Source organism: Pyrus communis, chromosome 6, assembly GCF_963583255.1.
Source record: "Pyrus communis chromosome 6, drPyrComm1.1, whole genome shotgun sequence".
NCBI lineage: Eukaryota > Viridiplantae > Streptophyta > Magnoliopsida > Rosales > Rosaceae > Pyrus > Pyrus communis.
The window spans coordinates 13,891,939-13,963,617 of NC_084808.1; the positions used below are offsets into that span (position 1 = coordinate 13,891,939).

Genomic DNA, 71,679 nt, shown 5'->3' on the forward strand with positions numbered 1-71,679 from the left:
TTTCAAAGCTTGGATATATTTTCTACTGGTTCTAGAATCGGTTATTTACCTAATAATCTATTTATTTTATTTTGCAACTTATCTACTTGTTCACTCAACTCTTTTTGCACTAATTGAATTTTTTGAACTTCCAATTTTAACTGCTCAATTATTTCTAATGATCTGAGTTCTACTTGCTTAGGCTTACTATCTATGAGGTCAATAAGCTCTTTTATCTCTGTTTTGCTAGGAAACCTTTGAATATTTTTATTATTATCTTCTAACTGAGATGTAATATAATATAAATTTTGTCTAATTGTTTTTATGGAATTTTTCTAAAAATGCTATAACAACTGGTTCAACAAATGATTATGCTTACTATTTTCTAATTTTATATTTTCTGCTTGACTAATAATAAGATCTAGAATACTATTGGCTTGTGGATTTTTCTTTACTATGCAAAATATGATTATGCTTTCTCAATGGAAAATAACAAACTAAACTATTTTGGTTTAAGGTTATTTTTCTTTTTTTGAGGTTCACTAATTTCTAAATTAAGGTAATCTATCATAAGCGACAATCTACCTTTCTCTAAAGTTACCGCTAACTAGTTTCTTAGAAACTCTCTTTCTTCTCTCAGGGTCTCTAAAACTTGATATGTTGCTCTTTTTGCTTCTAAAACTCTATGCTGCACTTCTGTGTTATTATATTTACAAATAAATGAAGGATGTTCAAGATAACCAAGATAAAACTTTTGCTTCTTCAAAGTCCTACTAGTTCTTTTGGATATATATGCTAATCTTCTCGTTATGCTAGTTATAGTCAGGTGTCTAGGACAATAGATACCTAGTGGTTATGGTTGACAAGGTCTACAAAGACAATAATATTTGTTATTCATGCAAAATAAAAAAAGTGTGATATCAGTTGAGTTAATGATTTCCATCCTCAATGTACTTTACTATTATAATTATACTATTAAAATGCTAAACTTGGCTCTGATACCAAATTCGATAAGCAAGCCCAGTTAAATAGTCGGATGACCATTATAACAACTAAACATAAAACCTTGCACAAGGAACTCGAAATGTTTCAGCATGATGACCACTCACAATGCAGGTATAAAGTCATAACAGCTGAAATTAGAGGTATGAAGAACTCAGATGTACCATGATTAATGTCCAGTTATTTATATGGCAAGCATTCAACTATAACAGAGTGCTCGAACAAAGTATGATTGTTAGTTTAGCAGGTTAATAATATAACTACAATAGTGTTTCCCTGTTTTGGACTAGAAATCTAATTAAACAAACACACTAAAGAAAGAAAGAAAACTTACTTAAAACTTAGAGATTGCTTGAATCTGTACACTTGAACTTTTATTGATATATAGAATGTTTACAAAGATAAGTGTTTACAAAGAAGTGTTTACAAAAATTCTAGGAAGGTTTTGGATGCTTGAGTGTATAAGAATTGAAGTATGGTGTGCGTATGGTGTGAGTACGGTGTCTTTACAATGAATGGAACTCCTCTTATATAAAGTGGGTGAGGATACTACGGAAACAAATAAAAATAAAAAATAAAAAATAAAAAAATTCTTTAAAAATGAATAATGTGGACATCTCCTTGATAGTTGTCATTTTGCTTCTACTGTTGTTGAAATTGTCAGCATTGTTTTTGAAATGTGATTTGACTTATTTATCTTCTTTTGCATGTGAACTTGCTTGTCTTCTTTTGCTTTATCTTGATAAATGCGTAAACTCTGCTGAATGTTGGAAGTTGGAACACCTTTGCCTTTTTAAGGCTTTCAAAGACAACCTTAGCATTTTGAAAATTATTTGTCCTTGTGATTAAATGAAAGTTTTCTAAAGTGTTTTGGCTAGTTTTTCAAAATAAAAAAAAATAAAAAAAGATAGCAAAGAAGGGGATCAGAAAGTAAAATCAGAAGGAAAAGGAAAACAGAGTAGGTGGGCAGTGAGAATCAAATCAAGTGAACTTGAGAACCACGTAACACCCAAGGATCGTCCTCAATGTCATCGGATCCTCCTCCATCCACCACACTCTCACAGTACCTAGCAATGCAAAACTCCACCCCATCGCCACCACCACAAACACCGTCTCCATTTCTCTCCTCCACACCCACCACCGCCTCCTCCGCTGCTATCCCCATCCTCTCAATCAAAGACCCCAAAGCCCTCCTCTCAATCATCATCGTCTTTTCCATTTTCGCCCTCCTCATCCTCCTCCTCTCCTCCTCCTCTTCCTCCTCCTCCTCCTCCTCCTCGTCATTCTCCTCGTCCGCTGCCTCCCGCCATTATCGACCCGACCCATTTCTCTTCCCCAACCAGCAAGCCCACCGCATCATCTACCACGACAATAACTCCTCAGATCCCACGCCTCCCTCCATCGCCTACCTCTTGTCCGGGTCAAAAGGGGACTTGGGTCGGATCCTGAGACTTCTCCACGCCGCCTACCACCCCAGAAACCAGTATCTCCTCCACCTCGACCGCTCTGCCTCCGATTCCGAGAGGGAAAAGTTGGCTCTCAGAGTCCAATCACTGCCCATTTTCAGAGCTGCCCAGAATGTCCATGTCATTGGTAAGGCCGATTTTGTGTACCCAACTGGCTCTTCTGCTATCTCCTTTACGCTCCATGGCGCCTCGATACTGCTGCGTCTGTCGCCCAATTGGGATTGGTTTATCAGCCTCAGTGTTCGTGATTACCCACTAATCACACAAGATGGTTCGGATGCTTTCAATTCCTGGCATTTAATTGGATTTCAATTCACAGTTCTGGTGTTTTGTTCGTAAATTTTGATTTTTTTGTATGGTTTTCTATATTGGTTTTTCTGGCTTCTGCAGATCTTCTTCACATTATGTCATTCCTGCCGAAAGATCTAAACTTTGTGAACCATTCAAGTTATATCGGCTGGAGAGAGTGCGAACATTTTCCTTGGTTTATTGATTTCGAGTTTTATGTTATTGTTACTCGAGTTTTGTGGTGGATGTTGTGAATGAGTGTGAGGTTTGTATTTATTTGGTGCTACAGGTCTAGGAGATTGAGACCGATAATTGTTGACCCGGGGCTTTATCTTTCGGAGAAAACTGACATGTTCTATGCTACACAGAAAAGGGTGTTGCCTAATGCTTACCGGTTGTTCACAGGTACATTTCTTTTATTCTTTTTGTTGACTAATTTTTGCCTAATTTCAGTCCTTCATTTCACTTATTAGAGCGGAAAGTGTAATGTGGAAAGAGCGATTGCCTGTAAGTTAGTTGGAGCTACAATTGCATACAATGTGTTGTTTAGGAACTGAATGAATATCAATAATCTATCTAGGTTAGCCTTGCAAAAGTTAACTGAGATTTATCCATCTACTGTACTCCCATCAGTTAGTGTTATAATTTTAAAGTGGTGGGAGCTTGTAGAATTGTATAATTAGGCTATATCAGCAGTCCCACTACTGGATTCTCAGGTATCCTTATGGTAGTTAAACATGGCTGGTCATGTCAGTTAACGTTGGTTGACTTAAGTAATTAATAGTTTTAGCACAATGTCGTTTTTTGGAGGATGGGGCTCTTCAAGCATTTATTAGATTAAAGCAAACATTCCCTTGAGCCTAAATGGTTTGTCGGTTCCACTTGCATTGCTTGAGATGGGAACAAATCCTAAAGGAAACATCCTTCCAGTTTGCTTACCCACAGTCATCTGTGTAAAGAATGTTGAGGGGATATGTTGTAGACCTATGTTTTGGTGGTTTAGGATACACTAATGTTGGCAATGAAAGAACCAATTCTTGAACAGCAATCTAGTGGTTTTTCCTTTGGTGGTGGAGAACCTTGAGATGAACAGAGAGGACCTAGTTTAAGCCCTGCAATTTCCACTCCTACAAAGTGAGTTTGAGTTCCCAACATAAGTAAACAACTTGGTGCTTTATCTTTGAGTTCAGAACTAAAATTTGATTACTGGTTACGGACAAACATAGAGTTGGTTTCGAATCCATAGCATCAACTGCCAAAATATATTAGGAAGAACTCGGTTTCCCCCTTGTTATCAACAAACATAGAGCTAGCAATTCTCTTTTTCATCCTCATCAAATGCTATACACTATTCCTCTCCAATTAGACACCAGGTCTCTCTCTTTCACATACACATACGAACACAAACATCTCTACATTTATTTTTGCATTAAAAAAAATCATGAGTAACTGTATCTTTCACACCCCTATTAGCTTAGTTGGTTAGAGCAGCCCTTCCGGGTTTGGACACGTCCTCACTCGTTCTTTTTTCAAGATCTTTAAGCCTCTTCCTCACTAAAGTTTTGCATCTTGTCCCGCAGCTCATAGGCTAACCTTGTACCCTCCTTACCATTATCCTTTTTGTAGTGACGAATCTTGTATGTGTTCCTAAGAAAAGGAAGTTGTCCATTTTTCGGGGTCTCAAAGGGGCGTGGAAACACATAAGAACTCTTGAATGGAAATGGAAAAGAGATGTAACTCCAATTTCTTCGGAAATGGCAAGATCTTTGGCACAAGCAGGAGTTGACCCGTATCATTCTAGTATTCAACATAGAAGGAGCTACTTAAACAATCTTGATGGTGTAAATATGCAAGATCCTTAAAGTTAACTGTTGAGTTGTCACAAAGAGACAGTGTATAGAAGTTAATATCATGTTTATACCTGGGTTGAACTTGTGGATAGATTCAAGAGTAATTGCCTATACGGCAATGACTACTGTTTTCCATTTATTAACTTGTAACTTGTAAAGGCTTTTGGAGGACTGAGACCATGGAAAAAGTGATACGTGCCAGTTATTGCTCCCACGATGCCCGTAAGCTATCCTGAAAACACTATTACTTTGGAGATTTAAACTGTTATGATAATTCACTCGTAACTGTTTTCTTACCGCTGTTATGTAAAAGCTACCTTTCTCTCTTTTCTGTATGCACTAGGGATCGTTTGGAAACCAAGAAGTAGTACTTTATTCTAGTACAAATGAAAAAATTTGTCAAACTAACTGCTATGATCATTTTTTTCTGCAGGTTCTTCTTTTACGATTCTAAGTCGTAATTTCATTGAATTTTGTGTTGTTGGTATTGAAAACCTGCCAAGGACTTTGTTGATGTACTTCTCAAACACACCTTCTGCTCTTTCGAATTACTTCCCCACCATTCTTTGCAACTCCCAGCAGTTCAATAAGACTATCATAAACCACAACTTAGTATATGCTAATTCGGACACACCCCCTAGAGAGAAGCCCCAGCCAATCAGTTCCACGGGTTATGATGCTATGATTCAGCATGGAGCGGCCTTTGCCACTGGACTTCAGTTAGACGATCCAATCCTTGACCGAGTGGATAGAGAAATTTTAAAACGCAGACGAGGAAAAATTGTTCCTGGAGGCTGGTGTTTAGGTGGATTTGCAAATGACACATGTTCAGTGTGGGGGGATGCTGATATTTTGAGGCCTAGTCCACGAGCAAGAATACTTGAGAGTCTTTTAGTCAGATTGCTCTCAAATGGCACATTCCGGTCTCATCAATGCATATACGAGTGACTTGGATCCTCAATCCCCCGGGACACAGAGAAACAGATAATGTAAGCTACCCACCCCTTCAACATTTGGAAATTTTGGAAGAGTACTGCTACGGGCTGATTTTTTTAGCGACACTAGGCTCGTTTATACTGTGTTGTAAAATGCATTACAAGTCATTGTGCTAAGAGTTGACCAAGTTGTCCTGTTGTACAAGTGATGTTTTGCCTCCACCCTCTACAAGGAAAGTAGTTTGTGTTTCTTTTTATCTCTCTTGATTGCATTCTTTGTTGGAAGTCAATTGCTTCTGAAAAAGAACTTGGAAGTGCTTCTTGAAGAAGCATATGTTGCGCACTTTCTCCAGAAACCACTAAAAAGTGTTCTTAGTACCCTTAACTCGCTGTCACTACTCACCGTAAAACACTACTACGAAACATTAACAGCATCTGTAACATAGCTAGCACTGGGACAACAGCTGCGATTAAAAAGTGATTAAGACCGTTAATTTTGTTGTTCAATTTCTAACAATGGCGTTCACTGGAATTGGAGGACCGTTATATTATATAGTACAAAGCATCCAGAGAAGCCACTGCGCAGATGAAAGAACATCTGCCACTGCCCCGTCCCCTGCCAAACTTCTAAACATTTCACTACAAACCTTTCAGATTCGAGTAAAGTTCCCCTACAAGGCTACCAGCAATGCATGTACTCCACTAGCACATCCTCAGCTCTTTTCTTCCGATTACTACTCCTCGGCCGCCACATGTGCAGCGATGTTTTCTCAATGCACTGATATCTCTCTCTCTCTCTCTCTCTCTCTCTCTCTCTCTCTCTCTCTCTCTCTAAGCTAGCAAGAATTTTCAGAAAACTCCGAAAAATGTGGCTACTGCAAAAACTAGAAACAACCCACCTCCCACGTAGCCAACCTGATTGAAAATACGGTTAGTTTGCACTATTGTGACACGGCATCAAACCGCAAGTTTCAAATTTATTAATATCATGGGAAAGTTGTGGTTCTTACCAGTTTTTCGGAAATGTAATTGGCGAGAAATGCACCTCCTAGAACAGCGATAGATGTCGCAAGTACGTGTCCAGCACTGGCTCCACTTGCCACACCCCATGGAGACTGTATTCAAGAAGTGTTAGAGGAAACTATCATCAAGATCCAGTAGAACATGGAAGAAAGATTTATGCTTTTATGAAACTAAACAAGGTTGAACCTGTGCAGCACCGAGAGCAATTGTGGCGAGCATTGAGCGATCTCCCCATTCCTAGAAGCAAAAGCAATATAGTCAGGTTTGAAATCTGTTGTTATGAAACAGCTGGAAATAATTACAGTTTCCTTTTAGTATAAAAACTGGGACTGCCACAATTGTTCGTTCAGCAGACATAAGTTTCCTTTTAGTACAAGGGAACTTCTGCCATTTTATTGCATATGAAGGCACTGTCATTCACATTGATATGCGGTTAAAGGTTAAAGATCACAAAAATGTTGGAGAACAAAGATTTCCATGATGTCTGACATGTCTGGGAAACTTGATAGCTAAGTAGACATTTGATATGCACGTTAACATGTTGCTGCAGATAAGGGAAATATGCTTACGGCAACAAATACAAGGGTGAATGATTTCCAGACAATTTCAAGTGGATTAGTGAGCCGCTTTGACACCTGAGAAAGTACACAACAATAAGAATGAATAAGAACAGAATAATCTAAAATGGACTTGGAAAAATATACGACCGCACAAAGCCTGAGGCATGTAAACTTGTGAATAACTAGACTACCTTCTCTTTCACAAGCTCCTCAGCTTCGGTGTATTCATTAAGCTCAGGGCTGCTTTTATCACCACTTTTAACATCATTGGATGGCAGGTCCCATGCATCTTTTATTGATTTGAGACCAAAGAATAGCAGAAGAGTTACAGCAGCATATTCTCCAATTGGCAAGGCTGTTGGCATGACCACGAAATAATAAAACGATGAGGAGACTGAATGTAAAATAGAGTTTAGATTTGTATAATATTAAAACATCAAGCACAAGCATAGTTTAACTTGTTGACACACTGGAAATACCCAACAACGGAAGGAGTTCAGAATGGAAATGTATGACTAATCATCCATCTCTTACCATCCAAGCGCATACAAATTCATAATAATTCATTCATCAAAAGAGGAGAAAGCTTTATCTAAAAATTCAAGTTCTGTACAGAAAATCTATAGGCACCTTTGATGATTTAACACTGGCTGTAATGCAGCAGTGGCATGTATGGGTAATTTGGAACTTTGTTTCTCTGACGTGGTGGGTTTCAGGTAGAATTATGGGTGAGAACTAAGATTTATTGACATCAAAGTCGATGCAGATGATGTCCATTTGGTCTTTTTACAAAATTACACCCTTTTTTTTTCATGAAATTTAGCACTCTGACGTCATTTTCTGTTCAAACTTCATTTATATTGAGTTTGTGATTTTACCCAAGAGAGAGCCATAAGTATATGTGTAGGGTATTACATTTCCTATGAGCACCTGAACACATGTAATCCTCCTGTTTACGTATACCAAGTACCAACAAATACTAGAAGGAACCCCAATACCACTAGGAGAGTCCCCAAAAGGTTGGTGTGGTTGAACTCAAGATCATTTCTGAGTAGATCAAAATTGATTCACGAGAATAATGTTTCCTTGTTTAAGAACTTTTTAGGCTATCTGGTAGACATTATCAACTAAGACAAGCGAGTAGAGAACAAGACATGTTGCACGCAATGCAACATAGACAACAAACCAGCTAGCATTGTATTTGAAAACAATGATAAAGTTGGTAAACGCCATTAACGATGTTGATTAGGGACCTTAGGATGGGGGAGGGAAGTCATTTAGACTAAACCTTTATCTTTATACAAATGTTGACTGGGAAGCTGATTAGCAGTGAATATCTAACTGATCTGCTGATAGCAGTACATTAACATCCTTTCACTGGATAGGTATCAAAGATAAATGTCCTACATAACTAACATTCGGAAACTTACTTGTCAAGAAAATATGTTCTGGATGAAAAATGCCAAGAATTACAACTTACTTGTCTGGAATTGAGCAGGGACCGAGTTAAATATTCGCCCAATAATGACAGACAGGACTGTCATAAGTGTAAGAGCACCGGTTGAACCCAACAGAACCTGTTCAATTTAAGCAAGAAACCGAGTATTCTTCAATTAAAACTGAAGAGCAAACTAGCATTTGCAATCTAACCAACACCATTTAACTAAGTTGTTCCCATAATGATACCTCGATTGTTTTGTATTAAGGGCAGTGAAGATCATAAACAGAGATCCAATTCAACAATGAAACTCGAAACTCATGTTCAAGATATCAACAGGTGATTACAGATCACAAAATGAACAAAAGGATCTTGTGATAAGTTTTCAAGAATTTTTCATCTCCTAACAGAGTAACATTCTAGAGTGAATAGGGAGGGTAACATAATGCTTGAACCAATTTAGATATCAACTTAATAGGTTGTTGGAATTAATTTGATCTTGCTAGTTTTATCAAATTACAAGTTGTCTCTTTCTCTAATATACGTATCGGAGTTAATATACTTGAATTACTTCAGAATATTCCAAGATTTATTTTATCCTAACTGTGTTTAAGCTCGATGGATGGTGAAAATACCATTAGCTCGACTACAGAAAATTAATGAGCGAAACATTGTTTCTGGTTTCATTCCAAAATAAAGGCAGCACCAGGTTGAAAACAACTTAGATGTACATAGATGATTTTGAAGCATAATGTCCTTCTCCGTAACATATTAGGGGAAGAAAAGCAGAAAATAAAAGATCTTCTGTTGCGAGGAGAAACACCGCATTTTGTTTCCATAGTAGAAATCAAGGGTTTGTCCGTATTTTAGAATATATTCATATGTCACTAGGCATACAAACTCATTCAACAAATACTACATGTACGTATGCGCATCTGTAAAGATTGGCAGAATAACCGAAGAAAGAGCGCAATCAATCTTAATGGATACGGGGTGAAACTTCAGATGAGTTAGAAAGAATCATACCAGTGCTTTGTCATATTGCATGGCCAGGAGTGCAGCAATAAAGAATGTCTGGTCAATGGACAGAAAGTATAACTTTAGGTCCACTTTCAATTCTTGTAGCACACACAATGGGAAAAAATTACAGAGAGTTCGTGTATTGGAAACTAGAATTATGACATAGGTTTTAGGTTCAATAGTTTGACTTGTTGGACCTGTCATGATGGTATATCCAATCTCAGCCAACACAATAATCAAAATAGACTTCCTTAAAATAACAAAATAGAAACTATTGAACCTAAAGAAGATAAGGGATTTAATATAACAAAATGGAAACTATTGAACCTAAAGAGGATAAGGGTTTTGATATATCAAAATAGGTTCTGGTTAAATTTAAAGAGACTTCCTCAAAATAACAAAATAGAGAAGCCGAGGCGAAAAATTAGTTACCTTGTCACCAATTTCAGAAACAAATATTATAGAAAATGCAGCTGTAAAGCCTGATTTTGCGATTGCCGCTAAAAGTGTTGAAGGTCCTCCTTTCACAAATGCAATCAGAGCAAAAACTAAAGCACACCCAAGCAGCACAAGACCCACGGAGAGAGGATAAGGGATTTGAACTGGAGGCTTCTCACTGCCAAATCATGAAATATAAAGTATGGCTCAGGTGATGTTAGCAGTTTAACATCCAATGATTCGAAGGAATCTAATCCATGGACTATATCTCACATTTCAGATGAACCATTACTGGGTGCATCACTGGGAAAGATTTTCCTGTTCTTGTTTTCCTCACTGTCTTCATAGCCTCCAGATCCGATACTAACATTAGATGCTTGGACTTGTACTTTTCTGCTGGCGGACCTCGATATCTGTCTACACCTCACTATAAATAAGTCAGCCAGTGTATTCCTCAGAACAAGCTATAAGCACACAAAAGAATGGACTTCATGGATCACATAAGAAAGGTAAACAGTGTAGCCTCCAGAGTTGGTGCAAAAATCACCACTTCAGAAACCAGACAGAGTGAAGCAAAAGAACAATGTAGTACTTCAACCATTTCGAACCAGTCACATAATTTGTTACTAAGTATGCTGTATGCACCCCGATCCACTTTAGTAATGAAAAAGCAGCAACTTGCAAATAACCTTTGGAGAGTTGCATATTTCATTTCATCTTAACAGAAGCAATTCATGTTCTACCACCACTAACTGAAGAAACTGGCACCCTGAACCGACTTCAACGCACACTCTAATTCTACGCAAAACTGTGAGAATTACCATGATTCTCTCAACCCGGATTGCAAACCTTTCACAAGGGTCAATCTACAAGTACAAGGTCAACCCAGATAGGCAATGACTCTTGTAATTGACTTTAAATTATCAGAAGCATGATAACCCAACTTCCAACCAACAAAACTAGCAATTAACCAAATTGTATACAAAAACAAATATAATCCCAAAGCCAATTAAGCAATATGCAACAAGTTCATCTTTGAATTACAGTTAGAGAGTAAAGGTTAAAACTTGAAAATTGAAGTAGTGATTTCAAGGGAGCAAAAAATAAAAAAATAAAAAAACGATAAGAACTTACATGAGGGTTTTGTGGAAGGGGCGGGACAGCTTGGAAGAGTTGTCAGCTTCTTGCTTGGATTGAATGCCAATGGCGTATGAAGAATCCCCAATCCCTGCATTCTTTCTTTCTTTCTTTCCTTCTGGGAGTGTTTTTTTCTACAGTTTTTCCATCTTCTTTTTTCTGTGCAAGGCTGCAAGTGCTCAGATCAAACCAAAAGAACGAGCAATATTTTCTGAGTTGGGTTTTGGGATTTGGCAAAGTACAAGGTAGGATTGATTGAGCTGAGAAAGCAAGTTCTCGACCAATTTCAGTTCTGAGGGTGGGGCTTTTATAGCCTGCCACGTGTGTGCTATGGAGAGATAAAATGGAAGCTTTCTAACGTGAACTCCACAAGACCATAGATTGGCTATAGTTGGTATTCGTAAGACAGATTTTTCAGTGTAACTGTCATACATATATTACTATATAAATTGTGGAATATATACGTTAAAAAGTTAATAACATAAAAAATAAAATTTTTCACCACTTACATACAAACATGTGGTGTATCACCTATATTTCCATTACAACTAAAAATTTCTCCAGTCCCAGGCCATAGTAGACCGAGCAAAATTTACTTGGAGTTAAAATTATGGGTAGTGTTATACTCAAGGTTCTAAAAAACGTTAGGCGCTAGTCGGGTGGTGGGTTGGTGCCTAGCGCCTAGGCAGCTAGGTAGGGTCTAAGCGGCTAGGCGGGTTTAAGTAAATTTCTTGTATATCTTGTAAATAAGTGCATATTGACACTTACAAAAAATTATACTTGTATGACAAAATGCAAAAAGAGTATCCAACAAGTCCAAAATTTAAAAACACATTAAGCATATATGTCATATAACCATAGTGAGGAGGATTGTAAGATGACACATGTACAACAAGTTCACAATTTAAAACAACATAAAATGGAAAATAGGACAAAGTGACGACGGCTTGGTTTTGTATTTGTTTGTGAAATCAGAGTAAGAGAATATTGCAGGGCACGGGTTAGAACTTAGACTTTAAACAAATTTCAAAAAAAAAAAAAAAAAAAACCACCCAGCCGCCTAGAGCCATCCCGATTTTTCCAACCGTTATGCACAAAATCACCTCGGTTCCAACCAGCCCAGCGCCTAAGCCATTCTTTAGAACATTGGTTATACTTATCATTTATTTGTACAATTATTTATATTATCTTTTTAATAGAAATAAGGTTCATCAAATTATTTGGATCTCATCTTTTTAGAGAATAATATTACAAATAAGTGGTAAGAGTAACATTTTTGTAAAATTATTTACTCTTAGGTTCTAGGGTTTCTGAGTCCAAAACCTACTTCTAACTCTCGATAGGTGGGTATAGGCCTGACAAATAGGTCATGTTTGTTATGTTCATGTCGTTTTCGTATTATACATGTTATTTTAATAGGTCGTGTTGTGTCAAACCCATTAAGATAACAGATTCTAAACAGATGACTCAATAACGACTCGATTCATTAATGGGTCGTGTCGCTTCGTGCCGGGTTAAGGGTCATGCAAGAAATTGTCACGCCTAAAGTCTAGATCTGACAACGATGTCTTATTGGGTTTTTAACGGATAACCCGATAACGACCAACACGTTAACAAGTCTTTAACAGATTACTCGATAACAACTCAACTCGTTAACAGGTTGACACAAACTCGTTATTTTTGTGTCATTTTGTGTCAAGTTAACGAGTCGTATAAGAAATTGTCAGGCCTCGGTGGTTAGCAAATTACAATTTTTTTTTATTATCAAGTTTAATTAGCGAAACAAACCTTACATTTATTTCCATTTTTTCATTGATGGTCATGCTTGACGAGGCTTCCTAAATGTTTGGAAATCAAGTCAAATTTTTCTGCTCGTAACTTGATTTTGGCTCCTCATGTGCAGTTTTCTGTGTTTTTGTTTGCCCTGTTGTTGGGTTTGTTTTCCTTGTTTTCATCATGGTTTATTGTTCGGTATGATTTCTTTGTACCACACATTCGTTCTCTCAACTCTTTTTTCCTGCAATTTCTCATTGATTGAAGGTTGGTGAACAATATCAATTAACGAAACATTCATATTGACAATCTTACCCCACCCCCCCCCCCCTTCCCAAAAAAAAATCTTTTTTTGCTTTTTTCACAGCTATTTATTCTCATTGTATAATAAAAGTAATTTTGAAAAGAAAAAAAAACATTGCAATCCCAAACTAGCCCTTACGTAATTTTAAAAATAAAAATGTATGTATATGACTTGTACTAGTAAATAGGGAATCAAATATAAAAGCATTTTGGTTTATGTAAATAAAATTCGTATATCTTTTAAGGTAAAGGCAATATCAAATTAAAAAAAAACCAAGAGATTACGATGACGATGAAGTACTAAAAAAAAATTAAATAAAAAAGGACTCTCTCACTTGGCTTAATAAGAAGACTTGTTTTCATTATTTTGTTTTAAATGGCTTGATTCAAAGCGACGTTTTTCCCAAGTCTTTTAGAAAAACAAAATAGTCTTTTTCTCCTTCGTTAATCATTTGCAGAATTTGCACTAGCCAGCCCACCGATGCACTCTTCTCCTCCACCATACACCCAAACTTGAGTGGTCCTCGAAGGTTTTCACAGCCCACTTATTCGGGTTTCCAGGTGGATTCATCCACCACTGGTTAGGAGACCTAGTAGGATCCATGTAATGGGACTCACTTAGGAAGATGGTTAGGGTTAGCTGTGTTTCTTTTGATAAATTGACCAAAGCTAGGAGAATTTTGGGATTACTGTGTTTGGTTATGCTATAGACTAGGAAAAAACACGATAGTGTTGGGTTTTTGTCAAATTTTGATTCATGAAATGAGTGTTTTGGTGAATTTTTTTCTTCTTTACTATTGTTTTTCGTAGTTTTGATCCTTTGAGAGAAGCTTGTAATAATGCATTTTGTTTTTTCTTAGATAAAATTTAGCCCTATAGATAGTGGTGGATAGTTAGAAGGTGATTTTCAGGTCTCATATTGTTATGGAAAATCTCTTTTGGTTTGCGATTCATGAAATTGGTTTTTGCTGTCAATTTTTGGAAGGTTTGTCGAATACCGGTGAAGTGTGGTTTTCCCTTTACAGTTTTATGTAATTTCATGTGTCTACTTATATGCTTTGTGTTGTTAAGAGGGAAGTGATTCTTACTACTCTTTTCTTGTCATGCACTCCTCCGTATCGTTAGCCTTGGAATTAAGTAAATCAAAGCAAAATCAATGCATAGAAACAAGCCGTGGTGCAAGGGCATTTGTTAGTTGGCGTGATTCATCTATTTTAAAAGAGGTTGAACCTCAATAGTGAGAAAATTTTGAAAATATTCAGTCTCAAGTAGGTACATAAAAAAATGTCACATCTCGGCCCAAGCCCCCATCACATTCCGGGCTCGACTTCATCGTAGCACGATATTGTCTGCTTTGGGCTCCGATCACGTCCTCACGGTTTTGTTTCTAGGAACTCACACGAGAACTTCCCAGTGGGTCACTGGTCATGAGATTGCTCTCGTGCGCTACTCGCTTAACTTCAGAGTTCCTACGGAACCCGAAGCCAGTGAGCTTCCAAAAAGCCTCGTGCTAGGTATAGATGGGAATATACATAGAAGACTTACAAGATCCACTCCTCTGGGTGATATGGGATGTTACAATCCACCCCCCTTAGGGGCCCGACGTCCTCATCGGCACACTTTCGACCAGGGATTGACTCTGATACAAAATTGTCACATCCCGACCCGAGTCCCCATCACATCCTGGGCTCGACTCCACTGTATCACGATATTGTCCGTTTTGGGCCCTGACCACACCCTCACAGTTTTTGTTTCTGGGAACTCACACGAGAACTTTCCAGTGGGTCAATCATCATGGGAATACTCTTGCGCACTACTCGCTTAACTTCAGAGTTCCTACGGAACCCGAAGTCAGTGAGCTCCCAAAAAGTCTCGTGCTAGGTAGAGATGAGAATATACATATAAGGCTTACAAGATTTACTTTCCTGAACGATGTGTAATGTTACAAAAAAATATATTGTTTTATCTACTTGTATTAGAACATGTGAAGTACTGCTTGATGTTGGCATCTCTGATCGACCGAACCTGTTTGCACTTGTGTTTGTTGGGTTTCTTTTTTGTTGTAATTCATTTGTGGTTGTTGGGTTTCTTTTTTTGTTGTAATTTTGGGCCATGTCTTGGGTCATTTGGTTTGTTGTTGTTGGGCTGGTTTAGAAGTGTTAGTTTGGGCTTTACCAAAAAAACACTTGTTAGTTTGGGATATAGACTTCAGATGTAACGCCAATTCTCTTGTACGTTCCAACCTTCACGGACCAACGGTGCGGATCATGACACAAATTTGGTATAAAGTATTGTTTATTAAACTTTGAACTCAAATGCTAACCATACATTAGTGGGTATGTATAGTTTTAAAAATCCAAACGACGATGCATCTATCGTCAAAACACATAGAGTACGATGAGTGGCTTTTGCATTGTTTTTCACACTTTTAAATTAATCATAATTTTTAATATGCTTTTGGTATTTTGTAGGAAAATTAAATTATATGTGGACTTATCCTGGATTTCCAGGTGCCCAAATCTGATGTAAAAAGGGAGGGCGGGAAGGAAAATTTTGCAAAGGAAATTTTCCTCCAAAATTTTGGCTGTGGCTGAGCAGGAAGACACAGCTTTTCATAAACCCACATAAATCCTATAGACATCTAATGCGACCAAATTTTAGTAATGGAAACCTTAAAACCACTGTTAGTGTTAAACTACATCCTAATCCATGAAGCAGTCAACTCTTAGGTGGAAGGATTAAAAGATGAAAATAGAAGCCCTTAATAATTTACGAAATTAGCAAGGATTACAAGCGTAAATCCTTGGAGAATAAAATTTTGGAGTTCACTAGTTTGATACAAATTCCAAAGGATAATTTGATTAATTGATTGAAAGATGAAAGATGCTCACAAATGAGAAGCCAAATGGCTTAAATAAACAGATTATAACCCCCTGAGACATCTCAAAAGACATAATTAAGACAAAAACTAAGACAAATAATAAAGCACTTGAAACCCCTAAAGACAAACAATAAAGAGCTGAATTTATTAGTAGGCTGTTGTTTTGACGGATTTCTACAAAAGATTGCTCAAGCCACTTTTGTGTGAGATTGAACACCTCTTCTACAAACGCATCAAAAATGAAAGTAGCATTTATCCAAACAACCTGAAAAGTCCAAAACATCTATTTTCAAGATAGATCATAGTAAATAATCTATTAACATGTGAATTATCAAATTTTCAATCACTTTTCTTTATTGCTTATTGTTTCCTTCTTTTAATTTTATTGCATGTGAAATAATCGAATTTTTGTACTATATCAGCCCTACAAGTAGCCCAACTTTCTCTTAAAGTTCGTTTGAACAGGTACTGGAAGCTGTCAGATATATGAATGAAAAAACAAGAGAGAAAGATCGGCGCTGAAGCCCGTGCATAAATGGTAGGCTAATGGTGAGTAAAGCCAGGCAAATTTCGGAACTAGGGTGTTTGGTCATGCTTAATTAATAATTGGGTTATTATACAAAATGGTCCTTGAGATTTGCATGATCAATAGAGATGGTCCATAAAATTGAAAATCAATAAAAATGGTCCCTGAGATTGTCCACCATCCATGATTTTGGTCATTCCGTTAAAAACAATTTTGGGTAATTTTCAAAGCTTTATAACTCAATCGTTTCTTAACCAAATTCCACCCATAATATATCAAAATAAAGATACGAAAGTATAGAATAAGATTATACATATTTGGAGCCCAATGGTTGCCGGAAATGGCCAGAAAATAGCCTAAAAGCTGACTGGTCCAAGAGAAAATTGGAAAACTCTCCGGAAACTGGGTAAACTTTAAACGTTTATAACTACTTCAATACTCAACCAAATCGAGTGATTCAAAAACAAAAATAATACTTCTTGAAGAGACGAAGAGAATGGTACCTTTTTTGAAGGCTAACTCGCCGTTGTTTGGTCGGACAACGGCTCGAAAATGGCTAACCATTTTCGAGTTAGCCATTTTTGAGCAGTTCTCTGGCCAAACCACGGAGATTTAGCAGTAAAAAAAGATACTATTCTCTTCGTCTCATCGAGAAGTATGATTTTCGTTTTTGAATCACTCGATTTCGTTGAGTATTGAAGAAGTTATGAACGTTTAAAGTTTACCCAGTTTCCGGCGAGTTTTCTAGTTTCCCGCGGACCAGTCACCTTTCAGGCTATTTTCCGGCTATCTCCGGCAATCATTGGGCTTCCAAATATTTATAATCTTGTTCTACACTTTCTTATCTTCATTTTGATATATTATGGGTCGAATTTGATTAAGAATCGATTGAATTACGAAGTTTTGAAAATTGCCCTAAGAGTTTTTAATGGAATGACCAAAATCATGGATGATGGACAATCTCAGAAACCATTTCTATTGATTTTCAATCTCAGGGACCATTTTATTCATCATGCAAATCTCAGGGACCATTTTGTATAATAACCCTTAATAATTATAGACTAGAAAACATGTTAGTTTTCGGTCTGCTTGATTATGTATATATGTGACTGAATTTAGGAGCAGAGGAGTTGGAAACATGATCCAAATCAGACGGCAAAATGGTCACCCGAAACTTAATCACATTTCACAAACTACCGCTCGTGCTGAAGATTTATGTATGTGATCACTTTGCTAAATGGTATTGTTCTTGTGTCGACGAGGCTGACTTTTGTAAAATGTTCGGAAAAACCAGCAGATTTTCTGAATTAACAATTTAATGCCTAGACTTTGCTTAATGTGTACCTGAATCTAAAATTTTAAATGCATCTACGAAGTTGATGCAATTGAATAAACTGCCTAGCTAGGTGCATATGTATGCAATTTGTGCTGCTGCTGCTGAGTGCTGATTACTATACAAAAGCTAGTTCCCACCATGAAAAGCTATTTTAGTGTCTCAAATTTGAGACTTGTAGCCATGTTATCTGGTTAACATTGTATTAGAGGGAATCTTATTGGACTTTTAGAAGGAAATTGTAAATTGTGATTGTTGCAAGGCATATTCAATTGTAGGCTTTGCAATAGGTGGCTATATTTATTTTCAACTTTGTGAGGTGACTAGTGTTTCTCTCCATATTAACCTAGATGAATGAAAAGTTGGGCCCTCCTCCTTCCGAGCTACAAGAACTTACCTACGGCTACACTTGGAATGTCAAGATGCAAGTATTCCCAACCAACCACGCATTGTTATGTGAAAAAATTAAAAGGTAAATTACATTTTCATACCTCAGGTTTGTGGCCTATTTCAATTCCTTATAATATCTTTAAAACATTTCATTTTCATACATTAAGTACTATTTTATTTCAAAATAATACCTCCGTTACATTTTCCATTCATTGATCCGTTAAGTGCTGACGTGGCTGCCACATATATGTCATGTGGCTCCCCAGATCTTGTCAAACACCCCCCCCCCCCCCCGAGCGATGTCGGAGCCTCATCATCTTTCATCCGTTGTTCGCACCCATCCTCCACCTCCTCCGCGCACCCATCTTCCCATCTTCCCCCTTCCAACCTGAGCCCAACCTGCAACCCAGAAAGAAGAAAAAGAAAAAAAACCCAACGCACCCACCCTCCGCACCCACCCTCGCACGCACCCTCTTCCCTCCTCTACACACCCCACTCCTTAAATCCACACTCATTGGGGAAGACGCGATTTGGGTTGTATGGAAATGGAGAGTTTTTTTTTCCTTTTCTTTTCTGAGTTTTTTTTTTTTTTTTTTTTTTTTTTCTGGGTTGCAGGTAGTGGGTGCGGAGGAGGAGGTGAAGGGTGGGTGCACGGTGGGTTTGGGGAAGACGGGAAGGGGAGGAAGATGAAAGATGGGTTTTTTTTTTTTTTTTTTTTTTCAGAAGATTCAGGTTTTTTTTTATTTAAATTTAAAAAAAAAAATTTGCCACGTGGCAGATATTTAGCAGCCACGTCAGCACTTAACTAATCAATGAATGAAAAGTGTAACAGATGTATTATTTTGAAATAAAATAGTACTTAACGTATGAAAGTGAAATGTTTTAAAGATGTTGTAAGGAATTGAAATAGACCCCAAACCTGAGGTATGAAAATATAATTTACCTAAAATTAAAATACATAACAGTGTATGATTGATTTAAAATAATATTACCGTAGCATTCCTTCATCAGTGTTAAATAGTCAGAAACATAAGAAGCAACCTGTGGGAATATTGTCATGTCAAATTTGAGTTGTATTGTGTTTCCCTAGCTTCCTTGAGGTTCTAGCAATCCTATGGACACCACAAAAAATGTTTTGACGACTACTTTGGCATGCTAACTTGCACAAATTTAATTTTTTTAATCAATACGAAGCAAAGACATTGGCTAAAGCATAGTAGTGCGCCCTCTCTCTCTCTCTCTCTCTCTCTCTCTCTCTCTCTCTCTCTCAATAATCCCCTCCACATAATTTTATATAAAAACAAAATAAAAAAATAAAAATAAGAGAACAATATTTGACTACTTTTGAATGAATAGAGATTTCTACTCAAAATACTTGATGTCATCGAAATCGATCATATTTTAGATCACTTTGTAAGATTATTTCTATAAAAAAAATATCAATTCAAACAAAGATAGTTTAATCAATCAGTTATAATAAATATATAAATGGTTTGTAATAATACTTTGCTGACTTCACCATGATTGGATATTATCGATTTAGTTTTCTATGCATAAAATCGTGCATTCTATCCGATCGGAGATTCGGAGGGTCCAACCCCACCGCCCAATTAATCTCAAATTACAGTCCCTGACAATGACTGTTTAATTATTTCATTTGCAAATTTGTCTAAGCATACATTACACGCAACACGCAGGGACAAGTTGCTTGAACATTTCTAAAGTATTACTCCCTCTAATATTTATCAAAGCCCAATATTTGCTGCTTTTTTAACTAAAAAAAGACCAGTAGTATTCACTAGTTAATGATAACGGAAGTGCATAACTTTGCTGGCTTTAGAACAGCTTCTTATTAGGCAGAAAGCGAAAACCACCTCTGTACGTATCAGTATGATCTTTAAGGTAAAAAGGCAATGCAAAGACAATAACACAAGTACACATACTTTCAAATAACACTTAAAAAAATGTGTTCGTTAGAAAGTTCTCTCAAATATGTTGCATCTAGTCATTTTTAATTTCTTTTGTCTAGTTTTTGCAGTACATTTCTAACTAATTTGACCTAAGTTCCATGAAAAACTTTTTGTAGTCCCTCATCCAACTATAAATGAATCAGACCGCTGAATCCAAACCAACAACCCCAGCGAAAAAGAAATGATACCCCATCAGTAGCTGCTTTGCTCAAAATCTCATTTAGGAACTGAAGACAATCTGTATTAGGAATATCTGTATGAGTAGGTAGCCCTTTTTGTTATGGAGATTAGGACTTAACCTAGGTCAATCTTGATACACGTCTCGAAACTAATGCTCGCATGTAAAGCTTTAACCTAGGTCAAGAATTTACATCAACCCTTACGGTATGTTTTCGAAGGTTAATTTCAAACTGCAATAATGCATATGACTACTCTTTTTTTCTAAAGTGACGACGAAACAAACTACTTCTCCACAACTTGCATCGGACTCCTCACGTTTTTCTAATCACAAACCCCAGCTGATAGAGATGCTTCCACATTTTTTCCAGATTTATCACAGTTTTCACGGAGAAAAAAAGATTTGAAAATGATGGCATCCTCCCTAAAGATATCTAGAGCTGCCAGATCTTGACGATGACATGCGAAGAGATTCTCTCTGTGACATAAATTATACGTAGGATTTGTACAAAAACACCACTCTCCATAAATTTTAGGTGGGATTACAATCTCACATTTTAATTAACTAAGGTAGAGTTTTTAATTTTTTTCTTAAATCTATTATTATTAAAGAATGAAAGGAGAATCCAAAACTATTACATCAAATTAAAAGAAAAGAGAAATTATCACAAAGAATTTGTAATTAATAAATACTCCGCTAATGAGATTTGAACTGAAGATTGAATACCATTAAATCAAATCTTAATCATAAACAAGTATATTAGAACTTAGAACCGTGAGCCCTTAAACTAGCTCCTAGCTACCATTCCAAAAGCGCCCTTAAGCTAGCAAGTTAAAATAAGCAAGCACTACATGATTTAACTAGTGACTGGTGCCAGAAACATCATACATGACATAATCTTAGCTGCTGTAAATTATTTTCTTAATCATGCCCTATATAATACAACTTTTCGCCCATCAATTCTTTTCCCCAACCTTCATAAAAGATAAAAATATAAAATAAAAATCTCCACGAGGGTGACGAAAGGCAACGCAGTACGGTATATGCACGCATCAGGCAATGCATTTGGCCGACACAAATTCAAAGGAAAATAACAAAGAAATTACAAAAATGATTAAAGGGTTTTAGACGGTGGAGTCAAGCCTCCTAACTTAAGGGTCAATGCTAATTAAACAACTAATTAAAATATATAAAAAAGAAGAAGGTTTTCTTTTCTTGCTAATCAAATTTAGAGATGGCACTGACACCAACAAAAGCACTGCTTCCAATCAAATCAAAAACCCGATCACGTTATAGCTTATGTTCAAATTAAATGGTTCTTTTTCCTAATCATGTTGATCGCAGCATGTTCAGTGGTGGGCAAGTTTTTCAATTGGGGAATTGAAGAATATTTTCAAAAGGAAGATATCATTGATATATATAGGAGTCATCACTGACATATTAAATTGCAATATAGCTAAGGCATGTGGCCATTTGAAAAGAAAAACTGATAAAAAGGGACCGAGACTAAATAAAAAAAGTTTCTGGGACCTGAACGTTTGGGAAAATTATTGATTTCTTACATCTATATTTCATTTAAAATTTATTAATTTCTTGCATGGATCATAAAATACGTGCAGTACCATGAAAAATCGAGGTTCATGTGTTCATTTCAACATGCTAGGGTTCTCCTCAATAAATCGTATTCATATTTAAAGTGACTTGGTTTATACGAATTTATTTGTATTTTATTTCTAGAAACTGAATGTTTACAAAAGAAAAAAATCGTTTGACTTTAAGCTATAATGTTAGTTAGCCCCCCGTTGAAAATTTCTGTACGTAGGTATTTGAAGTGAGGACTAACATGTGGATATATTTTGAACATATGTATTACGTTGATTATCATTGAACGAAAAAGAACATTAATACGAGCATCCTAGAGTATACAAATCCTTATTAACTTATGTTGGTGTCATAAATTTTCTGCGTTTGCGATTAATTCTGTGTTAGTTTTAGGGGGCCTTTGAGGGGCCTTGAATAGGCTTTCATGCTATCTTAAACGAGTTTGTGATGTTTAGGCGTGCCATTGTTGGCTGTACCAACAAACTGATTAATTGATTGGTTTGCTTCAAGTTGCTTGCTTGTGCCACAACTGATTCAACTTCATTATCAAATGGATTGTGCCATACAAGAGTTAAATCTATGTTATGTTCATTTTTACGTCTTGGTGACAAGAACTTTATATTTCTTTGTTTTGCTACCCAGGGAGAACCAAAAACTGATCGAACTGTGCTCGAATTGGTTCACAATTCTCGTAAAGACAGTAAACAAGACAAATTGACTTGAAAGATAAAGTATTTAAAGCGATGAAACATAAGGGCAGGTTAAATGTATTAAACAACAGAGCAATAACTTGCAGGAAAAGTAAATAACTTGAGGACAAGCAATCAATACAAGCAATTGGGCAATTTAAACATATTCAGACAAGACTGCTCGCCTCTCGGACAAGTTCTTGTAAGTACAAAGTGTGTATTGAGAAGAGATTCTAATATAGGAAATCGATACTACAAAGGAAGTAGTAGAGCTATAAATGTAAAGAATGTTTGAACTACATTGAATTTATAAAATGTAGGCTTTGCAAAGCTTTAAAGTCTTTTTGTACGTTGAGTTGAGTGTTTTTTCTTCTTCCTTTTATAGAACCACCTCTTTCTTTCAAAGTAAGCCTTTCTCTTTTAGTTTGTTCCCTCTGATCCAAGTGGCTGAAGTGATTGCTATTAGAGTATGAGTTTTCACCTGGATACTTGAGATTTTATCCCCTTAAAACTATGAACTTGCCACTAGAAAGTGTTTTTCCTCTATAAATTTGGACGGAATACTCCTTCTATGTGAAAGAGGGTTTTTGCCTCCTACAATTGCTACGTCATAAAGTACTTTTAAAGTTTGAGCCATGCTCTATTCATTTGCACATAAATCAAATACCGATTAAGCTTTCAGACAAATTTTAGAATGATAGGCCTTGGACAGACCAACAATCTATTTTTAATCCAAACAATTACCAAACATATCAAAATTTAACCTAGAAACTTTTATTTCAAGAAAATTATTGAACTAAATACAAGATTAACTACAAGAATTTACTGCAAATGTTATCAAATATGTAATACAAAATCCAGAATGTTACTTGGTGAAGTGACATTTTGAACATAGACCTTTGAAAATATTTGGAAAAAAACCTAAAATAACAAGGGAGCTTTTATAGACTCGGTCATTGGTATGAAATATGGAGAGAGAAAAAAACCACATATTTACCCTAGAGGATATTATTCAAATAAGCAAATTATAGCCCAATGCTTTTCTCTGGAAATTACGAGAATTGCCATTATTTGCGTGATAGTTATAAATTATGTTTATTTTTTATTTTTTATTTATAACCAAACGATATTATCTACATTAGAGAGAGGGGTGAACTTAGCCTTACAATGAGCTAGCAATAATATCGTTCAAATTTGTCTTTGGTGAGAATTGAACCTAAGACCTCTTACTTACAAGTAAAGAGGAATACCACTAGATCCTAGTACTAAATGACTACACTTGTTTATTTTTGAATTGAAATAAGCAAGGCACAACCTAATCACTTGAATTCCTTTAACTCTATGTTTGGTAGACTTTTTCTTTAAAAACGCTTTTATTAATTTTGAAAGCATTTCCAAACAAACTTGAAATCAAGTAATGAATTCTAAAAATGGTAACTAAAGGGGAAATTTGTCTAACTCTTCAAAATAAATGGTAAGTGAAATAATCAACTTAAATAGCATTAATTACATGAAATGATTAATGAGTTGCAAAGTGGGAGGGAAGAATGGGCATGACAAAAAATTGAAAATGGTGCCCTAGCTCAAATTTGGAAATTTGATGACATGAAGATATTAACTATACTAAGGAGTGAGAGAGTGAGTTAAGCTTCACAATAGGCTAGTAGTGATGTGATTTAAATTCGTCTTTGATGAGAATCAAACCTAAGACCTTATACTTGTATTCCTCTTCACTTGTAAGCGAGAGGTGTTAGGTTCAATTCTTGCCAAAGACGAATTTGAACCACATTATTGCTAACCAATTGTGAGGCTTAGCCCACTTTCTCACCCTCTTAATGTAGATAATATGGTTTGTTAAAAATAATAATTGAGTTTTACTTAACAAACCCTTGGATTGATATCCACTTTTCTAAAATAACAACAAAAATAATTAAACTTTTTAGGATTACAAATTTACGAAGATAATATTTTTAATACAAATACACACACACACGTGTATATATATATATATATATATATATGTATGTATGTATGTATGATATACATATACACACACACACTGAGAATATTAGAGATATGAGTAAGGACAACAATGAACCAATTATAGACGATGATTTAATCTAAGATCGTACACGTATAATTGAAAAATAACATCACTAAACTGTAATGCTATTGTAATAAAATGTTTTTGAATAAGTCAATTTTGTTCTAACGAAATAGATGGGGTTTCGTAGTTGAGTGGAGATGAGCCAACCCACAACAATTGTCCAAGTCAGAGAGATAATATGGGCAGCGCATAGCATGAACCTTACCCCTTTGCCTTGTGCGGGACCTCGAATTCACCTTTCAACATGTCTATGATTAGTCGTCTGACTCATATATAACCCACAACTATGGACTCTGGCAGCTCATGATATGGACGTAAAGCTATTGCCTACCTCCTACCCTACTGGTTGGGCAGCCTATTTCTAGTTTCATTTTCTATGGTCCATATCTCCTCTACCGTTTCGTCAAGATAAAAGTCCGTATCCCTGAGATATGTGGACTATTACTATGATATACTCGTAATTTGCCTATGCATATTTTGGATTATGGTGCTGATTAAGCAAAAAAAAAAAGAGAAAATGATTTTCGAATATTCATGTTCTGCTTATATATACATCACTTGATTAGTTTTGTTCTTGGATTATGTTTGTTTTATTCAAATTGCATGTCTGAAATAAACGGCAACATGCATATGGTGAAAATGAGTATGCGAACACCAATTTCTTAAGTGAAAGTAACACGACTCAACTCGTCTATCCCTTTGTCGTATCTTCTATGTACATAAGGAACAAGATTCATAGTTTCCTATCATGAATTACGATGCTAAGTTTTTGTTTCATACGTAGAATGTTACATTGTATTCAATGTAAAATGAACAACTCAAATTTAAAGAAACATAATATCCTCCTCATCTTTATATTAGATGCCTCATTTTAGACTTTTGTAGACTAGACATTTATGTTTTTTGAGTTTTTGATTAAGCTTTTAAAACATTTGATTAAGATTCTCATACTCGAACTATTTCAGATTAATTGAAATTAATTTACATTTAAATATCTGCTATATATTTTAAATAATTTTAACTATATTTAAATCTAAAAAATTTAAACTTTCGTAATCTAAATGTACACCCACGCCAAATGGAAACGTACCAACATTAAATGAAAACATACCAACGTCAAATGAAAATGTACCAACCCCAAATTAAAACGTACCCAATTATAAACTATATTAAAATGAATATTCACCTTTTTGGAATGTTTAAAAATATGTTTGATTCATACACAATGCTCTAGATGGTCTTGTTTTTTGTTAGATAAGTCTATGGAACAACTTTTAGTTGATCATAGATAAATCCTTATTATTGTAGATAATGCTAAATAATAACAATAAATTATATAATTTTGAATTAACAAAAAAACTATTGTCCGTTAATTAATGATTTTTTCTATAAATAATAATAATTAATTAAAGTAATTTAAACTTTTATATTGTTAATGACTCTTTTTATAAAAAAATAATTAATTAAAGTAATTTCTCATTATCAGGACAAAAAGTAATAACACTTATGTTTTGAAAACAAACGTACCAAAGATTTAAATGTACCAAAAATTCAAATGTATCAAGAAGCCAAATGGACCAAAAATTCAAATGTACTATTATAATCAAACGTACCGATATAACCAAATGTACCTAACAACGAATTTTGTTACATTATATTTAATTTACTAAAATAAATATTTTAATAAAAATTAAAAAAAAATCTTAAATCATCATAATAAGAGATGCATAAAAATAAGAGAAAAAAAAATGGAATACTAACGTGAATAGACTTCTAATGAAATAAAATTAAAATACCAAAATTGTAGGGAAAATGTTTAATCAAATTTGCAAAAAGAATAGATGTTCAGTCTATAATATTTAAAAACGACGCGTCTATATCAAAATGTCTCTTCCGATTAATCTCGTGATACACTTACAACCACATAATATTGTAACTAAACTCTTCTTTTGAAGTAACCGTGGCCAATATTTTATCTTTATCTAGTCTTTAGTGTCTTCGAATGCATCTTCTAGGTTCCATAAGTGAGAATCATAAACGTAAAAGAGTTAATTAACTTCGACAGAAAAAAAAAAGTTAATTAACAAAAGATTCTTCGATAAATCGTATCTTAATACAGAATTACAGATAATTACGAATCATACGATACAAAAGGAATATTATTTGTTATAGAGTTTTATTACTTACCAACCAACTCAGTCGATAAAATCCCAAGGCTTTTTCTCAAAAGATTAAACTTAAAAAAAAAAAAAAATTCAAACTTTTTGGGTTGCCAAAAAGTTCACAGTTCCCCTCCACCCTTTCCAAGCACTAAAAAAGAGGAAAACCGAGTCCCCACAATCATCCATCTTCTTCTTCGTCTCTATCTAGAGAGAGAGAGAGAGAGAGAGAGAGAGAGAGAGAGAGTTAAGAGAGACTCAGCAGCTCAGCACAGATAGCACACGCAGCGAAAGAGATAGAACAGATGTGAAAAATGATGGAAGCATGCTTTGTCGGCCATTAAAGCTTCAACCCAAGAGCTCTGGTCCCTTCTCCTCTCACACCCATCATTCCATTCACGACAGTCAGTACCCCCATAAGCTCCAACTTAACTCCAGCACTTGCCTTTCCCCTTCTCTCTCTCTCTCTCTCTCTCTCTCTTCTGGAATAAAATATTCCAAGAAAGATGTTTCTTTGAATCTACTGAGTTTCTTGCTGCAAAAAGGCGCAATAAAGGTGTGGGCTTTGAGATATTTCTGCGCAAATCTTGGCCTCTAGACCGGAGATCCCCACCATTTGTCGGAAAAGGCGAACTGGGTTTGTCTCACTTTTTTCTTCTGGTTCATAATTCCCATGGTTTTCAGTTTGTCACTTGAGGAAGTTACTGCCCCCCACTGCCGCTGGACTTGCTGCTTACATTGCCATTTCTTTTTTCTATGAGCGTTCTTAGACATTGAGAGGTATGTTCTCAGCTCTAATATGGTTAATTTACTTTTCAGTTTTGGTGCCTTTTTTAATGACTGATTTGTTAATCTTTACTCTTGTCTGGTTATTTTGATCATTCAGTTTGAGTTAGTAATTTGCTAAATTAATTTTTTTATGTTATTGGGTTGCTTCAAATGACTGTGTTATTCCTGCCCTTTTAGCATTTAGGTGTCTACTTCACTTTTAGTCTCTTTCTGTCATGTATTTATATTGTTGAGTTATCGAAATATCGAAGTTTGTTCTTTCAAATGGATGGTTTGATTCCCTAATGACTTGGTATACTTGGATTTTGTGCTGTGAAACACTCAAACTGGTCTGTTTAAACCAGGTTCCGAATTATCAAATTCTTTTATTATTAGAAATCTGGTTGTATTTTACTTGGTGTTGAGGATTAGTTTATGTGTATTACTTTGCATCTGATGAGCTTGGATGAGCAGGTGTTTAATTATCTGATTATGTTGTGATTGTGCTCATTTCAGTGTTACTAAAATGACGAAAGCATTTGAGGTGAGGAGGGCTTTGGAACTGCAGTTTGGGAGCATTTTACTTGCCTTAGCTCTACTTGCTTCTATTTCAGAGGGGTTGAATAATGAAGGGCTCTGCCTTTTAGAGCTGAAGAAAACTATGCAGGATGGATTTGATTTTTTGGGAAATTGGAACTCCTCTGATCAAACACCTTGCGGATGGATGGGTGTAAATTGCTCTTCCGGTTACGATCCAGTGGTCAAAGGTCTTGATTTGAGTTCCCTGAATCTTTCGGGAGTCCTCAGTCCTAGCATTGGTGGTTTGGTCCACCTAACTTCTCTTGATCTTTCAGACAATGGTTTCGTGGGAGGTATTCCTAAGGAGATAGGAAACTGTTGGAGTTTGGAAAGAATTTATCTGAACAATAACAAGTTCACTGGCCAAATACCTTTGGAAGTGGGTAAGCTGTTAAATTTAACAGTTTTGAACCTTTGTAATAACAGAATCAGTGGTCCGATTCCAGATGAGATTGGGAACTTGTCTTCACTGGCTGAGTTCGTGGTATACACCAACAATATTACTGGTTCAATACCTCATTCCCTTGGGAATCTCAAGAATCTGGTAACGTTTAGAGCTGGGCAGAATGCTATTTCTGGTAGCCTACCGGCCGAAATAGGTAGATGTGAGAGCTTGCAATTGCTTGGTCTCGCCCAAAATTCTATAGGAGGGGAATTGCCTAAGGAGTTTGGGATGCTTCAAAGCTTGACAGATGTGGTTCTGTGGGGTAACCAGGTATCAGGATTTATACCCAAGGAGCTTGGAAATTGCTCTAGCCTTGAGACTATTGCTTTGTATCAGAACAATCTTGTGGGGCCTTTACCTCCAGAAATTGGGAACCTCAAGTCATTGAGGAAATTGTACATTTACAGGAATGGCTTGAATGGAACCATTCCAAGGGAATTTGGAAATCTTTCTTTGGCATCTGAGATTGATTTCTCGGAGAACTATTTGACAGGTGAGATCCCATCAGAGATAAGTAAGATAAAAGGTCTAACCTTACTGTACCTGTTCCAGAACCAGCTTACGGGTGTGATTCCAAATGAACTGAGTGGCTTGGGGAACCTGACTAAGCTTGACCTTTCCATTAATAATCTCAGAGGTCCTATCCCCGATGGGTTTCAATATTTGACTCAAATGTACCAGTTACAACTGTTCGACAATTCTCTAAGCGGTAGCATACCGCAGGGGCTTGGACTTCACAGCCGACTGTGGGTAGTTGATTTATCCGATAACTTACTGACAGGAAGAATACCTCCATATATTTGTCGATATTCCCATCTAATTTTGTTGAACCTGGAGTCTAATGATCTGATCGGAAATATTCCGGCTGGAGTCTTGAACTGCAAGTCATTGGTGCAACTTCGTCTTGTTGGAAACATGCTTACTGGGAGCTTTCCTTCGCAACTATGCAGTTTGCCAAACCTTTCTGCAATTGAGTTGGATCAGAACAAATTCACTGGTCCAATTCCTCCAGAGATTAGGAACTGCCAAAAGTTGCAAAGGCTTCATATTTCAGACAACTACTTTACGTCTGAGTTGCCAAAGGAGATAGGATATCTGTCTCAACTGGTGACTTTCAACACGTCATCCAATTTGTTCACTGGGCGGATTCCACCAGAAATCGTTAACTGCAAGATGCTTCAACGACTTGATCTCAGTCGAAATAGGTTCATGGGTGCTTTGCCAAATGAGCTGGGAACACTTCTGCAACTAGAGCTTCTCAGGCTTTCAGAAAATAATTTCACGGGAAACATACCAGCAGAATTAGGAAACCTCTCCCATTTGACTGAGTTGCAGATGGGTGCCAACTTGTTTTCTGGTGAAATACCACCAGAATTGGGTTCTATTTCAAGCTTGCAGATTGCAATGAATCTGAGCTTTAATAATTTCAGTGGGAGAATACCGCCAGCTCTTGGAAATCTTAATATGCTTGAATTCCTCTTGCTCAATAACAACCATTTAACTGGTGAAATTCCTAGCACATTTGAGAGTCTGTCAAGCTTACTAGGGTGCAACTTCTCATACAATGACCTTACTGGACCTTTACCTTCCATCCCATTGTTTCAGAACATGGAGATTAGCAGCTTCATCGGTAACAAAGGGCTCTGTGGCAGACCGCTTGGTGGTTGCAATGTTAATTCATCTCCTCAATCTGTTCCATCTCTGGCAAGTGGGGGTACTCAACGCAGTAAAATTGTTACAGTAATTGCTGCTGCTGTGGGTGGCGTTTCTCTTATTCTAATTGCTGTTATCTTATATTTCATGAGACATCCAGGCCAGAGAGTTCCTTCCTTGCAAGATAAGGATGCTCTATCTCCAGATACGGATATGTACTTACCTCCAAAGGAGGGATTTATGTTCCAAGATCTAGTTGAGGCGACAAATAACTTTCATGAAAGCTATGTTATTGGAAGGGGAGCTTGTGGAATTGTGTATAAGGCGGTAATGCGAACTGGACAGACTATTGCTGTTAAGAAATTGTCATCTAACCGAGAGAGCAATAACATTGAAAACAGTTTTCAGGCCGAGATTAAGACCTTAGGAAATATAAGGCATCGGAATATTGTGAAGCTATATGGATTCTGCTATCACCAGGGTTCCAATCTACTTCTTTATGAGTACATGGCAAAGGGTAGCTTGGGTGAATTGCTTCATGGTGACTCTTGTAGCTTGGACTGGCCAATGCGTTTTATGATTGCTTTGGGAGCTGCCGAAGGTCTTGCTTATTTACATCATGACTGCAAACCGAAGATTGTCCACCGTGATATAAAGTCCAACAATATTTTGCTAGATGAGAACTTTGAAGCCCATGTTGGTGATTTTGGTTTGGCCAAAGTGATTGATATGCCTTATTCAAAATCAATGTCAGCAGTTGCAGGGTCGTATGGATATATTGCTCCTGGTAAGCTTTCCTTTTGGTCATCTTTATTTACTTGAATAGTTATTGACTTGCCTTGTTCTCTGAGAATACTGCCGAAGAAAAAAATATTTTTAAGGATGAAACAACTAATTTCTAGTATTTCTCATTTTTCTTTTTAAGTGATTCTATACATGTTCTACAGTAAAAATTACATCTTTTAACCAAAAAAAGTAAAGAGGAAATCTTTTCCTCCATATTGATAAATAATGTAACAATCACACCTTGGTTTTGAAGAGATATGTAACAAGAGGGAAAAGAAAAAATCAAGCATTAAATCTTAAATTCTTCACGTTTTGGAAACCACCTTCTTAACCCCTCATTTTGCCATCGGAAACCTTGAATAAGAATGTTGCTGATGTAGTTAATTTTGAGAAAGATGACTGAATAATGTATATTTTGAAAGGGAACCAACACCCGAGCACAAAATTTGTGTATTCGTAAATAAATGCATATATGTTAACCGATCTAGGAAGTGCTTGCCCTGATGGCTGGCTGATTTTTTGTTTGATGTGAACATGTTGAATTTTTGTTTGTTTACTTACCTCTTTCTCGCTCTGAAGTTGCTCAGTTCGTTCTTGCTTCTCATTTCTGTACTCAATTGTTTATTGAATGGTTGATAATGTACTCTTCTTCATGGCAGAGTACGCATACACCATGAAGGTTACAGAAAAATGCGACATCTATAGCTATGGGGTTGTTCTGTTGGAGTTGCTAACTGGAAGAACTCCTGTCCAATCACTAGATCAAGGAGGCGACTTGGTCACCTGGGTGAGACACTATGTTCAAGACCATTCATTGACATCTGGGATACTCGATAGTCGGTTAAATCTTCTAGATGGACTTCTTGTTGATCACATGCTTAATGTCTTAAAAATTGCTTTGATATGCACAAGTATGTCCCCTTTTGACCGTCCATCGATTCGAGAAGTTGTCTTGATGCTTATTGAGTCGAATGAGCAAGATGGGGACTTTCCTCCGTCTCCAACTTTCAATCTTCCTTTGAAAGATGCAACGGATCCTCCTTTGAAAGATGATAGTCGGTGAAAGCATACGACACAGCCGTAGATTATAGTAACTCCGATGATTTTTTCGGGCTCTGATTCATCCTCATATTATTTGCAACAAGAAAATGGTAATATCTTGTACATCTTCTTTTTCACTAGAAAGATGATTACTGGAATTTACTTGTTTTTGAAACTCTTATGAGGGTAAGCTGAAGTTCCAACTTCCGCAGTCTACATTATAGTGAAAATCAGTGTACAGTTAGCAGTATGATAGTATGTGCTTCTGAATCACAATCCATTGAATAATTGTGTCATTCATGGATTATTTTGTTTTCTACTTTCCCGTAGTTTTAATGAATAATTAAATGTGAAATAAGAATGCCATGTTAGTTTCTTGGTCGCAATCCTATGAAAAGGATTTTTTGATAACCACCAAAATAAACAAAAAAAGTTTTTTTTTTTTTTTTAAAGTCAAAATGGTCCTGAAATTGACACAATTCTTTACTTTTTAAAATTGATAGAACTAGTCCCTAAGTTTGTTCACCATTAATTAATTTGGTTATTTCATGAAAATCTTTGGTAAATAAGGATGAAAATGACAAAAATACCCAACTTTTTGTCATATCATTTTGAACCATTGTTTATTAAATTGAGGATATTTTTGTTATTTCGGTTCTTACTAAACACATATTTTTCACAGAAGGACAAATAATTGATGGTGAACAAACTCAGGGACAACTTCTATCGATTTTAAATTTCAGGGATCAAAGTGAGGAATTATACAAATCTCAGTGACCATTTTGGATAAAAAGAAAAAAACAAAAAAAAAAAATTCCTATGAGAAGGATTTGAACAAGTTGTGGCCCTTGTGGGGATGGTTTGTGTCCTGTGATTGGGGTTATTACTATATTATTATTATTATTTGTAAACATGAATTTTCCTGCGATGAATGAAATAAGAACACGTGTACAAAATAATATTTTGTATTAATTTTGAGGTTACAATCTCTTTTACAATTTGATCTTTTGATTCTATCTTCGTAAGGTGTAGATTTGTGGATGAGCTGTTGATCCAAAGGACCGTCGGGGCTTGGTCTAGGGATGAAGCATGGTGCAAATTTGTTGATATTGTTGATCCAAAGGGCCGTCGGGGCTTGATCTTAGGATGAACGGATCTTCAAGGGCCTTTGGGGCTTGATCTTGATGAACGGATCTTCAAGGGCCTTCGGAGCTTGATTTTGATGAACAGTTGTGTGGATTTCTTCAAGGGCTGTTGGACTTGATCTTGATGAATGAGGATGAACAGATCTTCAAGGGCCTTTGGGGCTTGATCTTGATGAACAGTTGTGTGGATTTCTTCAAGGGGGTTTTGGGTTTGATCTTGATGAATGAGGATGAACGGTTCTTCAAATTCTTCAAGGATTTGACGAAGAACAAAGAGAGTTTTCTTGATCCTTCGGGATTCTTGGGAATTTGGGAGATTGGATGCTTGAAAGCTTTAGAGTTCTATAACTTCAAGGATTTGGAGATTTCCTGTAGTTTTGATGAATAATTAAATGCGAAATAAGAATGCCATGTTAGTTTCTTAGTCTCAATCCTATGAAAAGGATTTTTTGATAACCACCAAAATAAACAAAAAAAGATTTTTTATTTTTTATTTTTTTATAAGTCAAAATTGTCTTGAAATTGACATAACTCTTTACTTTTTAAAGTTGATAGAACTAGTCCCTAAGTTTGTTCACCATTAATTAATTTGGTTATTTCATGAAAATCTTTGTTAAATAAGGATGAAAATGACAAAAATACCCAACTTTTTGTCATATCATTTTGAACCATTGTTTATTAAATTGAGGATATTTTTGTTATTTCGGTTCTTACTAAACACATATTTTTCACAGAAGGACAAATAATTGATGGTGAACAAACTCAGGGACAACTATTGATTTTAAATTTCAGGGATCAAAGTGAGGAGTTATACAAATCTCAGTGACCATTTTGGATAAAAAGCAAAAACAAAAAAAAAAAATCCTATGAGAAGGATTTGAACAAGTTGTGGCCCTTGTGGGGATGGTTTGTGTCCTGTGATTGGGGTTATTATTATTATATTATTATTATTATTATTTGTAAACATGAATTTTCCTGCGATGAATGAAATAAGAACACGTGTACAAAATAATATTTTGTATTAATTTTGGGGTTACAATCTCTTTTACAATTTGATATTCTGATTCTATCTTCGTAAGGTGTAGATTTATGGATGAGCTGTTGATCCAAATGACCGTCGGGGCTTGGTCTAGGGATGAAGCGTGGTGCAAATTTGTTGATGTTGTTGATTCAAAGGGCCGTCGGGACTTGATCTTAGGATGAACGGATCTCTAAGGGCCTTTGGAGGTTGATCTTGATGAACGGATCTTCAAGGGCCTTCGGAGCTTGATCTTGATGAACAGTTGTGTGGATTTCTTCAAGGGCTGTTGGGCTTGATCTTGATGAATGAGGATGAACAGATCTTCAAGGGCCTTTGGGGCTTGATCTTGATGAACAGTTGTGTGGATTTCTTCAAGGGGGCTTTGGGTTTGATCTTGATGAATGAGGATGAACGGTTCTTCAAATTCTTCAAGGATTTGACGAAGAACAAAGAGAGTTTTCTTGATCCTTCGGGATTCTTGGGAATTTGGGAGGTTGGATGCTTGAAAGCTTTAGAGTTCTATAACTTCAAGGATTTGGAGATTTCTCTTCCAATTTGGGAGTAGAGAAATGCATATGTGAATTGGTGCCCTTAAATGGATGAACTGGCCTTGTATTTATAGAATTTTTTCAAGGCCTAATTTTGAATATAATATTCAGATGAAATAAATCATTTCTGCTAGGTGTTGACATGTGTCTTATTTGATGACTTTTCTGATTTTTCCGATTTTTCGTTGAGTCACACGCTACGTGTAAATTTATGTGACACGTGAACGTTGAAATTTTAATGCATTGGTCAACATTTATTTCACCGAAATTTCGATGTCTACAAATGCCCCCACTTCAAGGCGCGTCGTATACATGTGCTTGTCACGTGTATAAGATGTATTTTGAAGTCCCTTAATGTAGATGTCAATCCAAGGGCTGTCGATGTTTGATCTTGAATTGGGCTAGAAATTTCTTTGAGGGCTGTTGGGGCTTGATCTTCAATTTGGCTGAAAGATTATCTGGTTTCCTCCAATTGTTGATTTTCCACATGCTTAATCTTGAAAAGGGTTGGAAGGTTTTTTGGATTCCTCCAAAGGTTAATTTTCCACATGCTTAATCTTGAACCGAGCTGGGGGGCATTTTTTTTTTTTTGCCAGACTTCCTCCAAAGGTTTGAATTTACTTTTTTATCTGGAGCTAAATTTGATTCAAGGCTGGTGGACATTTGATCATGATTCGGACTAGTGATTCCCCCAAGGGCCGTTGAGGCTTAATCTTGAATTTAAATGGGACCACGAGTGGTTTCACATGGCAAGTGAGATTCGACTTTGTTGGGGATGAATCAGCATATGCAGTTGTTGCGTTTGTTGATTATCCACAAGCTTGATGTTTCATTGTCATTTGTCTTATCCGTTCTCCAGGCAGATGTGGCATTTTCTCTAGAAGTACATCAGTAGTTGAAGGTGAGTACTTGAGAGCAATACTACGTAAGCAATTAGGGAAAGGGTTCCAGGTAGTCGGTTCTTGACTAAAAAGTTGATTCCAAGTGCCGGCTGATTGCTCTCCTTCTCATTGTCTTGCAAGTAAAAACAATGACTAAGAAAAGGACGGGGATAAAGCATAATATGAGATACTTTTGCTTTTGAAGAAGTAGTGGTGATTTGACGACCGTGCGTGATTTGACGACGTTGCACGGCAAGGCTTTGCTCTTTGGTGATGGTACCAGTGAAAGGCTATTGAAGCTTCTCGAGCTCTTTGATTAAAGCACCGACAATGGACTAGGATTTGACATAGACTCATCTGTCTAGATTATGCGGTTCTGCAGGGAAGTGAGTCGTGCTATGGTGATTTGTTCTAGCTTATCTTGCCGCATTCTTCTCTGCTTGTTTCTTTTGCATAGCAGAAGTGGTGCGCAACCTTTTGCATTTAAATGGTCCTTCAAAGCATCACTTCTTAGCAACTCATCCATGCATGAAAACTTTAGTGTAAAGAGCCGATATCATATCAATTGTTCTGAGGTATTTGCTGAGGAAATTCGAGACCTAACAACAGTTGAAGACGAGCACTCGAAAGCAATGTTAGGTAAGCAACCAGGCAAAGGTTTCGGGCAATCAGTTCCAGACCGGAAGTTTGATTTCAGGTTCCAACTGATTGCTTTCTTTCTCCTTGTCTTGCGGGTAAGAGCAAGGGTAAAGGAAAAGATAGGGAAAAAGCATGATATGAGATACATTTGCTTTCGAACCTGATGATATGAGATAATTTTTCTTTTGAAGAAGTAGTGGATGAGTCAGCATATATATTTGTTGCGCTTGTCTCCATATGCTTCATTGTATCATTTTCACTTGCCTCATTTTTCAAGTGCCTGTTCGGATCTGCTTAGGTTGGCCACGTATTTACGAAGGGCATCGTTGGTAGTGTCAATGGGCTAGAATCTGCACAACTGCTCTACTATGAGTCTTTGTAGTTCCTCATGGATTTACGCCCGGTGAGGCGGTCGAGCCTCCCGCTGCCCCAGGTGTGATCTACTGGTCTATGTTGCTCTTAGGCATATCTTGCTCGTCTGTGTCGCGGTTGCTGTGCTTGTAGTTTATGTTATGCTGCTTGTTGTCGCTCTTAGCGGGGGTTGCCAATGGAACTTGAGTTGAACTGCTCACATCATTTTCTCTGGGCGTCAGATAGTTGCCTACTCCGTTGCCTCGTAGGAGGATCTCTTTATGGGCCTAGCCTCGTGTGGACGCTTCGCTTGGAATGTCCTGAGTGCTCATCGGAGTATGGACCCAACATCGAATGTACACTGACTCATGAACCGAGTCAGGAATGAACGCTTCTCTGCGCATCTAGGCAAGAAAAGATGTTTCCCCGAGGGCCCAAACGAGAGTGCACACTACCCGAACACACGATTTGTGGCGGGCTGAGTGGCTTTTTGCCGGGACGTCACTGGAATGAGTCACGTTCTTCTGCCCTTGTCTTGCTTTGGGACACCTTGTCTGGGGTGCACTGCATCTCGATGCGCTCGAGGAGTTGGTTCACCAAGGTGGTCTGCTGCGCGAGGGCGTTCATTGAATTGGCGACTTGCTAGAGCAGGTGGTGCTTGCCATTTGGATTGGAAGAGCTTGGATTGCAGGTACAAAGCTTGAGCCCAAAACGGGCATTCTCGCAGAAAAGTGGGGTGTAAGTAACCTTGAATTGATCGTGGGACCTGTGGTCAAAATCTGGACTGCTGGAGGTGACCTCGGAATGGATTGGGCCACGGGCGAGGTCGTCGGAGCAGGTCGCGCGACGCATTGGACTGGCACCTGCTCACCTTGGGCTTGCATGGCCATAAGCCCTTTTGGCTGTTGGGCTGCCACATCATGGCCTGCTGGCTGAATGGCTTCGGCCTGGGCTCGTTGAGCTGCCTGGCTGGCAGGAGTTGCCGCATTTTGGGCTCGGGTTTGGGCTTGTTGTGGAATAAGGCCTGCTACTACAGTGGGCTAGGCCTCTTGCCCAGGGCTTGTTATGGTAGCTGCCAAGTTTTGGGCCTCCTGCCTATGGGCTTGGAAGTGGACCTGGGTCTCTTGCCTAGGGTTTGGTAACCTAGGGTTTCGTAGATTGCGGCACTGTAAAGGTGGAAATGGTGTCGTGGCCTGGTGGGTCACGATGATGGTGGTAGCAGTGTGGCTTCGCGACGGTGGGGCTCCTTCTGCCGTCGTGTTGAACCTTGAGGACCTCCGACGTGGGGCTATGTCCTCGTCTCCACTTTTCGGTTGAACGTACGAGGTTCTGTTCGCTGTAGTTTCTGAGTTTCCTACCATTGTATCCTTTCTCCAGGGATTGATCAAGAAACATTTGAAGGAAAAATTAATTGATACGACGTGTGAGAAATTCAACGTAACAAAAAATTCAAGAAACAAATGCGAGAGGCTTCTTTGAGTGTTTTGAATCAGCTCTCAATGAAAGCACCAATTTGTCAATGCAAATTTCCGCCGTCTTCAGTCTTGATGAAAATGCACCTACAAAAGGGTTAGGTCAACGGATCTCCGATGCCTAAGTTAGTTTCTCTGAGAGAGTAAAGTGTTTAGTGTTTTTTTAAGGTTGCAAAAGCTCTCAAAATTTGGTAGAATATGGGGTATTTATAGGGTTAGGGCCGGCCATATAGTGTTTAATGGAGAGACATTATCTAAATATACCCAAGATGTTAAATAGGAAATAATATTTTGAGATAATGGTGTAATTATCCCTAATTGATTTAAATTGGGATTACTTACTTGATTGGAGTCAATCTTCAATAAGGAATGTATTAAAGATAGGATTTGGGTAATTAATCCTTATCCTTAATTCTTTGTCAAGGGCAGGTGAGTTATGAGCAGTCGTATTCAGCTGCTGAGACCTCCAGGGGTGTAGGCTGTGCGTGGGAGCATTTGAGAAGCCTGCCCATTTATTGAGGGCAATCTTATCTTTCTTGAATAAAAGTTCACGTGTCGCCTCTAGAATATTTGGGATTATTTTAGACTCCACACCAGCCTCTTTAACTAACCAAAACCACCTCTCTGTTCCATAGCAGCTTATGTGTTTTTTCATCGAACCCCCATAGAGAACGTCAGAGTGTTGCTGCTGTGAATCCCATACAAAGTCGCAGGAGCAGCGAGTGCTCTTCCAATGCCGAGTCCGAAATCCCAATTGTATTCTCGATCCTTCCAAAGGGTGTGCACGCCAAGATAGCCATCTTTGGACAGACAATGTATGATCAATGGCTTATCGCTGTCGGTGAAGCCATTGATGACGTGAATCTCGTAATGGCGATTAGTAACTTTTTCTGCTAGAGTAGGGGATGATGTAGCAGCAAGTGTACTTATTGTCAAGATTGCCAGAACAAAGGTGACAAAAGAGAGACTGGTGTAGGACACGGTGTTAATTATAAGGCTTACCGCCATAAGTTTATTATCTTCTATATGTGAAAGGAAGGCTTAGAGAAACCTTTCTTTTTGGTGAATAAAGCAATGGAAGTTTTCTTTTTCTTTTCTTTATTTTGGGTAAATAGTAGTGAAAAATAATGATAGTTGATAGCTCATAAATGCGGAGTTTGTTCGCATCCAGTGGAACTATTGTTTTGGCCATTTCGTCATTGAGTCCAGATCTTGTTAAATGCATTATTCCTGGATTTTATGTAAATGACATTTTCTATTTCCTTGGAATGAAAGTTGAAGTTATGGAGATTGGCTGCCAGACTCGATATTGCTCAATTAAATTGGGAAGGGGTGAGGAAAGGCTGTGGTTTCACAAGGGCTGGAAAGAATTCGCCAAGTTGTTCTCCCTCAACTGCGGATAATTCTCAACCTTCATCTCTCAAGGCGGATATTCGCATTTCTGTTTTTGTACGGGACTTTTGTTATGTCAGTATTACTGTGCTAATATGCATTTAGAACCTCTGTGATTGTTTTACCTTTTGGAATTTATCATCAAGTTGGATCGTCGGAATTAAACGGGAAGTGGCGGAAGCATATCTGTTGCATAAAGAACAAGTCCGTCAGGATTTGAAGGCTAGAGCCTTTTCTAGAGCTAAAATGTTCACATCTGACGAGCGGTTTCTCGTGTGATCAGCTTGGTAAACTTTTTTCGACAACCCTAGTTCACGTAACAAGTAATCAATGATTTACGTTGGATTTGTTTATATAAGTTATTTTCTTGTGTTTGCAGAAAATACGTGAATCCTCTGCCATGAAACACATCTGCCTAGGAGGCTCTTGTCTGATTGAATTTTTCTTCCTCCCGTCCCGCGACTTCACGGGCTCGGTTTCTCCCTTGCATTACTCATTCATGGGATCCAATCCGCTATCGGAGTTTTCCCGGCTCCACTCATTCTTAGGTAACAAGTAACTCTTAACCCTTTTTGAAGTAAAATTAATCCTCATAAAATTTGTTCAATACAGTCAGATAAAATATCACGCGTTTTAGGCATCGTCGAATAGCACAGTGAACGAAAAGTCTTCCTTGTTCTAACTCTTAATCTTAGGTAATGAAGAAGAGAATGATAATAAGGTGGGCAAAATAAGATAATTGCTGTTGTTGTATTTGCAAACAAGAAGAATAGGTTTTCTGCTGCATTTTTATTTCACAAGAACAAGGCAATGGCATCGCACCAAAGCAAACATGCAATAAGAGAGAACAAAACAACTAGAGCCGATCACGCACGCAACTGGAGTAGAAAAAAGTATCACCAAACTTCAGGGCGGAGCTCGCCCGTTGCTGGGGGCATCCATTTTCCAGAATTGTAGACACTCTCGCCAACTTTCCAATTAGGCACATCCTTCATTACTTCAGCCTCGTACTCAAGATACTTTTTCCACTCTTTGACATATCTGAAGAAACAAAACAGACAGATAAGTGGATTTGTTGACTTGCAATTCTGGGAGATGAAGATTACGAACATGAGACATGACCGTAAGGAGACAACCAACAAAATAATCAGTTTACCTTTCATCTTCTTCAGCTTGAAGCACTGGCAGTATTGCTCTGCGAGCAGCATACTTTTCTTCCTTGAGCGCCCTATATAAAGATAAGTTTTAAGCTTGTAATATACATTATATTCAGGAACTGATCAATGAGAACAAATAGTTGGTTCCGCTTACCCAAATAATTAATTACTTGTTACTATGACAGGAAAAGAAAATCAAGTATTCTCCTAATGTTGTAAAATTAAAATTGAAGCAAATCACACTAATATTTCCATCTTCCACCCCAATCTCATTCCCAAGGAAAAATAAAAGTCAAGGGCATGTAAGAAAACACGTGCAAAAAACAGATAAAGCAGTAGCTTCCGCTGTCCAAATAGCCACCCAATCTCGTATTTCAAAATTATCTATTAAAAATCAACATATACACATCTTCGGCTTTTCTATCACCATAAAGTCAATGAAATGTTTCTATTAACCATGAAGACTTAAAAGCTCATTCTAACATTTTCATCCCAAGGAACCAAGATCATCATTTCATGAGCATCATAATAAATCATAAGAGGACACCTATCATCTGCTTATTTTCTTACTATTACCTCATGGCAGCATCCAATTTGACAAGTGAATGAAGACGTAATTTAATTTATACTAGCCTTGCACATCAGTTGGGGATAGAGCTTTAGGTGTCACATAAAAATGGATCACACACGATAACCTAGAGGACTAACCTAGCTGAAGGTTTGATTTCAAGAAAGGCTTCCAATAAGCAAGGCTATAAATGCTGAGGAAAGCAGATGGATGAACTAACCAAGAACACCTGCCGATTGTCTCCAAAGCTCAAAACTGACACCTCAAATTAAAAGGTACCATGGAACAAGTAAGAAACTGCATGAAATGAAGGCACAAGAATATCCACTTTCCGGGTTAGTTAAAGCATCAGCACTCCACATTTCAGGGATATGCAATTGATGCATTCAGGGTCGAACTCTGCCCAAGTTTGGTTCATTTTTGGAACATAAAACCAAAACATCCTTATTCAGGTATAGAAAACATAGACTGAACTGCATAGTCTATATCGCCCAAACAAGATGACCTTGAAACCATAGTAAAAAATAAAGGGTTTAAACTCTCCATTGCATTCCTCGTCATTCTTTAGCACTAAGCAAGAGGAGCGAAAACCATCACTTTTCAATCTTTTATTCTTTGTTTTATATAAGCAAGCACACACATAAAGAAACAAAGGAAAATTCTCAACTCTGATTCTTCGTCTTTATTCGAACACTTGTCTAGCAGACATTTACGACATGCCTCCAAAGTTGATTCCTTTTGGGCTGTTACGACACACCAGATCAATCCGTATTCTGATTGTGCAAGCTGAATTAGGATGGTTACTAGAGGTGGGATGGTTGGTTATGCTGCCAATCTGGTGAGTGGTGTGTGGAAGGAGATAGAGGGGGGAGCAGAGGTCACAAACATCTGTGAAAGACGAGGGTGAGGCTTAAGTGGCTGATGGAAAGAGATGATAATCCGGAAATAGGGAGCAGAGGGTCTGAGGAGGCTGTTCTGATAAGTTAATACTCTCCAGGCATTACTCATGCACCCCTACATACTATACTCGGTGGGATCCGGATAAAACAGGTAATGCTAAGAAAAACCAGTCCAAATATGGAATTCAAACTAATTGATACAATTCAGAGTTGTTACCAATGTAATGCAGGCTGCAAAATGAGCCCCTTAGCACATTATGAATGTATTCGAGTCTATTTTCACAAGTATTAAATGGACTACCCTAATAGTTGAGCACAGGACTATTACTATCGGAGAATGAGCTTACCACACGGCTACACCTGAATTCTTCCCCTTTACCCGTTCATCCAAAATGCTCTTTTTACTTAATCCTCAGCTCAGCCCAAATTAACCGTAATCAATATGACCGTCCTGCATATCATCTAACTACTCACATGCCCCTAAAAATAAAGAATTTAACAGTTTGCAAATTATGCCTCCAAAAATTGATAAATACGAATTAAAACCCCTGAAATTGTAAGCTAAACATCGGGAATTACTGTAATTTATCAAAGAAAAACACTACGGGTACAACAATTGCAAAAGAATTCAATGAAACAAAAAAAAAAACCCAGAAAGATCATCCGCATTTCTTTGGCTCAATTCCACAAAATAAAAAGGGAGTTCAAAAAATTAAAACGAAACCCGTATAACAAAATTTAAAAAGCAATACGAAAAAGATGAAAAATCTCAGACCTTCGGATCTTGTTGCCCTTTCCGACTTGGTACATGCCCCAAGAGAAGGTACCAAAGGCAGCAAGGAATATGGCAACTGAGCTGGGACCTTTGTTGGGGATCCGGCGAGCGTATCGAACCGGAGCAAACCCCCCCGGCGGTGGACCGTCCTGGAGAACCGGCATGTCCTTCACGCTCGCCATCCCCGGCTTTTTTCTTATGACTGCCTCTGTCATTTTCGGAGCTTTCTTAGCGTTTCCCTTCACCGATTCAGAATCACACCTGAGTATTTGTTGCTTGTGCTGTTTGGGGAGTATTCAAGGAAGCGGGTGGAAACCAAGTCAGGCTAACGTGGTGGGGGTAAATGTGGAAATATGGGCTTTTTGTGATCAATGAGGACGCGACACGTGGTGCTTGTGGATGTGAACTATTTTATGATGCAAATTGCAATAGGCGAGATCGTAAGTCCGGGAACTCAAGCAGGGGAGGAGAATTAACGACAGCAGTCACAAATACGGAATAATCAGCACCAATACCTTTGAGAACAGAACTCACCAAATCAGTATTAGAGACGGGTTGATTAATAGCAGCATGAGAGTCGATGACAAATTTAGCTTGTTCAAGATAGTCCGAGATGAAATGAGAACCCTTCTGAAGATTTCACAAGTTGAAACCAAAGGTTGGTAGCATTAGAAAGAGAAGCTTGAGAAAAGTGCACATGAAGATGCTCCTAAATCGCATGACAGGAGGTTTTGCCAATAGTGAGGGACAAAATAGGTTCATAAAGAGTGGAAAGTCAAATAGCTGACAACCAACTTATCAGTTTGGAACTGCGTAGTGAATTTTGGCGGTTTAGCTGGCTCCTTGTCAGTAGTAGGAAGAGTAACGGGAGGAGCTTGAATTGTGCCATGCACGTAACCAAAACAATTGTGACCCAGATGAAGCAGCATCATCTGACTAAGCCAAAGGAGATAATTGGAGTTGGTGAGTTTCAGAAAGTGAGCAACGTTAGGACCAAAGAGAGAAGGTCCAATGGGTGTAGAGGAGGAAGATGCTTGAGTAGTCATGATGGACGGGACAGGGGAGGGGTCATTGCACAAGGAAAAAGTGTATGGGAAAAATAGCCTAGAGAGACAACAAGAATTGGGAAAAGAGGGAGAAAGTTAGGGGTTTACCATGAAACGGGAAACCTAAACGAGTGATACCATGTCGAATTATAATTGTATTAATTTCATTGATCTTACAAGGATACATATACATATATATGCCAAGTGACTTGGTGTACAAGTAAACCTAAGTCCACATAGATTTATAAGACCTAGCCCATATTAGATTCTCCCACACTAACATTTTGGTTGCTTTAGGTATTGTGGGAATATTTTTGTAAATCACCCTAAAGTGGTACTAATGCTCATCATCTTATTTATCACTGTTGGATGAGTTTAAGTTTTGAAATTTGTGTTTATCCAGTACCAAATTTCAAAATTTAAATTTATCTAACAGTAATAAATAGGGTGGTGAGCATCACTATCACTTTGGGTGGGGAGCAGAAATGTTCCCACTCGTAGGTGATCTAAAGCAATGAAAATCAACTTAGAAGCACCACATGTCGAATCGTCATTGATTGCAAAAAGTCTATATTTTCACATTTAACCACCTCTTCCCCCAATTTGAGCAGTTTTAACTGTTTTGTATAGGAGTGGGCATCAATCTGACTGAACCGGCCAAGTTGGCCCATCCAAACTATATTAGTTTTAACAAAAAATATAATGAAATTAGAAGGCCTAATCATCAAACTGTAATCAATTGGTTTAGTTATGGTTTTGAGCTTTCGTAAACTTACCTAGAGCATCTCCAATGGAGTCTTATTTAGGGACCACTACCACCTTTAAGGCCCATTGTTTGGCTTCACTAAGCGTCATTGGACTAGACTGGACTAACTCCTAGTGTAGTCCAGTGTTTGTTAGCATGCAGGACTAACATTAGTAACATTAGTTAGGATTGGCAGTGTCGCTAGAAGTTCTTAGCTAGAGTCCCCGAAAACCATGGGACTAGCTAAGACGGACCTGCTTCATTCCTCTACTACACTACTTCGTTCCTCTGCTAATCTTGTCTATTTCCTTCCATTTGCCGCTTGCCGCACATCTATTGAAAAAGCTTGGATTTTCACACCCTTTGCCGTTACATTGCCAACCCAACACGCCAACTCCCCTAACGGGTCTTAAATCACCGGATCTACCAAAACCCAGATGATACAATCCATATAACAAAAAAGCAAAACATAAAGTCACAAAATTGCTCATGACTTTAGGTCCTGCTAGGAAGCTCATGTTCAGTCCAATCTATTTAGAGTGACTAAAAGTCGAGAAGTGGTCGCTTGTTATTCAGGCATAGCGTTCGAGCCAGTAGGTTAAGTTTGGTGATTTTCATCACCAACTGGTTTTGCTTTTCAACGAGAAGTAAAACAAAGATCAAATCCAAAATTTTGGTAAACTTTTGTGCTCGATATTGTTGAAGCAGGACAATATTGGTGGCATGGAAGGTCAAAAAGGTATTTGCCATGAGATCATGCTTAGTCAAGTCCTCGTTTCAGAAGTTGAGTAGTGATTGGATTCGACAAACTTCAGAATTGTAATTATTCACAAACATAAAGTCTTTGAATCGTAAGTACTGCCAGTTGTGTATTACTTCAAGCAAGAATATATCTTTCTAGTGATTAAAGCGCTTTGCCAGAGTGAGCCAGAGAGTGCGTAGATCCTCTTCAGCAAGCTATTTTGTTTGCAGTGCATCATGCATATGTCTTCGGATGAAAATCATAGCGGTGGCTTTGTCAGCTTCGCCTCTTCAATGGTGGCTCTAAGACTTTGGGTGGTGACATGGATCTTCATGCCTTAAACCCACTTCAAGTAGTTTCTTTAGGATACTTTCAAAGCGGTAAAGTTCGACATATCACTGTAATGGAGGAACAAGATCATGGTTAGTCTTATAGAAAATTAAAGATCTATAGACATACAGTTAGAACATTCGAGTTCTACAGACATGTATTAGTTTACTTTAACATGAAATGTTCGGGTTTCATGGTGCATGTTTTGATTGAAAACTTTCAGTTTCAAAGGTGCTAAATTTGAAACTACAAGTTTGAGTTTAGTATGAACTTCGAGTTCATAAAAGGGGGTACTTGAAAGAACACAGAATACAATATACAATTCAAGTGTAGTGAATTTGGGGTTGCTTCAGGAACCCATGTTTGAGTAGCTTTGAGACTATGAAAGGATGTTAATGCTTCGAGGAAAAAAAAATATTGAATCATTAATTCCACAAAGTAGACTGCGGGCCAATAATTTTAGATTTTTGTCGAATTAATGGAATGCTGATCACTTAATTTAATCTAATAGATCATACGAGGTTAATTGTGGAAGCAAAAATAATAATGATGTTCGGGTCATATAAGTTTTGGTTGGCTTCGGGCTAAGCAATTAAGAAAATATAGCCCATTAGGGCTTTAGCCGAGGACACCGGAAAGGTACGAAGTAATGGGTAGGGTTGGAAATTTTTCTTAAAATCCCAAACCAAACCAAAAAAATCCCAACCCATACTGAAAATTTTCCAAACCGATAATACCAAATTTTTCGGTATCCATACCGAACCGATCCCTGAATCTTTCGGTACGGGAATTGGGATTACATATTTAATGGTTGGGGAATCACAAACCGAACCGAAAATTATATTTATTTTGGTTGCATGCATGTTGCATGTTGAATTTAAGTAGTTTTATAGTAAACTTTATTAGAAATAGAAGTATGAAATTAAGTAGTTTGGAACTTTGGAACATAAAAAATTGGAGAACAAAATTTTAGGCCAAAAGCCCAAATTTTAGCGTACATCCAAAATAATCTCAAATTTCAATCCAAAAACCCAAAAGCACAAAACCCAAAATCCAATCCCAATATATCCCGAAATACCGAAAACATTTTGAAAATTCTAAAAATTGGGAATAACAAAATTTCGGTTCGGAATTGGTTTTTAAATTCTTGTCTCGAAAATTTTTAGTTTGGGATTCGGAATCCCAGGTTTAGGCTTCCATACCGACCACTCCTCGTAACGGGGGCCTAAAACGTGGGATTGGGTCGAAGAAAGGTTGCAGCTTAGCACGATTGTGTTGGCTGTTGTGCAAACAGAGCCCTGCAGCTTGGCATTGGGCTCGAGAAAAGGGATACTGCAGGCAGCCCAGAGTGCAAAGCAAGCTGCATGCTTGCAGCTGGGACTCGGGCCGAGACTGGATGTAAGCCCAGTCAGCTGCTGGCTGCTGAAAGACAGGCCGAGAGGAAGGCCAACAAGTAGCAGGCTTGCTAAAATGCAGCCTAAGGGCTGCAGCCTGCAGGTCTACTAGAAAGAAACCCAAGCGCACGCCTGTTTCTTGCGCCTAATTAGGACTCCAATAGAATCGTATATATCATATAAAAAGAAGGTAGGCATTAAATTTTAAAGCAATGGATTTTGGGCAAATATAAATCTTCTGCCATGACCAAGTTCTACAGGATTACATCCTAGGCTTTATTGTTTTGTCTAGGACTCGCAGCTTTAAGCCATACACAAATCTACGGGCAAAAAAACAACGATCGGAACCCTCTTTTATTCTATCAAGTGCTGCGTTTTTAACACCAAAACACAGCTTGGTGGTGCAACTTGGGTATTGAGATATGCTAGATTACTGGTTATGGTTATCCACTAGGAACAACTTGGCCTTTTTTTGAACAACTTGGCCTTAATTTAATTATTCTTTTCCAATGCCCAATAGTCACCTGTCCCAGTACTGGTTATCACATAAGATAAAAGTTTGGATCGGCTAAATGTAATTAATTGGGTTTGTTAAACTCCAATTGGAACCTAAATCTTGCAGTCTTGGAGAGACACTATGATAAATCAGGATGTTTGTTTAGCTATAAGTAGTTAAAGATTTGATTACCTCCTAACACGCAAATTGTTTAAAAAGCAAACAAAGAAAAATTAATGTCCATGAGTTCTACTCCAATGGGTAATGCTGGTGTGGTCCAGTAGAGATTAAGTACTAATATAATCTTAAGTTTCAATTTTTTTTGTTCGTATCATCAAGTGATCCAAAAAATCAATAATTAAAGTTTACATATAAGCATCTAAAGAATTTTTGCAAAAGTTAAATCTTGCATAAAATTCGTACCACTAAGTAATACATATCATTATAGTCAAACCCCTTGAATTTAAATACTATCATAATATATTTAGGCTTTTTAGTCAAAATGGTCTCTCGGATTGGCACAGCTCCTCATTTTTATCGTGAAATTTAAAATCAATACAAATGGTCCCTGATTTTGTCCACCATAAATCGTTATGGTCCTTTGGCAAAAAATTCTATTAAGGACAAAAATGACAAAAATACCCTTAATTTAATAAACAAGCCAAAATGATTTGACAAAAAATTGATGGTATCTTTGTCATTTTATCCTTATTTAATAGAGATTTTTCACAGAATGACCAAAATGATTGATGATGGATAAACTCAGAGGTCACTTCTATTGACTTCAAATTTCAGAGATCAAAGTGAGAAGTTATGTCAATCTTATGAACTATTTTAGCTAAAAAGTCATATTTTTATAATAGTGTTATCCGATTTAAAGCAATATTTGGGATCAGAGAGATCAAACGCAATATCTTAATTAGATACAATACTCTGGATAACTTTAAGTCTTGTGACTTGTTGCGGATATATACTATCATGTGTTTGAAAGAAAAAGGCACATTTTATGGCTGATAAATATCTATATCTTGTTGTTGCATTTAAGTGGGGCAGCGTCCCAATCATCATATATATGGCTATTAGGTAGCACGTTTGTGAGTTATGACACCTGAAAAGTCATGAGATAAGTACTCTAATTTCCTTGCTTTTGTTTGGTATTGATGTGGTGTCACATTTTATAACCACAATTATATAATCATTAAATCCTATAATTATTTACATCAAAGTGTATACTACTTATCTTAAATTACAGTCATTTTCTTTCTAATCAATATAATTTCTCCTAGTCCATTGTTATTATCAAACTGGTACGTACCAACCTTTCATTAAATAATTACTTTATGTAGTGTATATTCATGCAAAAGTTAATAAAAAAAAGTTGTTTTATTAACATCCCACATCTTTATGAACACATCCCACATCTAAAATGTGCCTTTAAAATTCCAGCTTTGTCCTCCATTTTTCTGAAGCCACCCCCATCCCCATAAACAAATGACGGCATAAAAGCTAGCTCGATGGCCATGGGGCACCCATATAAGAGGTATCCGTCATCAATATCAGCATAGCCAAAGACCCCCCATGTCACGGAAGTTAATAGCCAAGACCGACTCTCTAACACACCGAGAATTGCCCACCACTCTTGATTCACACATCTCATCTCCCAAATCCCTATTACCTACCGGTGAGTGGCTGGTGATTCGATATATATATGGAGAGAGAGAGAGCATGGCGAGTGGTTGGGATTTTTGCCCAGGCACTGTTGTGGTTGAAAGCCGGCATAAGGGTGTGGATGGGGTTTATTTTGGATTTCAAAACTTAATTCAAATCAAGGTAAACACTGAAATTTAACTGAAAAATAAAATAAAATTACAGGGTGTATTCATATGATTGTGAGGTGTTAATAGAATTACCCATAAAAAAATATATATTCATGCTACTGTAAGTTAATTATATCTACATTAAGTGTATATTCATGCACCAATTATTGTAAGAAAACAAAAATAAGAAACTAAGGTATCGTTTGGTATGCAGACGGGACAGGACGGAACGGGACAAGACGGAACGGAACGGAACGGAGCGGAAGCAAAGATGCCCTCGGATGGAAACAAGGAGGAAGAAGAAGGAGACGGAGAGGTTATAGTTTTGTGTTCCACCGATGTGGAACGAGTCGTTCCAGAGGGGTGAGGTGGAACGAAAATTCACCCAAAACTCGTCCCGTGGAACAACTCGTTCCACCCGTTTTAGCCGCACCAAACGTGGGACGAAACGTCTTGTCCCACTTTGTTCCGTCCCGTCCCACATACCAAACGGTACCTAAAAGAACATCATAAAGGTTCTAGATACCAGAAAACAATTTATATTTATTCATTCACCAAAAGAGTTTGACACTCGCTCTATCCCTGGTGACTTTCGATTGAAGAAAACAATTATTAGGTTCACTCTCCATGGCCTATCCCACTATATTACTTTCTTTAATTTACGCTACGTTTGAATGAGGAAGTAAAATTATTAAGGAATTTTAGCTAAAATGATGGAAATTGAAATGACAAAATTTTAATTTTTAGAATTTGTGAATTTTCTTGTTTTGCTAACTAAACAGAACAATGAAATTTAAATCCGAAATGATCTAAAGTGTGGATAGAGTCATTAGTATATAAATAAGAGATAGTAGTTGTGGTGGCAGTGACGACGGTGATGATGGTGGAGGTGATGAAGGTGGGTGGTAGTGGCGAAAAGGTGGCAGCAACCACGGTATGTGGTGGCAGTGATGATGTTAGATGGTGGTTGTGGTGGCGGTCATGGTGGTGGCGGTGACAAGGATTTGTGGTGGTAACATGTGTTGGTGATTGCCACACATGGTTGAGTTTTTTTTTTATTTTTTATTTTTTTATTTTTTTTATTTTTTAATTCTCACACATGTTTCATGTAAATTTGAAAATAACACGTATTTACATGGAATTTGAACTTGGAAACTGGAGGTTCCAAATTCTAAATTTTTTTTTTCATGCGAAAATCTCAAATTTTATGTGTATATATGAATCCAAACAAGAAAATATGCATGACAATTTATAAATTCTGATTTTTATTCAAATTCTAAGTTTATTTCTCTTATTTAAACATAGTTGTGGCAGTAAAAAATTCTCGTCTATCTGTATATATGGTAATAACTATAAAGTAGGTTAGGCATACTATTATAACGTTACCATTCCACGGTAGTGAAAAGTATTCTTTTTTGGTTTGAGGCCACCTTTTAAAGAATGGTTTCGATTTCATTCTATAATTTCCATCATACCTGCACACTCAAAACATGAAGACCCTCACTAGCATTCTGCTTCTTTGTGTTCTTGCATTCTTCGTAATCTGCATGTCAATAGAACCCCATAACTTCTACGGTACAGAATACAACGTTCGAGTCATCAACGGCTTCACGAACAACTCGTCCCTGCCGTTGGTGATTTGGTGTGCATCACAACACAGTGATCTTGGTGGACGTGCACTTCAGGAGCATGAAGATTTTAGCTGGAGCCTGAGGACCAATCTCTGGGGCACTACTGACCGTTTCAAATGTACCATGAAATGGGACCGAATAAGGAGGAGTTTTGAGGCGTTTAAGGCCCCGAGGGATTTTCAGAGGTGCGGTCCTTTTAGGAAGTGTTCTTGGTTAGTCAGAGAAGACGGGTTTTATTTCAGCAATGATGAAGTAAGTTGGAAAAAAGATTTTTCATGGTTGTAAGGTATTATTTGTATTTGAGAGCAGTAATTTTTATAATTAACATACTGCATGGAGCTAGTACTTCAATAATATAAAGGGTATTTGTTTCTGGGTTTCTTTTATCTTATTCTCTTCGATATTTACATGTTACTTTCCTCGTTTGCTTTGTGTAAGTTTGGAGCCCTAGAATGCCAGAATCAGTAATCTGGGTCTTTTGCTAATCTCGGAAATGATTTTGCACAGAGTTTTTTTCCCCCGCACACGACTTTTTTTTTTCTTTTTTTTTTTTGGAAGGACGACTTTTCTTTATCCATTAATTCTTCTTTCCTTATTTAATCCAAAAAATATAATTAAAAAAAAAACTTGTATACAAAGAAAAAATGTGTATGCGAAAATTGTTAGAAGTTTTCATGTAATTGATTTTATACTTACAATCGTAATTCCTAGATTGACGGATTCCTTATTGTGCAACAATAACTCTTGTATATATCGTTAACATATCAATAGAATTATTCAGTTGTGCCAAATACAATTTCTACAAAAATCACTTCCTTAATTATATGTTAGCTAGGGAGGAGTTGAATTATTTTGTGTTTGAAATGATTAGTGGAAATTTGGTTCGATTATAAGTTTATTTTTCTTAAGAGTAATGTAAAAAAAATAGTACTCCTTTTCGCACAAAATTGCAATTGAAGATGGAGTATGATTCACTCCCTCCTAAATCCATCACCCACCCAATCTTCTCATATTTGAATGGTCACGATTAAACATCAACATCTGGAGTGAAAGGAATTTGGAAGGGAAAAAATTCCACTCCGTCTTTTTGGGACTAGAAAGTACTTCTAGTCGTAAGCGCTCAGGCTATTGGTGATATTAATTATTAAAAAAAATCCATTTTTTTAATTAAGAATCCAAATTCATCTTCTTCTACTCTTTATATTCCCCTATAAAACATTTTTAAAACCAGAAACATTTTTAAACTTTTCTACCAAATATAGTCAGAAGCATTTTTCTCTGTTAGAAATTGTTTTTAATCTTTCAAGAAACAATCCCAAACAAGTCATTGAAATATAAACTAATCGTCCTCTTATAATCACTACAAGTGCTAGCAGCGCAACTCCAGTTGTTGATTTTCATTGCACGTGAACTCTCAGTCATATAAGCAAGAAATAATTTTGTACAATATACTATGGTGCTGCTGGATTAATGAAGCGTCATCATCATATGGCTATGTATCGATTCAAAACCGTGTGGCCTGGCTTTAGTGGTAGAATAGACTATCTCTAACCGAAGAGTCCAGAGGGTCGAAAATAGTCTAAAAATCGTCTCCAATCGAGAGTTAGGGCAAATGGTTTGTGGACCCCACTAGACAAAAAAGGGCTAAAGGGCCAATTGATTAGGCCAAGGGAGCCAGCCAGCTAGCCCCGGACTGGGCCATAAATTTGAAACCAACGGTTAGCTAACGCCAGCTAGCAACGGTTAGCTAACGTCAATTATCGTTATTTAAATATTTTTTTTTTGGGCCAAAATTTTTTGAAAAATATATTTAATTATAGGCCCAAAAAGTATGTTTGGTTGAATATTTGGATGTTTTTTTTATAGGCCTTAGAGCTTGCTCAAATCTCTCTCACAGTTGATGTGGGACTCTCACCACTTCTATATTTTTTCTATACTTCCTCTCCCACAGCTGATGTGTGGGACATGCCCACCCACATCCATTTTTTTTTTTTTACTTCCTCTCCTACAGCCGTGGGACTCTCCCATCCACTTCCTTTTTTTATTTTTTTATTTTTTTATACTCTATATAAAAGCTCTCTTGAAATATATAAGTTGTATTTTTTAAAATTTACTTGAAGTTATTAAATTTAAGTTGTATTTTTTTAAATTTACTTGAAGTTATTAAATTTAAATAATAAATTATGTTTGGCCTTATGGCTCTTTGGTCATCGGTTGGAGACAGTTTTTTGTGACAAATCTAAAACGAGCCTTATGGCCATTTGGCCATCGGTTGGAGATGGTAAGAAATATGGCACTGCACTATTCATTAAAATATTAATTTCTTAGAGGATAAGAGGATTAAAACGAGCCTTTTGACTCTCCTCCAGGTGGAGATGGTCTAAGTCTATCCGCCCCTCCCACCAAATTGCATGCATCACTTATCAGTGCAATAGTAAAAGTAACTACAAACATTTGGCATCTTCGATCCCAATGACGTATCTTTCAAAGATATGATGTACACAGTTCATGTCTTGCACTATATAAAATATATCAGTTGTTCCCTTCACAGTGTATTTCCACTCCCATAACATAATTCGAGTTGATTTTCATGCATGCTTGGGATATAGGATGAGATATGAAGTTCCGGTATCGAATCGAAATATTAAAAACCTTATCGATTGAGTACTCATCTCAATAATACAGGCTTCTTCTCCCAAAAAAAGTACAATGATATAGATATATACGTATGATATTATCTAGTATTGAAGTAATCATCAACCCATAATCGATTGTGATGGTTCCAAAGAGGTCCTATTTTGTCAATACGTGAGAGAAAGAAGCTTGTAGGCGTGTCATTTTAGAGGCTGTCAACAAACAGTATTTGCGCAGTAATTTTGAGATGTTTCGCGAGATCGGAATTCCAAACAACAAAATTGAGCATCAAATAAGACTGCCGTTTTTAGATTCTTTTAATACCTTGATGACCGAGGACATTTAAATTTTTTATTTTGGTTAGCGCGCTTGCCTAAAACATAACAATGAAAGGAATGAATCAAAAAATGTTTCAATTAATTCTTCCATAACTGAAGGAAGAGTACAGTACACTTGAAATGTAAAGAAAACTATAAAACGAGCAAGATTCTGAGAGGAAAGATAATGCTAAATCAGACCAGTTATATATGGAATCAAATTAGATCAGTAAAGAAACATTGGACCTCGGGCCTGGCAACTTAGTTGGAATTAACATAAACTATAATCATACTACGAGGTAAGTTAAAGAGCTTTTGGGTTGAGATGAATGGCTGTTTCTAAGTTAGAACTTAAATTTTTAGCCCATAACCTCAATCATTGGAGTTGGCCTTAGTAGGCCTGAGTTTAATTTACGCTCCGAAATAGATTGGTTACTCTTAATAAGCTCAAAGATAGATGTTGTGACATCCCGTCCCGGAAATATCGAAACGCACGTGTGAAATGACTAAATTACCCCTAGTTCGTTCTTTGACATTATTGGTTGTTTTGTGTGTTGTGGCATGTGCTGGGCCACACACACACACATTCACACTTCCTGTCTCTCTCTGTCTCTTTTCCCTGTCTGTCTCTCTCTCCCCCGAGCTCCATTCCCTTTCTTCTTCTTTGAAAACGTACGGACAAACCCCAAAACCCCTCAAACCTTAACAGATCGAGGGAACCAAGTACACCATCAAGTTCGTGAGGCTGAGAGGAGTCCAGTGGTACCATTTTCAGGTAAGGACTTCGACGTTTTCACGTCGATTTTACAAGCTCCGTTTTAGTCACTGTTCATGCAAGATTAATCTAGTTAGTTTTTGGACTTTTGAAGCTTGTAGATGTGTTGGTGAGGTCCCAAGGAGCTTGGGAGTGCATCGTTGGACGGAATTGGACGTCGGAACCACGAACTGTAAGTTTGGCCGAATTTTCATATTTTTGGAAAGTTTGATTCCGTTGTTTTTAGGCCCTAAAACTTGTCCAACGTGGTAGATTATGTTTAGGGCTTCATTTTGGTATAAATTACGTGAAAAATAGATGAAAAACGAAGGAGAATAGTGAGTTTAAAGTTTTCCCAGTTTTCCGGTGACCGGAGTCCGGCGACCGGAGTCCGGCGAGGGTAGGCCGGAGAAGAAACAGGAATATTCCGTTAATTTTAACGGAATATTCCTAACGGCAGTAACGGTATCCGGTTAAGTTTAACGGAATATTCCGGAATTTTAACGGAATATTCCTGACGGCGTCAATTGACACCGTCAGTGTGCATGGCACGTGGCCGCGCGTGGGGGCGCGTAGGTCCGTGCCTATTTTGGCGCGTGGGGGCGCGTGAGAGGTCCAAAAATTATTTTAAAAATATGATTGTGATCCTGAGGTTGTGTAGAGCACGTTGGTATATTCATTTGTCCATTTTGAGCAATGTATGAGAAGTTATTACGAGGAATTGGTTATGTGCTTTAAAGTTAACGTTTTTATAGCTATTTCGCATATAGGTGACACGTACCCCGAGGACGAGCGTGCACACGCGAGGCAGGGGGGCTACGACCCTTCTACATACCAGTGAGTGGGCTTTTGTTTTCCGTATATACCTATATACATTTATATTCCCAGAAATTGTTTAAAAAAAAAGGGGGTTATTTATGTTATGCCATGCGCTTTATTATTACTGTCTATGCATAATTGCATGCATTAGTAGTGGCTTGCATATACATATGCATATTGGGTGCTGTGGATGCACAGGTAAGTGCCAGGTAAGCGTTATTCACGTTTATGTTTCAGAAGTGGTTTGAGATAGTTAGAGAGCTCGTAACCTGCACCCCCGGTGTTAGTGCTCCCGCCCGTGGCCAGGGCACAGTCCTTCACGTGATGTTCACCTCCCGCACCTTATGCTCACCTTGGATTCAAGGTAGGTGCACAGGCCTGTCGTACAGACCACTTTAGGTGGTTCCGACTCGTAGGTGACCCGCGATTATTCGCCCAGTCTTCACGTGATCGTAGCACTTATTTACACCCAGGCCTGTCGTACAGACCACTTTAGGTGGTTCCGACTCGTGGGCAGGTTCAGACATTGAGATTGAGATTTGAGCTCTAGATGCAGTCGTACAGGTCACGTTAGGTGACTCCGACTGCCAGATTATATGATATTGATATGTTTATACCTGGGCACTTGCATATCGTTATGAGATTTCGGCGTGGCATATTATCGAGTATGATTGACATACCTCTGAGCATATTTGGCATATGTTTTATGTGTATATATTTCCTGGGAAGTATACAGGTTTTACGGCGAGGGGTTAGAAAGTATTTTATAAATGGTTTTCGAAAGCTTTGTTTTTGCCCACTCACGCTTTTGTTTTGCGCCCCTCCAGGTTCTAGTTGATTAGCAGTCTCGGTGGTATTTCCCAGAGGATTCTCCCGGCTTTTCTGACAGATACTCACCAACGTAGGGTCACCTGCGGGTGTACTTTTGTCGCAATTTTTCATTTGGACTGCCCTAGACCTGCTCTGAAATTGTATCTCACTTACTAGCACTTGTTAGTACATTGTGTGCTAGTTGTTTTTTTTATTTACTCGTACTTTTTATTACTACTTTATTAGCTTCCGCACGTGCACATGGCTACGTCACCTTCGTGTGACGGCCAGCACGCTCCGATCTCGGTCGGGGTGTGTCAGATGTGATAACACAAGAGTACCTTTCCAAAAATAGAATGACAATTATATTGCTTAGAGATAATTAAAAAGAATTTATACAAGACTTATTATATTAACATCTCACAAATTGTTGAATAAACCTCACATATTTAATACACTCCACATTTACTTTTTCACTTAAAAATTATCTTAATACACCCTACATACTTTCCAATAATACCCCACACCCCACATTCTCAATATACACCTTATATTTTGTACATACACCCCACATCTGATCTAGCAGACCCTTCAACAACACTTTACTGACTGCACATTCATTACTATTGTGCATTGTATAACATCTGTTATTAACAGTGACATTGTTCTGCTTTTAAGTCACAGTTAGTATTGCCATATGAATCCATTCAACTTTCCTAATGATCCTCATAGTTCTTTACTGTGATGTGTTTTTTTTATCGTATTGCAAGTCTTATTGAGGAATATGATTCTCTTGCAAGATTGCTAGAAAACAAATCATACGTGGGTTCGTTTTCAATTCCACCATTAAAACTCATCTCGTCTGTTTTTAATATTTGGTGTGGTAATTTAGGTGTTTAAATCTTTATGTAATCTTTGTGATCCCTAAAAGATAAATATGAATATAGATGTTTAAATAATGCAACAAACGCAAGATTAAATAATTATTGATGTTGTCGAAATCACTAAAACAATGAAAAATACGAAGTCTTACCTCATGTGAAGCTTACGAAACATCAATTTCATGTTCCATTCGTCAAAAACAATTTTTCTCAATCAACATGTTTGTAGTTTCGTTGGTTGGGGTTTTGTTCAATAATGGAGGGTGGGAGGGTTTTGATAGTTGAGAAGATAAATAATATGCTAAAACTTATTTAGAATTTAAAAAAAAAAAAAAAACCTAATAAGGTCAAAATTGTCATTGCATAGTGGGGTAAATAAGTAATTTAATGTTAAATTTTAATGTGGGGTGCTAGTATAAAAAATCGCATACAAGATGTTAGATTTTTTGTTTTATTTTCTTTTAGTTAGAACACTTTTGCAGTGTCTGTTTCTTGTTATTTTGTTTTACATCAATATTCAAATAGTTTCTGTAGATTCAGACATATAGTATTAATATCGGTAAGACAACATGTCCTCAATAAAAGTTAAAGGAAAACATAAACAAGCGAAATATAGTACTTCAAAAACAAAAAGGAAATAACATAGAAAGGAATATAATCGAAAAGCTAAGCACCTAAACCACGTGCAGTTTAGGTGCAACATGACTGCCTTCAACATGATTGTTCAAGAGGTGAAGGACATCCTCAATAGTAAGCAAATTGACTTGCTAAGTAAAACTCTATTTTGGCCCTTAATAAAGCCATTCTACGAGGGACATTTGAAAATAAAAGTATAATTCAAAGGTAAGAATTGAATTAGGAAACAAACACTTCAACGCATTGTTTGAATCCAAAGGCAAAAAGAAAGCACAAAAGGGAAATTGCGTTATAGGGTTAGCATTCGAATGGAAAAAATGGAACAAATATTAGATGTGGCTAATCAAAATAGACATTTGAAAAGCAAAGTATAATTCAAAGGTAAGAATTGAATCAAGGTACAGACACTTCAACTCAGTGTCTGAATCGAAAGGCAAAAACAGAAGCACAAAATGGAAACTGCATTACAGTGTCTGCATTCAAATGGTAAAACAGAACCAATATTATATGTGGCTAATCAAATAAACATTTGAAAAGTAAAGTATAATTCAAAGGTAAGAATTGAATCAGGAAACAGACACTTCAATGCAGTGTCTGAATGATGGCTCTTAAAGAACTTTTTTCTCTTAACCCTAGCCGTTCCCTTTTCTTGCACAGAACCCCCCAAAGCTAATTGCTCGGCGCCGACTCCTTCTTTGGTTGGGGTTGGTAGGCAACCTTCTCTCTTCCTCATTTTCCTTCTCCCCTCTAGCCCACTAACTCATCCCTCAAATCCTTTCCTTCCCTTCGTCCTGGTATATCTTCTTCTTTTTTATTTTTTTTTTATTTTTTATTTTTTTTTATATAGTTCCTTTCCTTCCGATTTTCTTTCTTTCCCTTGTCTCCAGTAGCATCTGTTATCCTTTGGTGGTGTGCTCTGAGCTTTTGTCTCAGTTTGAGATTTTGTCTAAATTTTGCTCTGAGTTTATTATGCATCTTTCCTCCCCAGTTGTTGTTCCTCTTCACGAATCCTCTATCATCACCCTTGGTAACTCGTTTCATTGGATGGCTCTTTCAAGTTTCTCATTCGGAGAAGTACTCTGGCGTTTGGTGGCTTTTAAAATGCTTTTTGCACTATTTGGTAGGATTATAGCAGTACTCACTGTGCGGGTGGTTTGGCCACCCTCATTTTCCGTTCATCCATTTGGTTCCTTGGTTCGTCTTTTTGATGGTGTTGGTGTTGTGAAGGTGCTGCAACTAGCTTGGAGGATGCGACATTTTTCCTTTTTTAGATCTAGGGTTTCAATTGGATTTTTCTCTTGTTTGGCCTATCTTCTTTCTTTTCTTATCATTGTATTTTCTATTATGTTGGATTGTGCTTTTACTTGTTTGTTTTGGGCTGCCTTTCTTTTGTGCTATCCATCTCTTGTACTAGCCTTCTTTATTAATGAATTTTATAATGTTTGACAAAAGAAAAAAAAAATGCAGTGTCTAAATCCAAAAGCAAAAACAGAAGCACAAAACGAAAACTACATTACATTGTTGGCATTCAAATGCTAAAAACAGAACCAACATTAGATGTGGTTTGGCTAATCAAAATAGACATTTGAAAAGCAAAGTCTAACTCAAGGGTAAGAATTGAATCAAGAAATAGACACTTCGATGCAGTGTCTGAATCCAAAGGCAAAAACTGAAGCACAAAGCAGAAACTGCATTATAGTGTCAGCATTCAAATGGTAAAAACAGAACCAATTTTGTTTTTGGTTTGGATGGTGTTGAATCGGGAGAGAATGAAGTACATAAGGATGAAAGAAGAGATGAGATAAGGAATGGAATAAAATGAAGAGAGAAGGGTATAATAGTTATTCTCTAACAAGCTTAAACCCATGTGACATGATTTATTGACCTTTGTATAATTATTATAAATATTTCATTGATTATGTCAAAAAAAAAAAAAAAAAAAGACCATTGATGTATGGGTAATTAGTAAAGATTTTATTAACCTTTGACTAAATATCCTTAATTATAATGGAGGTTTAAAGTCTACCTTGGGCTTTGAAATGCTTTTGGGATAACCGGGACATTGGGCCCAAGACAAATTGAACTAGATCAAGTAGTGGCCCAAAAGGCCCATATGATTGCTATGGCCGGTTGGTTTTGACCTAGTGTTAGTGGGTTTTGTTCTTATTTTATTTTCACAAATGAAGTGCAAAACAAACTCATGTGATAGTGCAAGTCAAAAGATTTAAAGTGCTGGTTCTCTTGGAAGTTTAAGGATGTAATCTTCTTTCACTTCACTTTTCTTTGCATTTAATAGTTCTCTTAGCTCTCTTCCTTCTATTTTCTCCCCGTGTATTGGTACTCAAAAGGAACAACTTGTACAGAAATATAAAGAGGAAAAGGAAGAAAGAGAGAAAGAGAGAAACACCATCGCCACCACCAAACGTTCCACCCTATCCCTCCCTATAATAGGATAAATTTTTCATTGTGACCGGTACATAAGTGGTACATCATGTATTTTTATTTAAGTGGTGGTAAATTTTATTTTTAAAGTTATTAACTTTTTAATACATATGTCCCACCATTCGTACCGGGACAAATGGTGACCACACTGAAAAATCTCTCCTATAATAAAGCAAGTGGGTACTAGCATGTCACACTTGCTCTATCCTACACTCACCACACACAAGGAGGTGTCGAAATATTAAGGGGTATCTACTTTGGTGCATAAAGGAGAAGCTACACAAGCTGGAGCAAGGAGAAAGAAGTTGGAGGAGTTACATGCTTAGCTTCAAAGCTAGATGCAAAGGTATAACTTATAATATTCCATTTAATATTAAAGTAAATGAATATACCAACCATAGGACCAAGATCTTGAAGAGGGTTTTGTAGCACTTTAGTTTGCTTCCGCCCTTTTTGTTTACATGCATGTTAATCTACTTGAATTTTATCTTATGCATGCCAGTTAGATTCACTCCTACAAACCCTTTACAAGCCAACTTCTTGTGTTGGTTTCCGTGGTGGCTGGGCACTCCTTGGCCGTTTTGGTTGAGCCACCTCGTATGCTCAAATGCATGGCAAATTCGATCCCCCTTGATTTGGCCGTGGTGTGGAACTATTGCGGACCTATAGCTTGATCTGTGGCCAATAAGCCTTCCATGGTTGCAGTTGCAGCGGGTCTCCTTACTCAGGTTGCGGTGCTGCAGATCGTTCGAGGGTACGGTGACGTTGTTGTCGATCAGAAGGAGCTGCCCTGTTTTTTGTAGTGGTGATGAGTCGTCGGTGGTTTTCTTATTGGCTTTGTTGTAATTTGTGTTCGTTTGTGCCACCTAGAAGTTGTGTGTTCTCACTTTTATGATGGCTCTGCATGTTGCTCGGTCTAGGATTTGTCATTACTGATCTATTGTGGCAGCTTTGCACTGCTAGTTCTTGTGTGCTGTATTGGTGTGGTGGTCAGTGGCGGAGCCAGTGTGGGGGCATTGGGCTCCCTTGACCCCAATAGATTTATAAGTTATCCCTTTAAAAAAATATTTGACCCCTTTAATAAAAAAATATTTGACCCTCTTAATAAACTTTCAATTTTCCAGTCCTACCCTCTTCTATTAAAAAAGTAACTTTTCCCATGCTATCAGAAAAGTGACTTTTTCCGGAACCCATTTCTCATGCTATTAGAAAAGTGACTTTTCCCAGAATCCAGTCCACACTAGAACCCAGCGCACACCAGAACCCAGCGATCTCTCTTGTTCTCCAGGTGCGTTCTTCTGACCCAATGATCTCTCTTGTTCTCCAGGTTGCATTCTTCCGGCTCGGCGTCCTTCCTCTAGTAAGTTTCTCTAATCTGAAATTTCATTATTTATTTGTTTGAGTTTTTAAATTTGGAGAGAGGAGAATCTGAGTGAAAGAGGGGTGGGAAATTTGAAACCATCATAAGAAAAATCGAATCAATTCACTCGTGTTAATTAATTCCTGTATTGTAATTCTAAACCAAAATGAATGATAACAATATAAGATTTTAACATACGATGATGAAGTTGTAGCAGGAAAAAGATAAGGCAATCAAATGGAAAATAAAGGAATAAGACAAATTCAATCACAAGTAAAATGAAATATGAATTGCATAATAGAATGGATTGGGGAAGGAGGAGGTCTGGGTATTAGACTTAATATATTTCATAAACAACTAAAAACACTAACCTGAAAAAATTCATAAATTATGCTCAATTGATATAGTACTTGAAGTCAACATGGCATGTAGGAAATTGATTCTGCAGAGTGATGCCGCAAACTAATTCTGCAAAGTGATGCTGCAGAGTGATGCTGCAAACTATCTGGTGGACCTTCTTTATCCTTAACAGCCTTATCTTAATGGCTGTCAACTAACTCCATTTCCTAACAACCTTATCTTAATGGCTAAGCTAACAATCTTATCTTAATAGCTAAGCTAAAATTTAATCTGGTGGACCTTCTTTATCCTTAACAGCCTCCTTCCGTGCGGATAGAGAAAGACTCTTTCGGGTTGACAGAAGCTCTTGGTAGGGGTGACGGGCGATTGTATTGACGGTAAAAGTGGTCGTGGTGGAGGAAAGGACGAATACTAGAGAAGTGTTGGTAATCAAGACGGAGAATTGTTAATCCCCTCGCAAGGCCAAAGGGCCCTTTTTAGCGTACCGCACGCATCAAGCGTTTCCAGCCCGTCTTGGTCTTAGCCTTAGGGGATGCAAACTTGTCTGGTCTGGCTAGGGATTAATTAAGCAAGACATATCCATCACATATTACGTCGGTGCTGCTACTAAGGTTAATGTTAATTTCTAATGGCCCCCGGTTTATGGGATGGCTTTTGCTTGAATAAGTTTTCTAATAACCTAGCATATGCGGGGAAATGAAAATGACGGTCATCAGTGTTTTTGTGAATTAATTTAATAGAAAACTAGATTTTAATCCTTAAATAAAATAAAATTTTAAAATATGTCTTATACAAGATTAAAAATTAATTTATTTTACTCCATAAAATCTTTTAATTAATGTCAGCATATGCATTCAATGGTTTGTCTTTTGTTTTTTGTTTTTTGTTTTTTGTTTTTTTTTTTTTGTTTTTTTTGTTTTTTTTTTGTTTTTTTGGTTTACATATTTTGTTATTTATTTATTTTATAATTATATGGTGTCCATGAATTAAATTTTGTAAAAAATATTTATAAATTTTAATACTCATTTGAAATTAAAATGAATTAACTTTATTTCTTGAGATTTTGCATCACCAATTTAGGGTAAGTATCTCGTATAAGAAAATATTTTGGTATGAACTCTTCGATACACTTACATTTTTGCATATTTTCTTAAGTCGAGTCATACCTAGTTGCAAGATCCAAAACTTCAAAATCACTATCCATTGATAAAAAAACTTGTTTTTCTTTAAAAAGCTATTAGGGTTTTAGCAGGAATGAACGTATGGTAGGGTTTAATCATAGTGTGTGGTTTATTGATAAATTTTAGTTGTACAGATGGTAATTATGCAATAGGATAAAAAAGATAATTAATATTTAAAATTTAAATTGGGTGTAGAAAGATGTTACATGGGTTTAAATAAACTTTCTCATTCTAAGTTCGAATAACCCTCGTGGCTTTTGGTTGAATGAGTTTTGTAATGAGCTAGATTATGGAAGAAAATGGAAATGACGGTCATCAGTGTTTTTGTGAATTAATTTAATATTTATACCTTGAATAGATTTGTCGCCGATAAATTAGATTTAGAATTCATTCTTTGATTCCCTAGTGTTCTCCTTAATTACTACATGCATGGTACTTGCCCTTAATAGTCTCTTTACGGTTTATTTGTTTAATTTTGACAAGTTTAGCACCATCCCTCATTCCCTCTTAAATTAAGGTAACGAATGATAGGAAAAATGATCTCACTCTCTCTACGGTAGGAATAGGAGTAGGCGAATGATATGTATATTGTGCGATGATAATTCACAAATATTGCTCGGGATTCTGGAGGCAGACGAAATGAATTATAGAAGTGACATGAAATGAGATACATCACAGAAGAATGTTTCAGGCGTATTGAAGATTTAAGTCGAAACGGGTAGCAATAATAAAACTTTGCAGATTTGAGCTCATGATCCACCGTTTTGAAGATAAGATCGACATAGCCGTGACTTCTGGAATTTTCAACCAAATTTCACCTTTACAATGTTTTATCAGGGTTTTAATGTTTAAGGACTCTTTTGGTATTTTATTTATTTGTTTACTTCTTTTATTTGAACTCCTAGATTTTCTAGGGCTCAAAGACATAATTATAAATAGGACTTTAAAGTGTTTGTTATATTATCAATAATTTTCAGGTTTTTTCCATACGTTCAAGTGCATTATAGTTAACTTGTTTTTTCAGATTTATCTTTTGATCTTATTCTCTTTGTCACGTTAACATTGAATTAAAGTGTGATTGTGTAAATCTTAGATTATATTTGATACTAGTTATTTTTCGCTATTAGGACTTGTATTCCTTGGAGGAGAAAGATTCTTCCCTCCCTTATTACTATATAAATAAATGCATTGCGTAGGGGAATAACACATCATCTACACAACACTACAAACACATCTCTCTCTACTCTGTCTCTGCTGCGCCTCCTCTCTCCCCCTTGTTAGATTAAATAAGCCATAGCACGTGCACGTTATTAGCATGCTCCTCCGCTGCGCAAATGAATCTGACGTGGAAATCATTCATCTTCAATCATGGGTGTTTTACATTTCAAATATTCTTAATTGATTAAATTTTGATTTTTTTAAAAAATAATTTATATACTTTTATTGATTCGATTTAATTTAATTTAATTATTATTTTATTTTGGTGTTGAACATGATACAAGCTTTGGAAATGGAAAGCCAAAATTGAAGATAGAACCCGGTTCACAATATTCATCATGCAATCCAGGTTCTTCCAAAACAACGGTGTTTATCTTAATATTTTTTCAGCCTTGATTGTGAACCTTCACCATAATGCATGACCCAACTTTATGTTTTACGAATTTTAGATACTACATAAATTGTATATACATTATAGTTATAATATTGCTAGTATGTGAATTAAATATGTGTGAATAAAGAAAAGAAAAAGAAATAAAAAAAAAGGATGTTGAAACCCTAGAACTCGTAATGGGCTTAAATGCCCTAGTCTACTTTAGACTGGGCCTGATCAACAAATCCCCAACTTGAGCATGCAGCTCGCATTGGAGCCGCTAAGCCGAAGCTTGCGCTAACCCAGACAAAAGGGTCCTGAATGACTTGTTGTTCGTGCCATCTTCTTCATCCACCTTGTCGCCTTTGGGCGATTTTCCGTCGAGATATATGATCTCCTTCCACCTCAACTACTATATGAATTAAAATTGTGTGAATAAAGAAAAAGAAAGAAAAAGGAAAGTTAGTTGGTGCAACCACGCACACCGTTTTGTGTGAACGCATCTATTTTACTAAATTCGTACCTAAGAATGCATATTTGACAACCCTCTCAGGTCCATCCAACCTGATTGAAGGATACGGAAAGACTCGTATAATATTGCCCAATGACGCTATTTTGACCATTCAATAGGCACTTTATTCTCCACGTTCCGGAAAACCGTCCGTTCATGTATTTAGCGAATTCTTTTTTTTTTTTTATAAATGTTAGTGAATAAATCGGCAGGAGTTGGAGAACTCAGAGTCCCATTTGAAGGCTTGCCTAGTGCCCTCAAATTCTCAAGGCTGGTTGCATGGCATAGTACTCTACGAATCTGATAACGACTATAGAGATACTTTTGGTTGCTCTATTAAAAGAAAGAAAAAAAAAAAAAAAAAGAAGAAGAAGAAGAGAGCTCTGTGTGCTATTTTCTTCAGCTTCTTGTTCTTCTTGGCACTCCTTGGAATGGAAAATAGATGCTAGCTAGAGTGCAAAGAGATCATCTTTCCGTACACAAATTTTCATAACATTCGGGTTAAATTAAATTAAAGTTTGACGACAAAAAAATCAATTAAAGTGTTTTTTTTCATCAACCAGGGGACATAATTAAAAATTAAAACTTGAAACCTAGTCCGATATCGGAAATTGAACTTGCAATATTTTGTTATCGAAAACTTGGAACAATTTCTAGCTTTATATTTCAGTCACTTTTGGTATGGTTTCAAAGTTGGAAACTCATTTTTCACGTCCAACCTGTGCATGAGGAATGCTGCCTTCTTAGTATTGCTCAATCCTTCAATTTCTTAGAGACTACTAATCCTATTTAATAACCATTACTAATGTATGGGCACGTGAACGGCAAACTGTAGAGCGTCTCTATTGGGCTTTTCAAATGAGCTCGCAAATAGAATTTAAGGAGGATTTCAAAAAAGAGAGTTTTAACGAAAAACTCACGGTATTGTTCACTTTAATGAAAAATCACATTTTTACACTAAAAAGTCAATCCTGGTACTATTCACTTTACCATTTATTTTGTCATTATCATTAAAACTCAAAGTTCTAAAGCCCTTTTCATTAGTTTTCCTTTAAAAAATTCAACTCCAATCATACTTTTTGTCCATCTCTTATGGATTCGTTCAGGAGCTCTTTTTAGATATAAGGAGAAAGGAGTATAGTAACTCATGTCTCTCGCACATTATTTTATGATGTTTGCATGAGAATTGTGCCAAAAACATGATGTGATGGAAAGTCCATGGGAGTTTCACTTTTGAAAGTCTTCCTAGCAATACATAATTAGTCAATAAAAAGTATCCATACCAAAATACAAACGAGTAGCACAAATTCGGCTCCATCCATTTCAGTTAGTCAATAGTGCTAATTGATCTAATCATACTCCCAACACAATTGTGCAACTATGGAGCATGCCATGTTGAATAATCTACTCAAGCTATGCTCTAAACAATCCGAAGTAGAATACAACATTAAATAAATCTTTGGTTCGAGCAGTAAATGTAACAGAAAAAGGGACAAATCTTAGCAGATGACGCTGCTGCTACGGTTGATGAAGTAACCCATGCCAACCTCCTAAGAAAAGCTGCAACTGCCTTGAACAGAAGCCGAGTTGAGTGGCTTCTCACTCGCTCATCTTTCAAATCGCATCAATAAATCGGATGTCAAAAGAAAGGGAACTGATCTGCCACACATTTATGTTTGCGTATTCCTCCAAACATTGTTTTCGATGGGCTTCGTTGTATCCTTGTTCCAAAGCAAACATTCCACATGGCTTGAGACGAAATAGACAGAATTTAGGACAGAAATACTAAGAATTTTCATTTTTTAAGATATATATATTTTGAATTTCTACTACTCTGATTTATATGATTATGTTCTTATTACTTCGAAGTTTGTACTAATGGTTTGACATGATAAGCAGTGCAGTTATTTTGGCATTAGATCCACTTATATAGGTTGGCATTTAGTCATTTATTTGAACATCAACCACAAGGTGCTTGGCAAAGTAAGGTTGTAAAAACTCATCGATCACAAGATGCTTGGCAAAGTTGAGTTGCAAACACTAACCTTCCTAGAAATCAAAGTTAGTGAATGTGCATAGCTCACATCCTGCTTGCCAGTTGTCTCAAACTCATCTCGCAGCAGTGAATAGAGATCACCGATAGTACTTAAAGTCAACATGGCATGTAGGAAACTGATTCTGTAGAGTGATGCTGCAAATTGATTCTGCAGAGTGATGCTTCAGATTGATATTGCAAACTGGATCTACAAATTAATTGTGGGGTTTATCTTAAGGTTTGTCGGGTTTGTATTGGTTTGTGATTATGTGAACTCTGCTTCTGTTAATTTGATCAAATTTATATTATGTTGTTGACTCTTTATGGTATTATTTAAAACAGTTATGGAGAGGTATTTTAAGGGAAAATTAACCGAAGATAACCTCTCACCGTCTACAACGGATATTCCTGAAAGTTCAAATGAAAATAACATAGAAATTATACTGGCAAGTCTTCCAGGAGATCCTGGGCTTCGACTCCGGATATTAGAATATGATCCAAATATTAGAGATCAAGTCCTAAGAGCTTATTTACAAAGGGAATTGGTTCAACCTTGAACCCATCAATTTCCATATACGTCATTTGCAGGAGTACAATGTCGTTTCAATCCGAAATGGTTCGATGACTTTCCTACTTGGTTGGAGTATAGCATATCCAAAAATAATGTTTTTTTGTCGAAGCTGTTATCTCTTCAAGCTAGAGATTTCGAAGCAAGCAGGTAATGACAATTTTACTAGCAAAAGGTTTCATAATTGGAAGAAAAAATGTCGACTTCGAGTTCATGTTGGAGGTCCTAATAGTGCTCACAACCAAGCTTTACTTCATTGTGAAACTTTAATGAATCAGAATCAACATATTAAAACAATTGTCCACAAGCAGTCGGATCGAGCACATATTAATTATCGCACTCGTTTGAATGCATTACTTGATTGTATTCGCTTTTTATTGCGACAAGGTCTTGCTTTTCGCTGTCATGATGAAAGTGAAGATTCAAGCAATAAGGGTAATTTTCTTGAGCTTTTGAAGTTTCTTGCAGATCATAATGAGGGTATTAAAGATGTGGTGTTTAAAACTGCTCCTGAAAATCTCAAGTTAACATCACCTGAAATTCAAAAAGATCTTGTGTATGCAGCAGCATGTGAAACCACCAATGCTATCATGTTTGATATTGGTGATGACGCTTCCTTTTCTGTTTTGGTTGATGAATCACGTGATATATCAGTCAAGGAGCAAATGGCAGTTGTATTTTGCTATGTGAATACCAACGGACAAGTAGTTGAAAGATTTGTGGGCATAAAACATGTTCTTAATACCACTGCTTTTTCACTTAAAGAGGCAATTGATCAATTCTTCTCTATAAATGGATTAAGCATATCTAGATTGCGTGGACAAGGTTATGATGGGGCTAGCAATATGCAAGGTGAGTTTAATGGCCTTAAGACACTTATTTTGAAAGAAAATGAAAGTGCATTTTATATTCATTGCTTTGCACATCAACTTCAACTTGCTTTTGTAGCCGTGGCAAAAAATCATATTCAAATTGACTATTTTTTCTGCTTGGTTAATAATGTTGTTACTATTGTCGGAGCATCATGTAAACGTCAAGACATGGTTAGAGAAAGACAACAAGCCAAAGTTATGGAAGCTATTCAAAATTATGAGCTTCCAAGTGGGCAAGGCTTGAACCAAGAAACTAGTCTTAAACGTGCAAGTGATACACGTTAGGGCTCACACTATGGTACCTTGGTAAGCTTGATTAATATGTTCTTTTCTGTAATTGAGGTTCTTGAGATGATTGTAGATGATGGTGTAAGTCTTGATCAAAGAGGTGAAGCAAATATTTTGTTGAATCTTTTGCAATGATTTTGTCTCTAGTCTTTTTCTGATGAAAGAAATATTGGGAATCACAAATGTGTTGTCACATGCATTGCAAAAGAAAGATATCGATATAGTGAGTGCTATGGCTTTAGTCAAAGCATGTAAGCAATAACTACAAACAATGAGGGATAATGGATGGGATGTTTGGCTTGATAAAGTTTCTTCTTTTTATGGCAAGCATGATATTGATATTCCTGATATGAATGATATCTTTGTAGCTCGAGGGAAGTCACATCGTAGAGTTGAAAATTTGACAAACCTTCATCACTACCATGTTGATCTCTTTATTGATGTTATTGACAAGCAACTTCAAGAGTTGAATAGTCGTTTTAATGAGACAAGTACATAGTTGCTTCTTTGTGTAGCATGCTTAAGCCCAGATGACTCATTCTCAGCTTTTGACATTGAAAAGTTAGTTCAACTTGCTCAATTTTACGCAAAAGATTTTTCTGATATGGAGCTCACACTTCTTGAAGATGAACTGAAGAATTATATTTTTGATATGCGTTTGCATAATGAATTTTCTGCATTGAAAGGAATTAATAGCCTTGCACCAAAGTTGGTGGAGAAAAAGTGGGATAGATAGTATCCCTTGGTGTACTTGTTAGTGAAATTAACATTGATTTTACCTGTTGCGACTGCTTCAGTTGAAAGAGCTTTTTCGGTGATGAAAATTGTGAAGAATCTAAATCATAATAGGATGGGTGATTAATGGTTGAATGATAGTTTGGTTGTGTACATTGAGAAAGAGGTATATGATTCTATTAATAATGATGTTGTAATACGACGTTTCCAAAATATGAGAACATGTCGTGGACAATTATAAATGAAAGTGTATCGATTTTTGAAAGCTATTTTTTGATCCCATTGTCTTTAAATTCCTGGCTCCGCCACTGGTGGTGGCTATGCAGGGGATTTACTAGTTTGTTGTGCCTTACTCTCTCAAGATCAAGGTTTTGGTCAATGGAGAAATACACCTAGTTTGGCACCATTTATGTAATTGTGTTGTAATCATGTCTTAAATTTTAATGGGATAGCACTATCCCTTTGGGTCAAAAAACAAAAAGAATATTTTTGTATTGTCAACGTTCATTACTAAATTTCTGGTATTGGCATAAAATTAATCCGAGAATAATGTCCAATACAGTTAGGGGAATGCTAAAGAGACCATCTATTTGAACCATATTTTGTATATGACATGATATAGCGGTTGTTGGTTGAATTCATTATTTAAATCATTAAAAAACAGAATTCAACCATCAACTACCATATTATGTGCTCCATAAAATATGATTTGAAAGTATGGTCTCCTGACATTTTCTACATAGTTAATTTGGCTAGTTGGTTTTGTTGTTGTAATTAACTTTTGAGTAACGATAAGAGACTACATTATTCTCGTTTGCTAAAAAGAAAAACACACTAAGCTACCAAAAAAGACAGAAGCAGTTATAAGAAAAAACCCGGACGTTGCAGATAATACTCTTTCGATAAAAGCATCTTATCTTTTTCTTTATATCACAATTTATTACCATTGTCTTCATTATTAGACTTTTTTCTTTGTTTTTGTTTGCCAGAGTTTATTAGATTTAAAATAAGAGGATGCACCGTGCATCGGTTAATCCGAAAAATCCAGTCGAACATGGCTCTATTTCACAATCCAGCCTTGTTGCTTACTGCCTTGTGTAGAAAAATAATATATGGCTGAATTATATTCTTCATTGATACGTGAAATGGTATATATATATACAAATATGTTCCTTAAGTAGCAAGGATTCCTTCTACAAGTTAGGAGTACAATTACAATTTAAGTCTAACTACTTTCCTATTTGTCTAACACTCCCCCTCAAGTTGGAGAGTGAATGTCAAGAACACCCAACTTGCGTAACATGGTTGAAAATTTCTCCTTCCCAAGAGGCTTCGTAAATAGGTCTGCCAACTGATGTGCCGTATTAACATACTTGGTAGTTATAGTGCCATCAACAATCTTATCACGTATAAAATGACAATCTATCTCAACGTGGTGAGTACGCTCATGAAAAACAGGGTTGGCAGCAATATGCAATGCTGCTTGATTGTCGCAAAATAGGTTAGATGGACCGGTT

General features: G+C 36.9%; 5 protein-coding genes and 1 pseudogene across 6 annotated transcripts; 4 read left to right on the top strand and 2 right to left on the bottom strand.

Moving 5' to 3' along the window:
* The first annotated feature begins 1,821 nt into the window (after positions 1 to 1,821).
* LOC137737009 (beta-glucuronosyltransferase GlcAT14A-like) lies at positions 1,822 to 5,900 on the top strand. Of its 2 annotated transcripts, none has more exons than XM_068476351.1 (4): positions 1,822 to 2,718; positions 2,838 to 2,913; positions 3,025 to 3,140; positions 4,362 to 4,702. In XM_068476351.1, exons 1-4 carry the CDS (start codon positions 2,007 to 2,009, stop codon positions 4,595 to 4,597), a joined length of 1,140 nt encoding a protein of 379 aa, XP_068332452.1. In that variant the 5' UTR covers positions 1,822 to 2,006; the 3' UTR covers positions 4,598 to 4,702. The 2 variants fall into 2 exon arrangements, with proteins under 2 accessions (XP_068332452.1, XP_068332451.1); XM_068476350.1 differs by lacking the exon at positions 4,362 to 4,702 and adding an exon at positions 5,019 to 5,900 and having other exon boundaries at positions 1,825 to 2,718.
* A 401-nt stretch (positions 5,901 to 6,301) lies between these two features.
* On the bottom strand, positions 6,302 to 11,435 carry LOC137737010 (protein PAM71-homolog, chloroplastic-like). Its single transcript, XM_068476352.1, has 10 exons — positions 11,134 to 11,435; positions 10,273 to 10,426; positions 9,994 to 10,177; positions 9,568 to 9,615; positions 8,584 to 8,680; positions 7,295 to 7,458; positions 7,113 to 7,178; positions 6,730 to 6,780; positions 6,531 to 6,635; positions 6,302 to 6,435 (listed from the first exon to the last, which is right to left on the bottom strand). The coding sequence occupies exons 1-10, from the start codon at positions 11,231 to 11,233 to the stop codon at positions 6,370 to 6,372; spliced, it is 1,035 nt and encodes a 344-aa protein (XP_068332453.1). The 5' UTR covers positions 11,234 to 11,435; the 3' UTR covers positions 6,302 to 6,369.
* A 15,779-nt stretch (positions 11,436 to 27,214) lies between these two features.
* Positions 27,215 to 32,638, top strand: LOC137737773 (probable leucine-rich repeat receptor-like protein kinase At2g33170). Its single transcript, XM_068477325.1, has 3 exons — positions 27,215 to 27,827; positions 28,332 to 31,279; positions 31,938 to 32,638. The coding sequence occupies exons 2-3, from the start codon at positions 28,342 to 28,344 to the stop codon at positions 32,339 to 32,341; spliced, it is 3,342 nt and encodes a 1,113-aa protein (XP_068333426.1). The 5' UTR covers positions 27,215 to 27,827; positions 28,332 to 28,341; the 3' UTR covers positions 32,342 to 32,638.
* A 7,861-nt stretch (positions 32,639 to 40,499) lies between these two features.
* LOC137737174 (NADH dehydrogenase [ubiquinone] 1 alpha subcomplex subunit 13-B) lies at positions 40,500 to 43,480 on the bottom strand. Its single transcript, XM_068476573.1, has 3 exons — positions 43,168 to 43,480; positions 40,925 to 40,996; positions 40,500 to 40,809 (listed from the first exon to the last, which is right to left on the bottom strand). The coding sequence occupies exons 1-3, from the start codon at positions 43,380 to 43,382 to the stop codon at positions 40,665 to 40,667; spliced, it is 432 nt and encodes a 143-aa protein (XP_068332674.1). The 5' UTR covers positions 43,383 to 43,480; the 3' UTR covers positions 40,500 to 40,664.
* Positions 43,481 to 51,188: 7,708 nt separating this feature from the next.
* Positions 51,189 to 51,763, top strand: LOC137735918 (S-protein homolog 21-like). The gene has a single exon (XM_068475271.1). The coding sequence runs from the start codon at positions 51,228 to 51,230 to the stop codon at positions 51,651 to 51,653; it is 426 nt and encodes a 141-aa protein (XP_068331372.1). The 5' UTR covers positions 51,189 to 51,227; the 3' UTR covers positions 51,654 to 51,763.
* A 16,773-nt stretch (positions 51,764 to 68,536) lies between these two features.
* On the top strand, positions 68,537 to 69,926 carry LOC137736084 (uncharacterized; annotated as a pseudogene).
* Positions 69,927 to 71,679: the final 1,753 nt, after the last annotated feature.

Bases quoted from the DNA above. Each gene is read 5' to 3' on its own strand.
- LOC137737009 (XM_068476350.1), top strand. From the start codon at position 2,007: ATGTCATCGGATCCTCCTCCATCCACCACACTCTCACAGTACCTAGCA. The intron at 2,719-2,837 runs GTTCGGATGCTT...TGGCTTCTGCAG, and splicing joins CCCACTAATCACACAAGATG to ATCTTCTTCACATTATGTCA. The intron at 3,141-5,018 runs GTACATTTCTTT...TTTTTTCTGCAG, and splicing joins TGCTTACCGGTTGTTCACAG to GTTCTTCTTTTACGATTCTA.
- LOC137737010 (XM_068476352.1), bottom strand. From the start codon at position 11,233: ATGCAGGGATTGGGGATTCTTCATACGCCATTGGCATTCAATCCAAGC. The intron at 10,427-11,133 runs GTAAGTTCTTAT...ACTTATTTATAG, and splicing joins CCCTTCCACAAAACCCTCAT to TGAGGTGTAGACAGATATCG. The intron at 6,636-6,729 runs GTTCAACCTTGT...TCTTGAATACAG, and splicing joins TTGCTCTCGGTGCTGCACAG to TCTCCATGGGGTGTGGCAAG.
- LOC137737773 (XM_068477325.1), top strand. From the start codon at position 28,342: ATGACGAAAGCATTTGAGGTGAGGAGGGCTTTGGAACTGCAGTTTGGG. The intron at 31,280-31,937 runs GTAAGCTTTCCT...TCTTCATGGCAG, and splicing joins GTATGGATATATTGCTCCTG to AGTACGCATACACCATGAAG.
- LOC137737174 (XM_068476573.1), bottom strand. From the start codon at position 43,382: ATGACAGAGGCAGTCATAAGAAAAAAGCCGGGGATGGCGAGCGTGAAG. The intron at 40,997-43,167 runs GTCTGAGATTTT...ATCTTTATATAG, and splicing joins AAGGGCAACAAGATCCGAAG to GGCGCTCAAGGAAGAAAAGT. The intron at 40,810-40,924 runs GTAAACTGATTA...TTGTTTCTTCAG, and splicing joins CAAGCTGAAGAAGATGAAAG to ATATGTCAAAGAGTGGAAAA.
- LOC137735918 (XM_068475271.1), top strand. From the start codon at position 51,228: ATGAAGACCCTCACTAGCATTCTGCTTCTTTGTGTTCTTGCATTCTTC.